At 42.2% G+C, this 72,089-nt stretch overlaps 2 protein-coding genes across 2 annotated transcripts; both read right to left on the minus strand.

Moving 5' to 3' along the window:
- Positions 1–19,277: 19,277 nt before the first annotated feature.
- CH25H (cholesterol 25-hydroxylase) lies at positions 19,278–20,657 on the minus strand. The gene has a single exon (XM_081158157.1). The coding sequence runs from the start codon at positions 20,636–20,638 to the stop codon at positions 19,826–19,828; it is 813 nt and encodes a 270-aa protein (XP_081014283.1). The 5' UTR covers positions 20,639–20,657; the 3' UTR covers positions 19,278–19,825.
- A 6,826-nt stretch (positions 20,658–27,483) lies between these two features.
- On the minus strand, positions 27,484–55,483 carry LIPA (lipase A, lysosomal acid type). Its single transcript, XM_081158735.1, has 10 exons — positions 55,271–55,483; positions 52,357–52,469; positions 51,295–51,412; positions 42,438–42,636; positions 41,243–41,352; positions 40,835–40,971; positions 36,925–37,071; positions 36,027–36,098; positions 29,793–29,864; positions 27,484–28,968 (listed from the first exon to the last, which is right to left on the minus strand). Exons 2-10 carry the CDS (start codon positions 52,459–52,461, stop codon positions 28,735–28,737), a joined length of 1,194 nt encoding a protein of 397 aa, XP_081014861.1. The 5' UTR covers positions 52,462–52,469; positions 55,271–55,483; the 3' UTR covers positions 27,484–28,734.
- Between the last annotated feature and the right edge of the window lie 16,606 nt (positions 55,484–72,089).

A 72,089-nucleotide genomic window follows, 5' to 3' on the forward strand; every position in this document is an offset into this window, starting at 1 on the left:
ACAGCTGCCACTTTGAAAGTTGAAGATGAGATTTCTTTTTTTCTGTATGACCTGATATAAAATAATATTTTCTCTGGTTTATAGCTGTCTTGCCTCCCAAATCCATTCATCTTGAGCTATATTAAAGGGTAAAAATGGCAAACCACACAATAGAGGACATCAGCAAGGAGCTGGCACGCACTGGGGATTTCACTCACAGCTCTGGCTCCTTATTGACCATGTGGCCTTCAGTGGGCTGAGTAACATCCTCAAGTTTCAGTTTCCTCGACTTGCAAAGCAAGGGTGATATTAACAGTAACTTCCCCAAACAGCTGTCAGGATTAAGTATTACAATGTGCTATACTAAAGTGTTTGGCACCCTCCCTAGTCTACACTGAGTGCCCAATAAATGTTAACTACTTTCATTCATCCCCAAAAGATATGGGGAGCTTCGGAGGCCAGCCAATACAACCCTGACCTTCATTTGAAAACGAGCTGAAATAACTTCTGGAAGAAGAAAAGTCACAGGAACTTCAACAAAGAATGGACAGTTTGAATGAGCCTGAGGCGTGCGAAGCGCGATGGAATCGTACATTTATGGTTTGCGCCCCATTAAGGAGAAACGCACCCCAGGGCTGCGCACCCCAGAGCAGTAGTACAACCGAGGCACACAGATTAGTAAAAGGGGCACAGGAATATCCTCAGGCTTGAGTCAGGGGAGGACACTCGGTCAGATGTTTTCAACAATATTCGGAGAAGACGTTGAGACAAAAATCCTCTCTGACATTTCTATGTATTTGTAACTGTTCTCCGCACATGTCTTACCTTTAAAAATAGGGCTGAAAAAAGGCAAAAATTAACTTGCTGATTCTGCTCAATTCATTCTCGTTCCTTCTATATTTTGTAGGAGAAGTGTGCCTTGTGATTTCATTCATTGAGGAGCATTCCTCCCCCTTAACCCCCCCCCACACCCAAGTAAGGAGAATAAGTCCCAAAGAACTTCTAGTTTTCCTTATGCACAAAGCCAAGCAGAGTCCAGCAGCTGAAGGAAGCCCAGCAAGGCTCAGAGCTGGCTGCTGGGATTGAGAAGCACTTCAGCAGCTGGTGCACGATTGTGGTAAAGGCAACCAGAGCGATACGGCAGAGCACTGGCTGATTCTGCCACTGCTTTTTTAAAAAAATATTTTTCAATCACAGTTTACATTCAATATTATTTTGTATTAATTTCAGGCGTACAGCATAGTGGTTAGACAATCATATAATTTACAAAGTGATACCCCCGATACTGCAAGTACTCACCTGGCACCGTACATAGTTATTGAAATATTATTGACTATATTCCCTATACTGTACTTTACATTCCCATGACTATTTTGTGACTACTAATTTGTACTTCTTAATGCTTTCACCTTTTTTCCCAAGCCCCCCAAACCCCTTCCCATCTGGCTTTCATCAAAATGTTCTCTGTATCTATGAGGTTATTTCTGTTTTGTTTGTTCATTTATTTTGTTTTTTTCAGGTTCCATGCATAAGTGAAATCATATGGTATTTGTCTTTCTCTGCCTGATTTATTTCACTTGGCATAATATCCTTTAGGTCCACCCGTTCTGTTGCAAATGGTAAAATTTCATTTCTTTTTATGGCCAAGTAGTACTCCATTGTATATGCATACCACATCTTCTTTGTCCAGTCGTCTACTGATGGGCACTTGGGTTGCTTCTGTATCTTGGCTACGTAAACAATGCCGCGATGACGATAGGGGTGCATATATCCTTTCAAATTAGTCTTTTGGGTTTCTTAAGATATATACTCAAAAGTAGAATCACTGGGTCATAAGGCAGTTCCCTTGTTAATTTTTAAAAAATATGTCTTTATTGATTTCCGAAAGAGGAAAGGAGAGGGAGGGAGAGAGAGAGAGAAACATCAATGATGAGAGAGCCACTGATTGAGCCCACAACTCGGGTATGTGCCTTGATCGGGAATTGAACCTCGATCTCCTGGATCCTAAGTTGAGGTTCAACTGCTGAGCCACACCCGACAGGCTCCTTTTTAATTTTTTGAGGGTCCTTCATACTGTTTTCCATAGAGACTGCATTTCCACAAACAGTGCATGAGGGTTCCCTTTTCTCCACATTCCTGCCAACACTTGTTTGTTGATTTACTGATGATAATCATTCTGACAGGTGTTAGGTGATATCTCATTGTGGTTTTAATTTACATTTATTTCTCTGATGATTAGTGACTGAGCATCTTTTCATATGTCTATTGGCCATCCATATGTCCCCTTTGAGGAAGTGTCCATTCATGTCCTCTGCACATTTATAAATTGGATTGTTTGTTTGTTTGTTTGTTTGTTTGTTTTGGTGTAAAGTTGTATGAGTTCTTTATAAATTTTGGATATTAACCCCTTATCAGACGTATCATTGGTGAATATCTTCTGCCATTCAGTGGGTTGTCTTTTCATTTTGCTGATGGTTTCCTTTGTTGTGCAAAACTTTTAGTTTGAGGCAGTCCCATTTATTTATTTTTTATTTTTTGTTTCCCTTGCCCAAGGAGATATAGCAGAAAAAATATTGCTAAGAGAATGTCAGGGATTTTACTGCCTATGTTTTTTTCCTAGGAGTTTTATGGTTTCAAGTCTTACATTTAAGCAGAACAAGAAGAATCTTGCTCTCCACCTCAGGGTGGTCTATCTTTAGTAAACCTCACCATGACCTTCAGTATTTCTTTCATTAACAGCTGGAATTGGAAGATAAATTCCCTGCCTGAAGAGTAGTCACCTCCCAGAAGCTACACAAAATGAGTGAATTACCAACACCATATGCTGCTCCAAGTACATTTTTTCTTACCCCTAAGAAGTCTTAATCCTTTGTGGTGAGGCATGTGGGGAAGACGTGTCTCAGACCACAGCCTCAGATCTACTCCAAGGACAAACAGAATGTCTTTCCAAGAAATGTTAGGTCAAAGGCTATGTCCTAAATATCTGTATCCTCTCCCCAGTTCAGAGGTTGAAAACATATATCTCACAGATGATGTTATTGAGAGGTGTGTTTTTTAGAGGTTTGTAGGTCAAAAGGGTGGAGCCCTCATTAGTGGGGTTAGTGTTCTTGTAAAAGAGGCCCAGACAGATCCGTAACCTCTACCACTGTGTGAAAAGATAGCAAGAAGGCACCATCTATGAACCAGGAGGAGGGCTCTCACCAACCATGCTGGTGCCTTGATCTTGAACTTCCAGCCTCCAGAACCCTGGGAAAGATATTTCTGTTGTTTATAAGCCACCCTGTCTGTGGTATTGGTTATAGCAGCTCGAACAGGCTAAGAGACTGCCAGTTCAAAGGTACAGGAGGATCCTGGTTTGCATTTTGGCTACATATTTGTTCCATTTATTTTCCCAGAGGGGAAGAACATCAAGAGGCCATAGGGAAAGCTTCTGGCACTTTGCCTTCAACCCTTGGATCAGATAGAGCACACACACACAACCACACACACACACATCCCAAGATCAGTTGTGAGAAAGTTCAAACAGTGGCCAAGGAAGCAAGAGTGTCACCCTGTACAAAGAGTCAGGAGAGGTAACTTCACATCTCAGATCGTTAACCTCAGATCAGAGCACAGGAATGTTTGCTAGGGGCAGTTAGAACTGTGACCTCTTGCTACTTGATTCCTGTCTCCAGTGGCCCCTGTGAGGACATACCTAAATTCCTTAATAGAGGGTGCTGGTGATGCAGACAGACAACCTGGCTCAGGTAACCCAGGTCCGACTAAGTTGTTCTGGAAACCAATGCCCACTGAAGGACCCTAGGGAGAGACTGTACATGGGAAGCTGAAAGGAGAGGGCACACACAGGGATATGGAGAGTCCCAATCGCTATCATTGCCCCAGGCCCCTCACCACACAGGGAGAAATTAGGGAGTCAGTGCAAGACTGGCAACTGGCAACACTGGCTTAACCTCTTCAGACCGTGCTATTCAGTAGTCCCAGGACAATCCGTAATCTGTTTTCACAATCTAGCCTATGCTCTTGGGAAAATGTTTTAATAGCATTTGTCACATTTCACAACAAATAGTGGAAGATTTGGAAGCAGGCCAATCTTCAATCCTATCTGATGTTTCTATCACTCATACACAAGTTCGTCAGAAAACCATTTTTCTTTAGCTTGTTTTGCAATCTATGATTCTTTCTTTCTTTCTTTTTCTGGAGAAGAAACATTTTCCAGAAATATCAATGTCTTGCCGGTATTTTGTGCATAATTTTTACAGAGAGAATTGTGGTAAATGAGGTTTGCACTTGGGACATGTGTGCAATCTCTATAAATTCCTTTCTCCTCTCACTCATCGTAGAGCTTCTGGATGCCGAGTCTCTCATGCTCTTTCTGGTGGCTACATTACTCATGTGGAGTTTGACGCTCTAGCTTTGTGTATTAAAAATGTGCAGGAGACTTGGAATAAAAGAGGACCAGATGGTTTGTTACAGAAGGAGAATACTCATGTCTTCACGGTGCTGTGCTTGAATCCTCACTGCCTGTTCGACCCCGTCTCCTACCCCTCTCATCCCACCTAAGCCAATACCCAAGCCGGCCTGAACTCACCATCCAGCAGCAGCAAAATCTCCTTTCCACAGCCTGCGGTGGGGAAGATTCCACTGACCTCCGTGTCCTAAGTGAAGCGTGGCTGTCTCCTGAGGACACTGCTTCTCCTGCAGTCGTCCTAAATGCTGCCCCTCCAACCCGCATACTGGATGTAATGATGGGAGTATAGGTGCCTTTCTTGCGCTTCAATGCTACTTTCAACCAATTCTCCTCCTTCCTCCCTAAAATCACCTAGCTTTATTCCCATGTCATCAGATTGCATCAGCCTTTATCCAACCTTGTTACAGTCATCTAAAGATCTCTGGGATAGTCCTTCTCATTCCTTGAAGATTTTAACTCCTGACTCACTGTTTTCTCTCCAAATCTCTCCAAATAATCTTTCCAATCCCCTGATCTCCGAATTTCATGACCTCTTGTCCTACAGTGATCTTAGTCACTACCTTAGTCACTCACTTCTACAGTCATAACCTAGAAAATTGCCATTATGAATAACTTTTCTCACCAAAATTTAATTTCAACCATCCCATTTTGACCACCCCACTGCCTATATTTATACCTAACTCCATCAGTCCTTTGACCGGACCAAGATCTTTAATACATATGTTCCTCCCACTTTTCAGGAGCCTCACCCAGTCATAGTCTCACATTCCTCTTTCCCCAGGTGAAATGCAATGGTCAATTATTACAACCCTTCCCTTGCTCCATAATTGTTAGCAATTATCATGACATTGTATTTGAATGACATTTATATTTCTCTTAACATAGAAATCATACAGTCTTATGTTTTTCAGAAATTGAATATAAAAGAACATAGAAAAAAATTCTAATTTTATTCACCTAATTACTTCCATAAAAAATTTGGTGTATATATTTTAGACTTGATATATGACAAACTGTATCCTTTTTTAAAGTATCTATAAATGTAGGCATTTGTATGTAATTTTAGTGGTAAAAAGCATATAGTAAAATTATTTGATGAGGAAAATAATTGGTTTCCTAGTAACTTCTTATTGTAGAGACTTTATTTTTTTAAAGTGTCTATCTGTGGAGTATTGATGAGAAGAGTTGGAAGGCAAATGCTGTCAAAGCCAAATTTCATACAAATGTCAACAATTATCTAGAAGGAACTTCTAGCGCTAAGGGTCTTCCTGCCATTTTCCTGTCTCCACAGAGCCCAGAGGCTATACTCTCATTGCTTAATTCCAATTTATCACATCAGACAGCTGCAGGGTGAGAGTCTAGCTGGAATTCCCACAAGAGCAAGAACCACGCCATCCTTCCCAGAACACACACGCACATGCATTTTCTTCCACGAGTATTGTTGCAAACTGCCACAACTGAGGTGCCAGGGAGAGAACACACTTCTGGACCCTTCCCATGACCGTGGACCTTCCACAATGGGTGAATTCATTAGCAGCAATTATTTAATCAGAGCTCCAAGTTGGCTCTATAGTCATCTAGATATGCTTGCATCTGTGTTCTCTGTACCAGATCTTATCATAAGTGGTATTGGGAAAATGGACAGATACATGCAAAAAATAAAATTAGACCACTTTCTTACACTATGTACAAAATAAACTCAAAATGGATTGACTATAAGATCTGAAGCCATAAAATTCTTAAAAGAAAACATAGGCAGTAAAATCTCAGACATGTCTCTTCAAGCAAGAGAAACATAAGTAAAAATAAATAAATGAGACTGCATCAAACTAAAAAGCTTTTGCAGAGCAAAGAAACAATCAACAGAACGAAAAGACAATCTACTGAATGGACAGAATATTAGCAAATTATACATCTGGTAAGGGGTTAATATCCAAAATATATAAGGAACTCATACAGCTTAACACCAAAAAACAAACAATTCAATTTAAAAATGGGCAGAAGACCTGAATAGACCTTTCTCCAAAGAGGGCATACAAATGGTCAACGGACACGAAAAGATGCTCAACATCATTAATCATCCTGAAAATTCAAACTAAAACCACAATGAGGTATCACCTCACACCTGTCAAGATGGTTACCATCAATAAATCAACAAATAACAAGTGCTGGAGAGGGTGTGGAAAAAAGAGAACCCTCCTACAATGTTGGTGAGATTGTAAGTTAGTGCAGCCACTATGAAAACAATATGGAGATTCCTCAAAAAAATAAAAATAGAGCTGCCATACAATCCAGCAATACCACTTCTGAGTATTTATCTGAACAAGAAGAAAAACACTAATTCAAAAAGACGTATGTACCCTTATGTTTGTTGCAGCATTACTTGCAGTAGCCAAGATATGGAAAACATGATGTCCGTTAATATATAGACAATTAAAGAAGATGTGGTGTATATATAAGGGAATATTGCTCAGCAATAAAAACGAATGAAATCTTGTCACTTACAACAACATGGATGAACACAGAGGGTATTGTACTAAGTGAAAGGAGTCAGGCAGAGAAAGACAAATAACATATGACTTCAGTTACATGTGGAATCTAAAAAACAAAGCAAATAAACAAACAAAACAGAAACAGACCCACAGATAAAGAGAACAAGCAGATGGTTGCCAAAGGGGTGGGGATGGGAGGAATGGGAAATTTTAAAATGTGTCAAAAGAGCAAATTCAAGCTACAACTGCAGTTGGGGTCATCTTCCCAGGCCTTAACCCCTGCAAGCCCCACAGCTGGGGGTGAGCCGGAAAGCCTGCCATGTGGAAGTGACCATTCTGAGGACCTCTGGAGAATAGGGATGGTTCTAAGATTGTCATTAAGATTGGCGCTGAGATTCTCAGTTTGCCTAGAATCCACAGAATCTAGAAGTGTAGTTGTCACCTCCAAGAACAAGCAGTTACTTTTCCTCTCCTGCATCTTTCGTCGAGGGCACCAGGATTCCTCAAAAGGTGGCCCAGGCGTCATTTGTATGAGGACTCCTAGTCTCTTTCCCAGATGTGCTAAATCAGAATATCTAGGGTACAGTTCAGGAATCTGTTTTTTTACAGTTTCTTGGGGTGATTTTTATGTATTCAAAAATCTGAGAACCATAGTTTTACAGGGTCTTAAAGACTACTTCAGGGTGTTTATAAACTAGACCTGACAATATATCAAGGCAAAACTTCATTACGCTGAAAGATTCATTAGGGTTACGTATTTCATTCTTTATTAGGACCAAATACCAAGAAGGACCTCTCCAGATCGGCAATTATGAGGACATCAAGTCACATAGGCCAACACTGATTCTCCTTAACATACTTACTTTCCTGTGCTCTCTTGGTTTTAGGTACTTTCGTCACTCAAACACAGATTTTTTAAAATATAGTCATTTATTTTAAAAATTGCTAAATTAATCAGCACCTGCCATGAGACAGGTCTTGTGCTTTTCATCAACAATATAGAAATAAATATGTTAGGATCCTGCCAATCAAAGGGTTCACAGTCTAATCCTTTCTTTTTGTTCTCCTCTAGCAATTGCTGCAGAACAACCACCTAATTCCCCACAAAGAAATTCAGAAATGTCCTAGTCCACTGGTCTTTCACTATGTTCCTTAATGCTCTGAAGTGTCTCAGATGTTCCCCGGGGGTGTGCGTGGGTGACCCATCAAGTAGGCTCCGCACAACTACCTGCCTTTCAACCATAAAAGCTCCAGTTTTCCCTACTTATTTCTTATTATATGTCAACTTGAAATTTCAAGACAAGAAAGGAATTTTGTCAAATACCCTAGAATAGATATGTTTTCAAGCATTTATCTCTAACAAAGTTTAACGCTGTATTCCACTCTCCCCTTCTTGTCTTCTTTGGATGTTTCTGGTTAATTGGAGAGGACACCCAAAATTAGTGCTGACATGTCATAAACTTCCCACCAGATATGATTTGATAAAGGTGTTTGCCCTCAAGGGAGCTGGAGGCAGTTAGAAATACTAACCTTCCATGAAACTACTGCCTTGGTATTTCACTTTGAAAAAGAAGTTTTTGAAACCATGTCAAGCCATGCAAGGAAATTCCAAACCACAAACCTTAACTCTCCCATTTCCTGCACTCTCATTCCAACTTGCTCTGATGTTGATCTAAGCTGATCTCTTTGCTAAACTCCTCACTGAGCTGTGGATTAGTGCCTGCTTTCACTGAATTAGAAGGTATTTCTATTTTCTACATAATATTTGCCTTTCACATCAAGAGCCTAGCTTCAGGTTACTTCAATTGTTCACAAGAACCTAGATGTTAAAAGACAAAAAGGAGGGCCTTTTATTTGTCATCAACTAATGATGTACATTAATGCATATGCTTCTATCAGCATGCACGTTTAGATACAAAAATGTCACGCCCCCCCCCAGACCACACTTTAAGCCAGGAAATAGAAGGGGCCATTTAGTGGGTGTAAGCATGGGTTTCTGAGGGGATAAAGGTATTGCTGAGTCCCTGAGAATGAATCTGGCTGAGTGACAATCCAGTAGGCCGGGTTGTTTGTGCGTCTACCTCCCTATACCTCTGTACAGCAATAGGGGCCACATATTTACATGAGGTACGAATATCTGCTTGGTCTTGGGGTAGTTCTTAATAGACAGCAATTGGAGTTCTGCCCTTTACTGTTTATGTTGGCACTTGTAGCTGACTAAGGTTATAGAAAGGGCTATTTCTGGAGAAGGCAGTTTACAAAGACATGGATTTAATCTACTGGAATGCTAACTCAACTCTAATCAGTCTAAAATCACTAAAATAATTTGGAGAGATTTTAAATGTTCTCCACATTGTTGTAGTGAATCTTTGGGTTTAGGACTTTAGAAAAGCGAAGGATGTAAGTCTGCATGACCTCCAAACAGATACAGTGATTGCTATGGGCCTTCTAGGATGAAAAGCTCCAATATGGTTCCAGATTCTGATTTGATTTGTGAACTTGGACATCTTGTTTGACATCTCTAGTTTCATATTCCAGGATTCTCTTTCCCAAGACATAAAATTACCTATCCATCTGACCTCACAAGATTATGATATGGGTCAAAGTTCTTGACTGTAAGAGCATTCTATAAAACTCTGTATAAATGTAAGGGAAGTATAATATTCTATTTGTAACTATTAGTGAGGTCATTAAATAAAGTCATTAACTGGACCCCTCCCCGACCATAGACCCTTCTCAGAGCCACTGAAAGTTAGTGTTTCTGTTGCCTCCAGCTCCCTGAGTGCAAACACCATTATTAAAGCTTAGCTGGCAGGGAAAGAACTCTGTGGACCACAGCATGTAGAGAGTTGGCCTAGAGAAGAAAACATGCCCAGATAAAAACTACTCATGTCCTCTAACTTATTCCTGTACATGTATGTCCTCTTGTATATGCATAAAGGCCCAGCCAAAGACACAGGGCAATGCTAAGCTGCATTTTCTGAAATACGAGACATGAAAGGGTTTACTTCATGGAAGACTGCCTCCAAGACATTTAGCGGCTTAAGCACAGATAAGTACATGAAGAAAACCTTCCAAGATGAACTGAAAGAAAATAGCTCACTTTTGCCTACCTTTTGGCATCATACTACCAAATCAAGCTACACACAATTTATTTCACAGCATTTTTTTGGAAGGTGGCAGGCATGGAGGGGCACATGGAAGGTAAATACCCAAAGAATGGTACCAATGCAGGCATATCCACATGGAGAGAGGTGGTGTGGTCCTGTTGCTTCAGGTCATGTACTCAGACTTATAAAAGCATGGCAAGCACCTCCAAGAATGATTGAAAAGAGGACATCATGGGTGACCATGTGGCTGTCAACAAAATCTTCTCTCCTCTCTGAATAAAACACATTAGCTGCACCAGGGCCTCCTCCTACATGTCTGCAAGTTGTGCTCTACATACCTCCAAGGGGCACCATTCACATTGATACGTATGAAAATGACACTCCTGGAGTTGTTCCATGTACAACCTGCATAGCTGTACACCCTAGAGCCTCTCTAGCATTTCAGGGAGGGAGGAGAACGAAGAGGGGAGGTGTGTGGAAGAAACAGACTTTCCTCACAGATTGAATTCATATCCTGGTGTCCGGATACACTCTGGACACCATCACGGGCAAGTCATGTACCCTTTCGGAGTCTCAATTTCCTCCTCTATAAAAAAGTGATCATGGAAAGTGTCCACAGGGTTGCTGGGGTAAGTGGGGGCTAAGTGAGATCATGTAGATAAAAGTGCCTGATACCCAGAAGGGACTCAGTAACTGACAACTACAATCACGCTCCACATGCTTAAAAATGGAAATACGTTCTGAAAAATACGTCGCTCTGCGATTTTGTCACTGTGTGAACATCTTAAGAGTGTACTTACACAAAGCTAGATGGTATAGCACATAGCTTTATTAGCACTGACTCAGCCTGCCAAGCAGATACGACAGGAAGGAGGCCTCCTTTATTTATAAAGAGCAATAATAATTCTGATACGACTGCCCCTTTAAGTAGTGTTTTATGTATTAGATCAAAATAACCTTTTTGTAGGTACTATTAATAGATCTGGTTTACAGATTAGTTGTTACTTTCCCCAAATCACAGTAAGTGGGAAAGCCACACACAAATTTTCTCCTTTTGATTGGAAGTCCAATGTCTCATCTCTGAGTCACTGAGCAAGAAACAAACAGCATCTTTGTCAATGGATTTTATGGACTCATGAAATTTTATTTAAGATACTTCCTTTTTTCTCATCAGCTACCTTGGAACTGCTTTTGTACAACTTAAGGACAGAAGAGAGCAATCAGCTCTTAGGCCACACACCAATCAGCTCTTAGGCCACACACCAAGCACCAAGAGAAAGGAATAGAAACATGTGGAATTTAAACGTTGGCTCCAACATAAATTACTTCTATTTTGGTAGGAAAGATGTCTCATTTTCTCATCTGATAATAGATGTGTGTGATATGCCAAGATATGAACCAGTTCAACAACTACAACAAAATGCAGAATTTTCAAGGAGCTTATAATCTAATTACATTCCTTACCCTGACCTTGTCCAAAGTTTGACCTCCCCTTTCCACAACTGAAATAGCATTTTAGTCAAAACTGAGGACTCTGAGATCTAACTGCTTGGGGTTTTATCCTGCTATGGAAAACTTTGTGCAAGGTTCTTCACCACTTTGTGTGCCAGTTTTCTCCTCTCTAAAACTGATAGTAAGTACCAAATAAGCCCTTAACAATGAAGTGTATGTATGGAAAAGAATGCTTGTCACATAGTAGGTGCTCAATAAATTAGGAGTGCTTAATAATCCTAAATGTTCCTATAGCTCATATAACAGAGTTTACAATACATGAAACAAAAACTGATAAAACTAAAGAAGAAACAGACACATCCACAATTATAATCAGAGATTTAAAACACCCACTTCCAATAATTTGAATACCAAGTAAAAAGATAATAAAAATATAGACTTGGCTAACACTTTAATCAACTTGATGTAATTGACAATTACAGAACACTTCACCCAACGGAACACATATTCTTTACAAGTGCTGTTATGGACTGAATGTTTCTGTTTCACCCACCCTCCCAATTCATATGTTGAACCCCTAACCCCCAATGGTGGAGGCAGGACCTTTGTAAGGTAATTAAGATTAAATGAGGTCATGATAGTGGGGCTCCCATAGGAAGATTAGTGTTTTTATAAGAAGAGAAAGAGAACAGAGCTTTCTCTCTCCCTATCATGTGAGGACGTAATGAGAAGGCTCTCTGTAAGTCAAAAAGGGGGCCCTCACTAGGCCCTGAATCTATCAGCCCCTTAATCTTGGGTCTCTCAGACTCCAGAACGGTGGGAAATAAACATCTGTTATTTAAGCCACCCAGTCTATGGTACTTTGTTATAGCAGCTCAAAGCTAAAATTTAGAACATGAGGTCCTGGATTAACTTATCATCGGCATCATTATTTAGTATGCCATTGATAGACAATACAGTACACATATTTAAAGTGCACAATTTGATAAATTTTCACATATGTGTACACCTATTAAACCAACACTACAGTCAAGATATGAACATATCCATTTTCCATAAAAGTCTTCATGTGCCCTTTGGTAATGCATCTTTCTGCCCTCCCCCTCCCTCAAAAAACTACCCATCTACATTTCTGTCTCAATGAATTCATTTGCGTTTTCTGGAATCTTATATAAATGGAATCATAGAGTACACAGACCATATAGTACATGATTTTTTGGTCTGGCTTCCTTTACTCAGCATAATTATTTTAAGATTCATTTTTGTTGTTGCTCGTATTGATAGTTCATTCCTGCTTGTTGCTGAATGGTTGTATTCCTTCGTATGGATGCTTTTTAAAACATTTTCTAAACAGAGAGTTTCAGAGTTCACAGGAATAAAATAAAAGTCCACACCAATTACCAGCGAAGTTATGTGGCAGCATAGATCTTAGCAAAATTTGAAATAAACACTTCTCTCAAGTTGTTACCAATGAGCAGAGCTGTTTATGTTGTGTTCATGCAAATGATTTTTAAAATATTGATTATTTCTAATAGTGTCCCATAACCACATTTCTGCTACTTAGCAAGAGACAGCACCCAGTGGCTCTGAGGACCCGCAGCCTGGGAGGGGAGCGGCAGGGAGAAGCAGGGAGAGCACAGGCTTTTGAGTTCCAGCTCAGCTGTGTGATTAAGGAATAGTCACCTCTCATCTGAGCCGCTTTCCTTGCTCATAAAATAAGGAAACTGGACAGTGGTGTCTCAGCCTTAGCATTCATAGAATCTCTGACCTTGACAGGTGTCAACTACCTTCCCTCGGCAATGCTCTGTCTCAGGCTAATCAAACCCACTGCCAAGCATGAGCCAGTCTTCCTTTTCTCCACCAAACTGGGGACTCAAACTGCCTAGTAAGGGGTGACATTTTTCTAGTTAGTGTCCAACTGCAAGAGGCTCCTTCTTTCAAAAGCCCTTCACTGCCAAATTCTATTTATGCAGCAGGCTGCTGCTCCTGGCTTGGAGCCTGTCCTTGGTGTGTCTTAGATTGACACTACTTCTGACTCTGGCACAAACACTACTGCTCTTGCTACTTCTGCAAACTGTGCTGCCCTGTGGCCACTTTCCATTAACTGGGGTCCCTCTGAGGCTCCCCTCCCCTCTCGTATTCTCCTGAGAGTCAGCAGGGAAGCAGGAACCAGCCAGTGCAGAGGAGAGAAATACAAGGCAAGGAAGCTGGTACGGAGCCTGAGAGGCAGTAGCCGGATTGAGGGAGCCATGAAGGAGCAGCAGCTTGGCAGAGGTGGAGGGAGCCGGGAGGGAGCCGCTACAGCTTCACAGATGCCTGAGTTCCACACTGTCACGCTCATCCTGCTGCTCTATCTAACTTGATCTTTTTCTTTTTTTTAATATACCTTTATTGATTTTGGAGAGAGGAAGAGAGAGGGAGAGGGAGAGAGAGAGAGAAACATCAATGATGAGAGAGTCATCAATTGGCTGCCTCCTGCAAGCCCTCTACTGGGGATCGAGCCCGCAACCCGGGCATGTGCCCTGACCAGGAATCAAACCGTGATCTCCTGGATCCTAGGTCGATGCTCAACCGCTGAGCCACGCCCGGCTGGGCTATCTCACTTGATCTTCATGGCAGCCTGAGGAAGTAGGCAAGGCCAGTTATTATGACCCCAACCTCCACCCATTTCACAGAGAGGAAAACTGATGTTCAGAGTGATTCGATGATTTCCCCCAAACAAAAATCAGGCAGCTCAACCCCAGCTTCTTCAGGCTCCAAATCTTAGAGCCTACACTCCAGACACAGTAACTGAGCACTTCCCAAGTGTAAGATCCCTGAAGGAATCAAAGATCTATAAGACATGGCCTCTTCTTTGAGAGGCCTCCCTTCCAGTAGAGAAGGCAGAGAGTGAAGCTGCTGTAAGAGCTGCCAATGAAGCAGGTGTGGGAAGAGGAGAGCCAGGGATCCTCCCGCTGCAGGGAAAGGAAAGCTTTAGTTTGCCACGGGCCTGCTGTTTTCAGGCACAGGACAGTCACAGTACCAAGCAGTCCTTTCGCAGACACTGTGGAAGAGAGACAACTTAAGCTTCTCTTCTTGTTTTGAACAGTGGTCAAAAGATATTAGAAAAGGGAAATAAGTAAAAACTATTTAGAGACGAAAGGCCCTTGGGCCTGTGTCTAAAGAATTTCTGTTCACACTAACTTGCTTTTATTTTTTTAACTTGTAAAAACAAATTATTGCGTCCCAGCTGAAGGGGAGGAAGAAAGACACACTGAACGACTGACTTCTGCTTTGGTAGCAAAAAAAGTAACTTTGATTATATCTGCAAAGGGAATAAATCCATTAATGGGGATGGAAGTTACTTTTTACTTTACACTGTTCTCTAGCATTTGAAATTTTTCCATGAGCATGTGTTACTTTTATGATCCAACAGAAACCCATTCCTCCCTCTATGCCTCATCTCCACTTGTTTCGGGACCCCTTTGTCGCTCACCTGTAACCGTAACCCTTTGGTAACAACCGATAACAAACAAGGTTCTGTCTACAGAGTGTTTGCTGTGTGCGGGGCAGAGTGCTAAACTCTCTCACTCTCTTGCTTATTTCTTACCACAGTTCTAAGGGCAGGTGCTACCCCCCTCTTTTTACAGATGAGGAAGCTGAACCTCAGAGAGATTAAGTGATTTGCTCAAGGTCACAAGTTCACAGGCAGTGGAGCCAGGACTGGAAGCCAGGTTTGGAATGCAGGCAGAACTCCCCACGGCCTCCTCACGGGAATCCCTACCTCCCTTCTCGGCTGCCCGTCATCTTCTCAAATCAGATGGAGTCACATCACTTCTTTGCTTAAAATCTGCGGCACGCCCACCTCACCCCCTCCATTGCCCAGAGAACACAGCCTAAGCTCCTTAACATATCGTTTCCAAGTCCAGTTCTTAATGCATTTATCCATGTACTCGTTAGAAGTCAACAAATAATAGCCAGCCCTAACATTTGTTTCCGAGCAGTTTTATATACCACCTCCCCAAAACCCTGTGACACAGGCAGGTGACACAGGCAGTCCTAAGCGGTCTCAATGGTCTCTCAGGAGGCAAGACGACATGCCCTGACTTTCCTTCCTTGTTTTCACAGTGCTCTGCGTTTCCACCAGGTTTCAAGTGTGTCAAGCTCCTTCATCCCTCTCTGACTCTGCAGCTCTGTCTCTTCTAGCGGGTAGGCCCCTCACCTGCCTGGGGAGCACATATAAATCCTTCATGTTTTCTGTGGCTCAACGGACGCATCTTTCTTTGAGCTCCCTTAACCACCCATTAATACCCTGCATGATCACACCGACTACATTAGATTAGGTGCATTTGTTTGCTGACTCTCTTTTGCAGTAGACTGTGGACTTCTCTAGAACAGAGATATGGGTTGGGAGCATGGCCTTATTTAGGAAGCTAGGATAAACTAGTGATGGAGGATGGGACGGATGAAGAAAGACATGATTAACAGCAAAGGTGTGTTTCTGTTGCTTCCAGGATTCATGCAACATGAAACCAATCATTATCAAGAACAAGGCATGGTAGTAGGGGCAGAGATAAACGGTGGTGTGTTATGTGTGTGTGTGGGTGGGTGGGTGTGGGTGTGGGTGTGGGTGTGGGTGTGGAAAGAGAGGGGGACGTGGTATGCATATGGTGGATATAGATATATAGTTTTTCTCTGTGTATATAAAATGTTGATATACCTACATAAAGTGCATATATATAATGCTTATATACATATATAGTGTGTATAAAGTATGCAAGCACATGTAATGTATGTACATGTATAATTTATGTGCATATGTACATATATAATATATACACGCTTGCCTGTGTAGTTATAGTGTGTGGGTATATAGTTTGTGTGTGGTATGCACATAAATAGTGTATACATCGTGTGCATACATATATCGTGTCTATTCACACATATGCAATGGTATATGTGTGCATATACCTCATCTATGTGTGTGTTTTAGAACAGAATGCAAGCAGAGACGGAGAAGGTGCACTTGAAGGTGAAAGGAAAGATGACTATTACACGCTTTATAAATATTTCTTAATAAAAAGAGAAGCATGTTGAAGCTTGCCTCCCTGCTGAGGAGAACAGCTCCTGAAGGAAGAAGAAACTGAATTAGGAAGGAAATTTTAGAGAAATCTCACTAAAGCCAAGCAAGAACCGTATTCCAAGAAGAGACTGGTTAGCAAAAACAAATACCTTTAAAAAAAAAAAAGCCAAGGAAATGGTAAAGGCGGGGGTGGGAGAATCAGTGGATTTGAAAGGAAGATGGCAGTGAAAGGGTGAGAGTTTCAGGAAGAGGTGGGATGGATGACTCAAGGTGAGGAAGTAGAGTCAGGCACTTTGCAGTCTGTCTCTTTCCAACACTTTGGCTTTGAGAGGATTACAAGAAAAGCAGCTTGTCAAACAAAACAAACATGCCTTGTTTCCTGTAAGATGGGAGAGCTCAAACATGTTTGTGGACAGAAGGCTGCATTCTTGATCTGCAGTCCTGGTATTCAGGTCATAAAGCACCAATCATAGCAAACACCTCCAACCCATCGAGTAGTAGCTCAAAAACTCTCAAAACAACTCTATGAGGTGGATTCTGTGATTATCTACATTTTATAGGCAAGGAAGCAAGGCACAGAGAGATTAAGTAACTTTTCCAGTCACTCAGCTTTTAAATCCTGGAGTCAGAGTTAAGTGTTTGTGCTCTAGCTGATGTGCAGGGAGGGACACAGAAAACAGAGCCCTGACCTGCCTCATGCTTTCCCAGGTCCCACTTAGACTGGCCTAGGCCTACTTCTCCTGGCTTTCTCTCCTGCCAAGCAGAGACTTGGAACCCAGGGAAGTCCACATCGAGGTAGTGGGCCAGGGAGACACTGTGTTGGAGGGGAGGAATAGTGGGGAAGGACCATTTGTTGGTGTTGCAGAGTTTGCATTTTCTAGCATTTGGAAAGATGGAGATTATCTTAAGCATCATCAGAGGAGAGGCAAGGTGTACACTACAAGACCTAAGAACTGGCTCCAGTTTCCAGTATTTTACAATCTGGAGCAAGCCACTTAACCTAGGAAGGTACCAATTCTCTATCCATAACATTTGCTAATAATAATAAATTTTTAAATAATGACAACTATTCTACATCCCCTAGAGCATTGTAAGGAGCAATGTGTATGACGGTGAATGCAAACATGAACCATTTCATTATCATCATCATTACTGTTATTATTATTAGGCTCTCAGACTAGCTGAAAAATTGCTTGTCCTCTCCGCTCCCCCACTTCCATCTCCCAAGGTATTAAAAACTGGTAAGACATCCCATTTGTTTGAGTTTAGAAAGTCTAAACTCAATTTCTATGTGTACAATTTGCTCCAAGTGCAAAAGTCCCTGATATGGTAAAGCAACATGACACGTTGTTAAAATTCTCAGAGAGTGAGCTGTGATCAATTGTCATTATCCAAGATTTGCAGGCAGCTTTGGGTGCCTGGAGCTGCTCAAAACAGCAAATAGTTGTATCCGATGTTCCACACCTGCCCGTTCATCCTTGTTTGCCTTCTCCACTCAGCATGCTAATCATATTAACCTACGACCTCCAATCAGCACTTTCCCCTTACGGCTCACTATCTATTTTCATGGATTTCATTTTTATACATCAATCTGGTCTTTAAGTCCCAGCATGGTCTTGCTAAGGACAGAGGAGGAGAGGCCTTTAGCAAAGAAGCCAAGAGAGCACAAACATTGGGAGGGAATGTGGGAATATGCCTATGAGTTGCCAGGCACTCTGACTGCATTTCGCTAAAGATTTGGAGGAGTCTCATTTGGCAGGCTGTGGAGACCAGGTATTTCGATGGATTTTTCACCTTTAAATGAGATAGTTATATATATATATATATATATATAATTATCTCATTTAAAACTATATATATACATATACATATATATATATATATAGTGAGCCTAAAATTACATGCAAAGTTGCCATTCTTTATACTTTTCTGTCTAAATTGTCCTGATTTTTAACTCTACCCTACCCAACTACACTCAAAGATTAAATTAAAACTGTTAGGCAGCAGCTGGATGGGGTACATGATGAGTGACAGGTGTAGGGGCAGTAATAGGGACATTTACTGTCACAAGTCATCTTCAGGAACATCTGAGATGCAATCTCCTTTCATAGATGAAGAATCAAGGATCTAGGGTCAAATTTCACTTTTTTTTTTCCCTTTGAGAAAGGGATATGCAGTTTCCTATGTTTGTCTTACTTAAGGTCAGTGAATATACAGAAATCCCAGATGGCAGAGATGGTCATTTGCACTGGATGGCTTCACGAAGACGGGGCGTACTCCAAACCCCTTCCTGCATCTATCAGCCCTCTAATGCACACACTCGACTCACCAGTTTTGCAAAGCAGGGCACTCCACTCGCTCTCTTCATCGCCTCAACACCACCCTCCTTCCAGACAGTCACATGGTTGCTCAGTGTTAATCTCTCTGAAACTTTACAGGGTAATTCCTTTCAGTTGCCTGTTAGGCAGAAATCAGTCAAGACAGATTCAAAACAATAGTGTTTTTGCTTCTTTAAAATCTCTAGACCAAAACAGACCCCTTCTCCTGCCTCTTTCTCTCCCCCACGGACACCCCACCACCAGATTTCCCCCTTTCCAAGGCGAGGCAGATGAAGGCTTTGACAGATATCTGCCATCCCAGCTCTCTCTTACTGTTTTGGTGTTTTGTTTTACTCAAAATGCCAGTGAAACAGGAGTCAGTACTTATTTGGTGTATACTCTGCTTTTTTATTTTAAGCATAAATAACATTTCTTTCAATATAAATATAAAATTCTGTGAAAACATAGATAAAAATACGATAGTCTCAGTCACTGTCCAGCAGGGACATTTTTAGTTGTTTATGGCATCAGCCATCAGGTTCTCCATTTTAAAAAATATGGTTTTTAGCCTCATTCTAGAACACTTTCAAACATAGGAAATTCTTCGTCCTACAAACAAATCCTTTTGGAGATCATTTAAATATGCCAGTGATGAATGTCTACATTTATCCAGATACCAAGGCTCTCGAAGTGAGCTAGAATCCAACACCAAGTATACAATTGTTGATATACAAAAATTATATAAATTACTTCATCAGATTGCAAAAAATACATCAGATTTTTATCTATAAATTTCCAGCAGGTAATAAATTACTTACTAAAATATAAAAATAAAAAAGCTCAGATGTGTTTCTTCTGATTCAAGTATGAAGCGCGCAATAGTCCTGGTCCCCGAGCGGCACCCGCTGCGCGCCGCGGCCACCCCCGCGCGGGAGGGGCGCGCGCTACTTGGCGGGGGCGGCCCGCAGCGTTCCCAGTATCCTGTCCCAGTGCGTGAAGTAAGGGGCGAAGTTGCAGTTAAACTGGGAGTGATGCAGGTCGTGGTGCACCACGCCCCCGTACCACCCAAAAGGTACCAGTCTGTGGGTGGACCAGGGGAAGTCATAGCCGGAGTGGTCCTCCACCGACAGCCAGATGTTGACCACGTGGAAGACCAGGACGGTGAGCGGATGGCACTGCAGCAGCTTGACGTTCACCATGTCGAAGAAGCCCAAGGAGAACAGCTCCCAGACGCTCATGTACTGCGTGGCCAGCGCGAAGGAGGGCGAGTTCTGGTGGTGCACCTTGTGGAAGGTCCGGTACAGCCAGGGCACCTTGTGGTGCAGCAGGTGCCACACGAAGAACTCGGCGTCGAAGAGCAGCAGGCAGAACACGACGTGGCACAGCAGCTGCAAGAGCTCGGGGGCTTCGGCGGGCGGGAGCGCCGGGCCGTGGGCCCAGTGCAGCAGCGTCAGGGGGAACACGAACGCCAAGTGCTGGCAGAGCGTGCGCCCCAGGCAGGGCACCAGCTGCCGCGCGGTCGGCGCGAAGTCCGGCTGGATCTTGTAGCGCCGCAGCGCGGGCGCCCAGGGGCACAGCACGTCCAGCACCACGAAGGGCAGGCAGAAGCCCACGTAAGTGGTGATGGAGAAGATGACCGGGAAGAAGGCCGACTGGGTGAGGGCGTCCCGGGTCCTCAGGAGGTCCCAGACGGGCTGCAGGAACAGCTGGCCCGGGCTGCACGGGACGTGGAGCTCCGAGGCGTTGCTGCCGCTCATGGCGAGGCTGTGCTCCGCAGCCGCTGCCGCAGCCCGGGCCCGCCGGCTTTATGTAGGGTTGAGCCCCGCCCGGATGACGTCACTGCGCGGAGCTGGCTTAAATAAATGAGCCCGCAGAGCCGCGCTTAGCTGCTAAAGTACAGCTCGGCAGCTGCGCTCCATGGGCTTTTCCATATGCAACATAAATGGCACTTAGTAACTTCACACGCATGTAGAACTGACGCTCGATTTACGAACGATGCAGTGCACAGATCTTTAGAGTTTCTGTGCGTTTGGCAGCTCAGTCCATCTGTGTCAGCGCCACCCCCAAACAAGACAGGGAATAGTTCCATCACCACCAGGAAGGGCTGCTCTGCAGTCAGTCCGGAATGACTTGTCTTTTTAAATCCATACATACAACTGCGTCTGTGCGCATTCGTGAAAACACAAGCATAGCCTCACGTTAGAAAACTTCTTCAAGTGCGGTGCCTTCCGTATTTCCGATCTTTCCTGCCTGCGCGCCCTGTGCCGCTTCAGCCAGCGCGAGCGCACGCTAACCTTCCTCAGGGTCCCCGGCCGCGCGCGGCGGCCACCGGCGCGGGGAATCGGACGGACGCGGTGGCCGGGCGGAACCTCTCCGGCTCCAGCCCCCAGCGCACACCTGCCCTCGCCGCGAGCTCCCGGTGCCACCGCACGCAGACCCGCCCGGAGCAAACCGCAACCCCGGGCGCCGGGCCTGTCTCGGCGGCGCTGCCGCGGCGCGCGGACCAGCGACGGGAACGGCGGGACTCTGCGCAGAAGGGGGGACCGTTTAGGAAAAAAAAAAGTTCTGGGTTTACCATCTAGCGCCCGCCCACATCTGGCCCAAAAGTCGCTGCCTTTCAGGCAGCAATAAAATCGGTAAAGCGCCCGCTTTGTTCTGTTTGGAAACACGCGCGCGTTTCTGAAGCCTCGCCGAGCTGCGGGGTGAACAGATGTTGCGCCTACCCTGCCTTCCCCGGGCTGGCTTCGCGGCGCCAGCTAGCCCTTCGCCTTCTCCCCCATCCCCATCCCCCCCACCCCCCCCACTCCCCCCACCCCCCGCCGGTCCCCCAAACCACCCCAGGCGCAGAGCCGGCCCGCGCGGCCCGCTCCATCCCTACTTTCTCCGCGGCAGACTGCGGTGACTGGACGGGGGCTGCGGGCGAAGAGGTCGGTACGAAGAGAGCTCGGGGGGACCCTCAGACCCGGCGGGCGGGGGGGAGCCCGCGTTTGCCCCGGGCAGCGGGAACACAGGGACCGCCTAGAGGATCGGTTTGGACAAAAACTTGGGAGCCGGGGACCCTCCGTTTGCCTCTTGTGCCTGTGAGGTCGGAGCCAGCCTCTCGAGCCTCCCAGCTTTGCACTTTCGCGTCTACCCCGCGCCAAGGGAAACAGTAGCTATCTCGCGGGTCCACTGGAGCAAGAAGTAGGAAAGTCGTGAGAGTAAGCCTCCATGTAAGTCCTGCGCCGCACCAGCTCAGTGTCTTACTGGAAGCGATTTCACGCAGTCCGTGGAAGTGGGCACTGTTGTGCTTGCTGAGGCCTTACAGAAGTAAAAGCGTAGTGCCTGGCGGACAAAACAAGACACATTGCTTTAAATTTACACCTCACATTTTACCTAAAGCACAATGAAGTTTGCAATGAAAATCTAATAAAACTATGTAAAAAGAAATTAAAGATATAAAGCCATATATTGTGAGGAAGTAATTGCAACAAAAATATAGACCAATATATGGGCCTAGAAATATAACATCTAGGATATGTACATATCCTAATATATGTATATTATATACATGGTATATAATATGCCAATTCATAATATATAATTATATGTTGATATATAATACTGTAAGATATATATGGGGTACACAGGATGTTATACACACACACCCATAATAGGTCAATTCAGAATTCAGAACCTCCCAGCTAGGGTGTGTCTCTGAACTGCCACTGATGGATTACAGATATTCCTTAGCTGCCCATTCGCTGAAGCCCCAAGCCTCTGGCCATACTGCAGCCTTTCAAAGAAATAATAATAAAATAAACCTCAGTGTGCCATAAGATTATTACGATATTCTGCTTGTGTCTTGATGAGATAAAGGTTCAGAAGCAGCTTTGAGCTTCTTTATAGCCAATGCCAAAAAGGAAAGAAAGTGGCGTTTTCTAATGCCTTGGCTATCTGAATGGTAGCAGAGATAGGTGCAATGCAGGCCCTTGGTTTTGCTGCTGATGGGTTTCTTCCCGTTAGAAAATCTGTCCTTTCTAGTCTCCTCTCGAACCTTCCCCCTCTTCCAGTGCTCCTTCCAATTCACTTTTAGTGCAGCCCAGAAACTTTCTTCCTTTCCATTCCTGGTAGATCTCACCCTGCTCTTGACTTTTGTGTGGCTCAAGCAGCACCTCAGAGAGAAGAGGAAGGGCTTCTTTCCCTTGCTCTTTTTTTTATGATTTAAAAAAATAAAATAAAAAGGTTTATTTGAGAATTACACCACACTATTTAATGTAGCATATGCCACTAACTAAGCCTTCATTCTTGGGCTCCTCACTGCTCCAAAAGGTCCGTCAAAGCTCAGTTTCTCAGACTCACAATTCGACTCTGCTCAGAAGTAAAATACCGCTCAGACTTGCCCTCAGCAGAAATTAAGCCAACCTTCAAATTTCTGACAGGCACATGCTGTTCTTTTCTGTGGTTTCAGCTACCATGCTTTGATGCTTTGGATGGATGCTCTCACAGATTTTTTAAGTGGGTGGCATTGGCAGGTTTTGCTTAATTTTGACCTAGCTATTAGGTTGTTGTCAGGACTGCCTCTTTGGAGCCTCTAGCTCCAGTCAACCCATTCTTCTCCTGCTTTGGTTCCTCCATTCACCCAAGGATATTTTTTCCATTGTTTTCTCAGAGAGAGTGGAAGGGAGAGAGAGAGAGAAACATTGATGTGAGGCACATGGATTAGTTGCCTCCCACACCGGGATCAAGCCTGCAACCGAGATGCGTGCCCTTGGCTGGGATTGAACCCTTCAGTCTGTGGGCCGACGCTCTAACCACTGAGCCAAACTGGCCAGGGCTATCGCTAAGCCTGTTAGGATATTCCCCATAAAGTCCTGTGCAGCAAACCTGGAAGCCGCGGCTTCAGCCTGGTTCGCCCAGGCTCTCCCCTCTTCCTCGCAGCACTTTGAAGAGAAGCCACCAGCGTTTCTGCCTTTCCAACCCATGCAGCCGCCAGGACAAAAGTTTGTGCCCAATACACAAATGCAACCATCTCAGGACAAATGGTCAGTTAAATCTCATCAGTTGTCCACTCCATGTCACAGAGGATGCTGAAAACATAGGCACAAGCTGTTGGGCCACCAAAAACAGAACAACCACTTAATGAAGCCAAATAAAATTAAACCCTATTTAGTCTTGACTGAAGTGGTATCATTTATTGAATTGGCAAACATGCACCTTTAAACACTTTTAATTTAAACAAAATTGATTTAACAGCTTGCTTGATGAATAGGTCTTTTAGGGTACAGATCCAATCTTCTAGAGTTTTCCCCCCACAGTGCCAAGCATTATAACTTGCACATAATGGGTGTGCAAAAGTTACTTGTGGGTTCAATGTACATCTTAAAAATATTGGCTCTAAATTGAAGCTAAAAAATTTGAATTTTTTTTTTGAGCATTGGTTATGTAATCTAGGTCCACTTATCCCCTGGAATGGTTTTGCATAAAAGGGGGGATTTCTTTCTTATGGTTTGAGGAATTTGGCCACACTATTTCTTGTGCTTCTGCATTTGATTTTGACTTCCTGTGCCTTATTTTTATCTCGGCAAGATCTTTCTGACAGGGTTAGGGTACAGGAATCCTTTCTTCTCTACCTATCCCAGAGATGAAATCACTTTTCTGAGAGTACAACAACCAATTCTATGGATGTTTGATATGATCTAAAAGTTATTTGGTACCAATTCACCAAAAGGCTCTGGATACTGCCCCAACCCAAAAAAACAAAACATGTAGCTGGCAAAGCAGAAAACTCTCTGCCCACATGTTTTAATAGTACTGCCCACCTGTTTCTGCATTAACCTATGACATAATCTATTTTTATGTGTGACTTTCATGTTCATGGTTGTTCCTTTCCAAAATTAAGTGAGAGTGTCTTAGCATCTATCTAACCAAAACAATTATTCCTGGATATCAAAGATGAGAAGTGTTGCAATGTCATGCAACTGTAACACATTAACACTCAGAGAGAATAGATAACCTAATCCCTGGTTGTAAAAATGAAGACTCATCCTCAGAAAAGTCAAGACTAGCTAGGGTTAAATAGCAAGTTACAGCCAATCTGAGAGCAAAACCTGGTCAGAGTCATTTCAAGATAGGTGCCTCTCCATCAGAAGAGGGATGGAGCATTGAAGTTGCATTTATAGTACAGTTTACAGAAGACTCAGAAGACATTATTTATCCATGCCAAAAGGGAAGGCTGATGAAGAATATGACACAGATGCTGGCACATATTTGGTTTTAAATGCTTTCTCTATATTTTTTATCCATCTGGGTCACATATGTGTGTGCTTCTACTGATATTGGAACTCTGGTCAACCTCTTTAAAATATTTAAAGCATATAAAATCATTTCCATTAAAAGGCATAGCCTTGCCTCTAAGGCAGAGAAAATGCTCACCTCACTTGTCAAAGGGCTTGTTGCAAAGATCAAAGCCTTATGAGAAGGTTTAAAAAACCCAGAAGGCACAATGTAAAATGCAAAGTGTTTGTATTAGTACTACTAAAACATGTGGGCAGGGAGTTTTCTGCTTAGTTTGGAACTGAACTTGAAATTTACACCTAGAACAATACAATAAATACTCAATAAATGCTCTTGAATGAATTACTGACAATTTTTTTAAAATCAGAATTATTATAACCTAGTGTTGCCTTACAGGGGTCACATTTTGAAAATCTCTCCATACATTAAAAAATAAATGACAAGAGTTAAATGTACAGTGTATTTTAAATGTTTACATTGAACAAATTAAGACCTTTAATACCCACAAACATAAAATAATCTTTATTATTTGCAGATAATATCAACAGTCTAAAGGTTGGTCCTTTGTAAGTATGAGGCCTAAGGTTAAAGATATTTCCATTTTCTCCCCCACGTCTGAGGTTCTGACTACTCTATTAGGCAAATGTTTATTTTATTTTCATGTCACATTCAGGGCATAGCTATTCCTTGAGAACACTTTTCAGATGTTACGCACTAGACAGGATTAATCATAATCCTAGAAATGACCACAGACATGATTGAGCTTACCAGCCCTCCAATTCCAAACTGGCTCATAAATAAATCAGCAGTTCTCTGCCTCTCCCCAGACGAAAGAACTGGAGAAAGCCTCCTTCTGAGAATGTTTGGAAGCAAAGCCAAGAGTGCCCTCTTATGGCGAATAAAAAAAATGACTTGGTTCTCAGTTGTGACTCCATCTGGTGGCTTTCCCGTGTAAATACAGTATCTTGGAGTTCCAAGTTGGCAAATATTAACTAGCCTTTTCCTTGCCGCGGAGGTCTGCGGACATCGTTGTGATCTGCTCAATAGAACATACATTAAACGCAGTTGATAAGCACAGTCAGAGCTCCTACAAACTTGTTACTGAACTTCTTGAGGCACAAGCGCCAACCTTGTTCTATACTCTCAGCCAAGGATGAAACAAAACTACATTAACACAGCCCAAGTCATAAAGATATGTATTTTTTAACTCTATAAAGAGCCTATGCAGCTTTGTCAAGAGCAAGAGGCCACCAACAAAGGCAAGTGTACAATGTAGCCCAACTGCGACAAGAATGGCTGTGCAGCATTCCCACCTCTAGACCCACACACTGAAGAAAAATCCTGAGATTTGGAAAGGAGGTGAAAGAAAAACACTCCAATAAAAGGTAGGCGCTATAGAATGAAGCCCCTGCTCGTTTCTGTGGTCCGGGGGGTTGGCACTTCCCATCACTGGTTTTCAAGGTCATCTATGGGAAGCTCCATGGGCACAACCAAAGCAAGAGAAACCAAGCCACCTGTGGCAGTGAAGCCATTCTCCAGTGAGCTCTCTCCCACTACTGGTGTAAACCAACAAACAAAAACTCCTACTCACTGGCCCTTTCTTTCTAGCCCTAGCAAAGAATCTTGTACCTGGTTGACCAAACCAGTTTGCCTTGGTCTAAGGGGATGTATATCCTTTGCATCTAGTACAGTTTTACTCCTTTCTGTGGTTGACGTGAAAAAAGATTCCACCAAATGTGCAGTCCCAGGTGTTACCTGTGCATCTAATTTTACTCAGCTAAATGACAAAGTCCACGTTTTTCACACATTTTGTCAGTCCACACACATTTACTGATTCATTATATTTGAAGCTGTATGTTATGTTTGGGGTAAGATATGTATCTTCTGCCGTCAAGTTCACAGAGTTGTAGGAGAGATCACAGTAGACCCCCAGATCTAGGTTTGGGGGGCCCTGTAGCATGACTCATCTCTGCCAGCTTCGGCCGTGTCATTTATTCATGGAGGGAGTTGGATGGACAGTCCTTGAATCCATGGTCCTGCCTATAACAGGCCACTACCTGCAGATGGGGTTAATCACTGCTTAACCCCACTCAGCCTCACTCTGGGACCCTAAGGGTGACAGTGAAGGCCAGTGTTTCCAAACTGTCCCAAATGATCTTTAGGCTTGAGACTACTCTCTGCTCCCCACTGGAGAGGCTGATCCATGAGGTATAAAAGGAGTAAGGAAGAGGGTGGGAAGATGGGAAAGAAAAGCCTAAGTCTTACCAAAAGAGAAAGGGAAGTAGAGAATGGCTATTAAATAAACACAGGCACACACACACACACAATCTGTCAAGTCTATGAGGCTCACCGAGTTTTATTGAAAAGTTTAAATGAGATTTTTTATATATTACAAAGTAGTATGCTGTCTCCACATATTAGCCAATGCCAAGTACTGTTTATTATTGCAGCTGGAGTAACTGTATCAGAACCACGTATCAATGTTATTCTGTCTACCTGACAGTACTGAAAGGAAACAAGGCTATAAGAAAAGCAAGTGAACACGGGCTTCCTGACACAGGAACGCAAATCAGGAGTAAAACATGTACACATACAAAACGAAAAAACAAAGCGATTCCCTGAGCTGCAATCTGAAAGCGTTCATAGTCACATTTCTCTCGTGTGGAAATGAATTAGGACACTCCTCATGGGCGGCCTCAAGGCTTCTGCCTCACGTCTCATTGCTGAGCTAGAGCAGCTGGTTAAGAGAGTACATTAATTTCAGGAAAAACAGTGGTATCACCTCTCCACAGGACCTTTCTTTTCAAACAAGTGGGTTTATGACCTGCCTCACAGTGAAGAGTTCATGAATATGAATGGCTGCATTATCAGTCTTCAAGTATTTAAAATACAGTTGTTTTTTAATGAGCGGAATTTATTTCTGAGGACTCCAGAAAATTATTTTGCTTCATGTGAGCAATTTAAACACTTGCTGATAGATTTGATAAAATTCATTATAGAATCTTTATAACTAAAACAACCGGTGTGTCACTGGATTGGACTTGGCACTTAGTGCGTGAGAACATGAATAAGTGCCAGTGTTGTTTACATCCCTAAATGCAGGGCCATTCCCCTGGAGAGCCTTTTAAGGCCAAGAGATGAGAACAGGGTACTTATATACTGAGCTGTCCTCAAGTCAGTGTCAGATTATTTACCAATGAACAACACAGTTTAAAAATTCCAACACAGATGTCAATGTGTCCTGCATGGGCGTAAAAAAAGCAATACAGTATATTTTAAATTTTATGGATAATCAGAATGGTTATGACCTTTCACAAGTCAATGATATTTTTAGAAGACTTAAACTTCCCTACGGTTGAGACACGAGCTGCACATTTGGCCATGATTAAACAAACAAAAAAGTGAGTGCATTTCTAACCCTAACTGGAGAAATGGGCATCTTCAACATCATAATTTTCTTGAATATAAAAATACAAAAGGCCTAGGAAAGAAAAATAAGTATTTTAGAGAAATGAAGTCAACATATTTTGAACATGATTCCATCATTGATTTGATGGTAGATTTCTCCATCCGGCTTTCACAGGTACTTCTTCATTAGATTCACCATTTGATCATAGAGCCGCCAAGGGGCATCCAAGCCCCAGATGAAGTCGAGATGCTCCCAATCCGGAATGCACTCGTCATACACCAGGTTGGTGATCTGGGTCAGTAGGATGCTGACGTCGTTGACATCCGCGAGCCAGTCCTGACCGCCGCTCCACAGAGCAGTAGGCACGTGCATGTCCTTCACATTGTAAGCGGGAGGGTTAGTCTGTAAGAAAAACCCAGAGAGAGCTTTGTCGTGGTTGTTTTAATTCACAAAAACAGTCTACAATCTCCATTAAACACCGATTAATTCATTGAGAATAAAAGGCTAAATCTTGGAAATCACTCTGTTTACTTTTCAAGTCGCTATTACCAGAACAAAAAGAAACCTAACCCACAGAGAAAGAACAGTTACTATAGTAACAGGCTGGGCATGGTAACAAGTGTTTTAATCCCCTGGGAGGAAGGTGTACTCCCAGGTAGTCGATTCAAAGCAACAGAACCAAGTAGTTGGGAAGGGGCTTTGGAGTCCATACCCTCCTACTTTCCCTCCCTCTGGGGTACAACACAAGTCACTGAAGTTCTCTAAGCCTCAGTTTCCTTGTCTTTAATCATCACAGGGAAGTTGTGAGAATCAAATAAGTAAAATATGGTGAAGTGCCTTACACTTTAAAGTATTTACACTCAAAAATGATAAATTTATGGTATATGAGAGGAAAGGCTTAGAGAGTGTAATTTGGCCAAGAATTCCAGCTACCAGGTAACAGTCCTAGGCTTGTCTGACCTTGAAGTCTGTGTTCTTGATCACGATGAGTCATATATAACAGTAATAGTGACAGCTGTTATACAGGGTCATGGAAGTAACAAAGAGGGAAGGCCCAGTCGACAAAGCCAACCACATAGCTTGGGTTGTTCTGGAACTGAAACACTATCTAGTCAACTCTCCCAAATATTTCCACAGCCCCTGAGCCCAGCCAGAATCCTAATAATGGCTGGCTTCCTTGATGCATTTTGAGAGCCCATTAATTCTAAAGACTTTGAAGACATTACCTGGTTGTAATGAAAATAATTCTTGGCACTGCTTCCCCAGTCAAAGGCTTGAAACTTTTTCAACTTGTAAGTCTAAAAAGAAGATAATTTGGGGGGGGAAAGTTATCTGGCACAGATGTTTGAGATAACATCACAGGTTCCATGAGTTAGCCAAGTCCCCAGAAATCAATTTTACACCAATACCCAGATTTACTCTTCATTTCCAAACTGTAATTTAAGATAAATGACATTATTTTACTCTCCTTTACTACGTGACTCAATTTCTCCTTATATGACTGGAAAGTAGCTACTGCATGAGACAATAAAGCAGCTATACACACAATGTGAATTATACAGGGTGGAGCAAAAGCAGGTTTACAGTTGTTCATATGCAAAATAATATAATAATAAATAATACAAGAATAAACTCTGCTTATTCACAACTACAAATCTACTTTTGCCCCACACTGTACTAGATCAATGGTTATACTCATTGGATAAACTTTATACTGACATTTTTTACTGAAATATGAACCTTAAACTTTTCAAAGAGGTAACTATCTTATTTGGGGAAGATATATATATTACATACAACAAATAGATTAATATATATGTGTATTAATAGGTATTTATATGGATTAATAACGTATTATAATATAAAAATTATATATCACATATTTATATGGATTAATAGAATCATTGTCTATTTATATATGGAGTAAGATATTTACATATGCATATATAATCTCCATAGTTTCTATATATCCACTCTACTTGACTAGTTATATTATTTAATATTTTAATAATTTTTTTTGTTTTTTTAAATATATCTTTATTGATTTCAGAGAAAGGAAGGGAGAGGGAGAGACAGAAACATCAGTGATGAAAGAGTCATTGATCAGCTGCCTCCTGCAAGCCCTCTACTGGGGATCGAGCCCACAACCCGGGCATGTGCCCTCACTGGGAATCGAACTGAGATCTCCTGGATCCTAGGTCAATGCTCAACTGCTGAGCCATGCCTGGCTGGGCTTAATGATTTTATTAATTTAACACTTCTTGAGTACCAGTATCAGTATAATCAAATTGTACTGCACACCAGCACAATTCTGACTAGCTGAGGATACTAGAGTCATGAAATAATACTGTATATAAAGTTTAAATTATGCATAGATAGTATGATGTAAAAGTATTAACAAAAAGTCATTTGTTTTTAAAATTTTTAATGATACAAATTCATACCTCCTCTATATCCCCAAGTTAGAAATATGTCAAGAATTAAATCCAAAATCGGCAAGTCAAATGAACTGTTCAAGTTTTGGCCAGAGGGTGGCATCTGGTAAAGAGGAAAAACCTAAACATTCTTTGTCAGAGCTGCTTTTGATTTATGTGAGGTTTCAGTTCTTATCAACTGAATAAAACTCTAGTGTCTGATGTAATAAAAGACAGTGTGAGATTAGAAACTACGGGGAATTTCTAGAGGAGAAATGTTAGCGTCTGCTTCTGCCCATTGCAAAGGGCAGATTTTAAATACCTGCAGCATATTTAACAAGAACAAAATATGGATTTACAGCACCTGCTAGTGTATCTGTGCTGTAGCTCTAGCTGAAAGTGAAAAGTATTGATTGATGCAAGCTGTTCTGCCACGGTAGACAGTATATCACTTTCTCACACATGTCATTCAGCATTTATATAAAGACCCAGAGTGAGTATGGGATCCACAGGAAAAACTTGCCTAGGGCTCAGAATAAATTTCTAAACTTGACTTTTGTGCTCAGTGTCATAGCCACTTGCAAGGGGATCTCAGAAAGAAGGGAATGTGAAGATGATTATAGTAACAAAAACACAGAAATAAGCTAAAGTCCAGTAATAGATATTTCGTTAAATGCATCATGGTACATCAATATACACAATAGTATGACACTTTTGTAAATATAAATATAATAAACTAGAAAGAGAAATATGAATAATGTTTATAAATAATATGAAATGGGAAAATGTCAGAAAATGAAAGTGAACAAGCTCTATCGTTACAGTTATAAAATAATCACATGTGACTAAAGATCAGGAGGAAATACAGTATTAGGATACTTTTTAAAGTGACATTTTAAAAGTTATTTTTATGTCTTGAATGGTAATAAAAGTGTCAATAGGTTCAATCTTTCTAAAGTACAAAAAGGCCTGGTTAAAATAACTTATTTCTTTTAGTCTCCTGTATTTATTTTAGTTACTTTCCCACAGTTGCTACTCTTTGTTCAACCTAGTATATAAGTGCTTAGGCCTAGTTACTTCTTTGGGTCTTCATTTTTCTTGTGAGGGCTCCCACGTACATGTAAATAAAATTCATATGCTGTTGTCTTATGTCAGTCTCAGTCAGAAACCCTAAGAGGGTAAAGAAAAAAATTTTTTTTTTTAAATATATCTTTTATTGATTTCAGAGAGAGGAAAGGAGAGATAGAGACAGAAACATCAATGATGAGAGAGTCATTGATCAAGCCTGCAACTGGGCATGTGGCCTGACCAGGAATCGAACCCCGATCGCCTGGATCCCAGGTCGACGCTCAACAGCTGAGCCACGCCCGGCCGGGCAAGAAAAATTCTAACCTCCCCTAATATACCAACATTCTAATAGTAGTTATCCCTGGTGGTGGACATATGGGTGATTTATTTTCTTCTTTGTCCTTCATATGTTTTTAAACTTCATAATGAACACATATTACATGTATAATGAAAATTATACTAACTGTCTTTTTACAATGTTTTAAAGAGCCTACCTAATGTACATTATTTTTTTAAGCTAATATTAGGTTTCAACCAATAGAGAACATCAGAATCATATGAGGAACTTCTTAAAATGTGGATCCCAGGGACATACGTCCAGGAATTTGAACTCTCAACAGGTCGAGGGTAGGCCCAAGAACCTGAATTTTTTATATCACCCAAAGTATTTCTGAACAACTCTGTAAAGATAGGTTAGGACCAGCCTTCTTCAAATAGGAGACAGTACTTGGGCTCTGGGCATGGTCAGCAAAGGGGCGAAAGGAGGCTTGGCTCTGGGGATACGGGTGTCTCCAAAACCTACCTGTCAAGGTTTATAGAGAGAGTAAGATTTATAAGCTAAATTTTAAAGCCCAGTAAAGAACTGGGTTTTGGATTGTCGAAACACTATGCTGTATACCTGAAACTAGTATAGAATAATATTGAATGTAAACCATAATTGAAAATATATATTTTTAAAAAGTAGGGAACATTAAAAAAATAAACTTGTACAGTTACATGCCAAAAAAAAAACAAAAAACAACTACGTTTTGGAACTGTTTTTTAGAAATGGAATGCTAATTATTGGAACAAAAAGTAAACTTCTGAATGTACTATGAATAAAATGAGCTTGTAGAGCACCTCCAAACTCCTACCGCATGAACCCCTAAACTTCACACCAAATGGTAGCCCCCAGCCGGCCAGCCCAGGCCCCCGGCAGCCTGCTCCAGGGCGCACCTGACAGGCGGAGCATGGCCCGGCCAACACCGAGGAAAGCGGGCCAAGGACAAGGTCCTAGGGGACAGCTGCACGAAGCGCTACTCCTGACAAAGAAAAGATTCAGCGAGCACAAGAGCCAAGGGCAGAGCTGCCTTCTGCAGTGGATTTGGACTTTGGAAATGTTCACGAGGCACATTCCAGTGTGGTTAGAACCTAAAACCACGATTGGCCCCAGAGCAGGGCTCTGAGCCTCAGTCTGTGGCCTTTGACCCCAGCCAGCTGCTAGATAAAAGGGGCTGGGACGAGAACAGAAGCTGGGACTGCTGCAGATCCAAGAGCTCCTTTGCACACCCACTGTGACACACAGAGGGGGGAGTAACGCTGTCCTGTAATACACAACAGGGTGGTCTGACAGCCTAGGCAGCCACATTCCCAGAGGCCCCCGAAAGGTGAAGTCTGGGGGTCATTTGTACTTGGCTGAGGCACGTGGCACAGCACACGTGGGCTGCACGTGAACTACCCAGTCACTGAGGTGGGCAGTTTAGCATCTGCCCTCAACTCGGCAGGTCACCTTCTCCACGAAAGTGCACTAACTCCTGCGGTGAAAGAAACTGGGTCTTTTTAAAAATTGTCCATTGGGTAAGAGGGCATAACGTGTTCCAAAAGGTAGGGTTATGTTGGTGACAGGGTGTACAAAGAAAACAAGTGACCATAAACAGCAATGTGTCTGAGTAGAAAAGCAGGAGGCCTGAATGAACATTTGTGAACTTGAGAACTTCTGAAGGTTTCAGGACACTCCTTGAGAGGTAAAGGCGTGCTCTTCAGCGTATCAACTACCTGTGTTCCAGATGGCCCTCCTCTAAGCCCCAGGGAACTCTAGCACTCAGTCACTGGCATGTAACATGGGGTCTTACAGTCACTACAAGGGGCTAAAAGCCTCAGGCACAGTCCTGCCTGGTTCCCTAGGGTCCAGCCCAGAGAGGGGTGAACTCCAGCACTCCCAACAACTGGGGAAGGATACTAAAGTATGAGTGACATCCCAGATCAATGGTTCCCAAATCCAGTTCGGCAAAGAATCTACTGGACATAGTTGGTTTTTTTTAAATACAAATCCTTACCACTCCGGAGCAAAAGGAATGAACCATATATACACATGATAACAGGGATGAATCTCAAAATAATTATGCTGAGAGAAGCCACACAAAAACAAGTATATGCTGTATGATCACAGTTATACAAAATTCTAGAAAATGCAAACCTATAATGAAAGAAAGCAGATCGGTGGTTGTTTGGTGGGTGTTTGACAGGTGGAGAGGGTGAAGAGGAGGGTATTAAAAGGGGGCACGAGAAAACTTTTGGGGGGTGATAGGCTCACTGTCTTGATTGCTGTGAAGGCTTCGTGGGCATATACCTATGCCAAAACATACTAAATTGTACACTTTAAAAACTGTGTCACTTACACTTCCATAAAGGTGTTTATAAAAAAATAAAAGTAGAGGTTCTCCAGTCCAGTTAAATTAGGATCTCTACGGATGGGGCCCAGGAGTCTGTTTTTAAAAGCTTGGATTGTAGCCAATCCAACAGCTCTGCCTCGAACTCTACTCCCCGTGAGACAGGCCGAGCCGGGAGCCATTCTCTGTCCGTGTGCGCCTCCTTCACCCATGGAGCTCCTGCCCTCTCCCTTTTTCCTCTCAGCCAGTTTTTAGTAAACCTCTTTTCTTCTGAATCGGTTTCACCTCCTCTCTTGATTTCTATCCTTGGGACGGTGGGGGCAACAACCCCTCTGCTGGTGACACCCTTACTTTTCTTAAACAATATTTTATTAAAAGGTATACTTTTAAAGCAACTAACATGATTCTGATGCAGGCAATGACTGCCCAGTGTTTGAAAACTGCTATCCAGCCACCTGCCACATCTTGGCTTGGAGCTTAAATGGTAAGTTATTTCATATTTAAAAAGTTAGGGAGAAAAATTGTACAAAAATAGGTCCTAAGGTAGAAATAAGTCCCTGACATTTTGTTAGATGAAAAAAAAGCCGTTACAAAAGAGTAAGTGAAAGAAAATAAATCTACTTCTACAACTATCATTTCTACATATATTTTTAACCACTGCTTTCTGAAATGATATGCAGCAAGACGTAGAGAGTAGAATGCAGAGACATTTCAAATCCCTGGGTACACATTTTCTACCTCTGTGTAGGATTATAGAACAATTTTATTTTTAATCTTGAGAATTTTTATTATTTTTTGCCTGTGTAATTTCTAAATTTTCCAGAATGAACATGCATTACTTTTGTGATATGTGATAAAACAAACTGTTTTAAAAGTTGGCGGCTCCCATTTACCTCCATGATTGGCTTAGCTCTGGTTTTTCCACTATTGTTTCAGCATATTATGCTCATGGGTTAATGCTGAAATAGCAGCTTCTGTCTCCAAAGCAGCTCTAAAAATCTTGTTTTATGAAGCAACACAGAAATAAAATAAATCTGGGACTTAATGAAAAACTGATAAGAGAGGAGGGAAAAGGAAAGGAAAAAAGTCAACCCCAATAGCCATCTGGTGAACTCACACATAGTACCATTTGTCCCAGGGAGGGTAACAAAAGCAAAACACACACAAAGACAGGAGCCGGAGAATCTGGGGACGCACACCAGCTCAGACTGGTAAGAAGACTGTCCTTCCATTTGGGAAGGGCTCATAGAGAGGTGCTCCATGGGACACACAGATCTTTCTAACGCTGATTTCACACAAATTGCCCCAACTGCATTCCTGGAATGCCTACCTGGCTCCAGTGTATCATGTTTTGTGACGAAGTCCCAGCAGGAGAGTGTGACATATACACAGCCACTCTAGACTAGGGGAGAAAAAAGTTGAAATAAAGAATTTTTTAAAACAGTGTTAAGGAGGCATTAATAATAAATTTTGCACTTCAAAGTGTTAAAAGCCACAGAGCCACAATCTCAAATATATGAGATTAAGAGCAGGAAAAAATTCTTTGACTACAAATATGTCATAGAAAAATATGTACAACCACACACACAGTACATAAAAACAGGGTAACTGTGGGATTATATGGATTGCAATAACTGCTCATTTTTATTCTTCATGCTTTTCTGAATTTCCAAATTTTATATAACAATTATACCTTACTTTTATCATCAGAAACAAGAAAAATTATTATGACTTCAAAAAATCCCTAGAACCTTCATTCCAGAATATTAAAACCTGTTTTCAAAAGGCAACATTACAAACTACAAATATATTTAGAAACACCAGCATATTGCTGGGCAAGGGGTTATATTTTCTAAAATAAATAAAGGTACACACACATATGTGTGAATGATCACTCCAAAATTAAACAATTATAATAATTTTTAAAAGAAACAAATCACTAGAATAAATATAAATATCAAGATGTTAGTGATGACAGATCTCCTCATTCAATACTTTCCGTGTAAGGACAATGCAGGAAGTTGGCCACAGCGGGCCAGGGGAGAGCAGCACATGGTATTCCAGGCACCTGCTGAAGCTGATTCTTGTGCCTCTTCAATGAAAGACCCATCAGAGTTCTAATGATGTCATTCCTACCTCTCCAGCATCCTCCAACACATATAAGCATATTCACAGATAAAATAAAATCACTGAAAGTTTAAAGCAAGTCTTGTTATAAACATACATACCATATTTAAATTTCTCTCATTAAATCCACACAGAAGAAAAAAGACATTTCCACAAAGCTCCTTCAGGACGACATGATTGCACATATGCAGACTCAGCCACTTCAAAAATGCATTCTCGGGAAGAAACTGTTGCGTCCCAAATAAGTCCTGCAAAGAAAAAGAAACCCAAGAACACCTCAGCATTTCATCCTGATACACGGGCACCCATGATCACTTCAGAAGCAGAGACATGTGTCAAATGTCTCCACGGATGGCCTCAGGGGAGAAATGGTAGCCAGTGGAATCTAATCAGTAAAATAAACTGACGAATAAAATAGAACCAGAGACATGGAAGCATGGAACAGACTGAGGAATCTTAAACAGAAGGGGGTTGGGGGAGAGAAGAGATTAATCAAAGAACTTATATGCATATATGCATACTCCATGGACACAGACAATAGCGGAGTGAAGGCCCGAAGGAGGGGGTTGCCGGCGGGAGCCAGGTGGAGGGGGTCAATGGGGGAAAAAAAGGGAGATATCTGTAATACTTAAGCCCTCTGTTTACTAAAGCAATAGCAGATGTTATAGATGTGTATTTAAAGTTTCAAATGAAGAAAAGGGGACAGAAAATCAAGTAAATTTGCAGCAGACTTTTACAGTGGGAAAGGGCCTTAATGATCACTTATCCCAGGGCCAATCCCAAAGAGTTTCACTTGGCTTTCGTGGATTAGTAGTGACTTCTGAGAAAGAGTCAAAACTGTGATTGGTCAGCAGTGTGTTCAGTTCAGTGGCATTAAGTACATTCACATTGTACAACCAGCACCACTCTCCATCTCCAGAACTCCCTCAACATCTCATACCGAAGCTCTGTCCCCATGAAACATGAAGCTCTGTCCCCATGAAGCTCTGTCCCCGTTCCTCCTTTACCAGCACTGCCTGCTTTTGTAAATAAAGTTTATTGGAACAATCACACATCGTCTCTGGCTGTTTTTGTACTACAGGGGCGGAGTTAAGTAGTTGCCAACAGAGACCATTATGACCCACAAAGCCAAAAATATTTACTATCAGGATCTTTACAGAAAAAGTCTGCTGACTCCTGGTCTACATCAGTGCTAACCGACAGCCACTGAACCTGTGCCCAGGTATTTCGGGGCAATCACTGACCTCAGGGCAGATCTTCACGTACTTCTGCACCAGGAAATAACAGAAAGATCTTCCCTACATCAAACCCAAATGTGTCCCTTTACAGCTTACACTTTTGCTGATGCCCACCCTCTCAGAGGACAAGCAGGAGTGAAAAATTCACAGGCCAACAAAGGCAATTTTATGGGTTGAATTGTGCCCCCATCAAAAAAGATCCATTGAAGTCCTAGTCCCCAGTATGCCATCATGGGACCTTATCTGGAGGAAATAGGGTATTTTCAGAGAAAATCAAGTTAAAGTGAAGTTGTTAGGGTGGGTTCTAAGCAATGTGACTAGTGATCTTCTAGAAAGGGGAAACTCTGGACACAGAGACAGAGGGAGATCTGAGCACATACAGGGAAAACTCCATGTGAATATAAAGGCAGGACTTGGGGTGATGTTTCCACAAGCCAGACAAACCACCAGAAGCCAGGGAAAGTCATGGAACAGATTCTTCTTCACAGCCTAACAAACTAACACAGGCAGGCATGTAAACATAAATGATAAAACAGCATGTGGAACATGCCACCCTGCCCAGAGTGATGATTAGGGAACACTGAGAACTGGTGATCCAGGAAGCTTATGTGCAGCGTAATGTGAGCAATTGCTTTGTGGTACATGGCTTCGTCTTTCCCCAAAAAAATAACTATCAAGGTTTCCATGTTGAATATTCCAATTTTTTAAAAGGTGCAACTAATTTAACTTAAAACAGGGCATAGGCCATATTCAACACTCTTTGGGCAAATTTGGTCTGCTACAGCTTGAGATCTGCCTTCTACAAGGCAAGCAATGAATACCTAAAGGCAGATACCAGGCCTCATTGAATGTTCATTTCCCCCAGATTAGCCACACTAAAATTAGCTGGGGAGAATCAGGAAGTAAATACCACATACAGAGAAGGTCACGGGTCATGAAAAGGCATCAGTTTCTAAATTTCCTGGCTTTCAGTCTACATAATAGTCACATGTGATAAACATATCTTTTTGAGGCTCTCTACTAAAAACAAGTTAATACGATCAGCAACTTAAATCACAACAAGCCAAGCTCTCCTTTTGACTGACAAAGGGGGCGAAGTTGTCTTATACTTCAGAATGATAATTCTGAAAATTATGAAAACTCCACTGAAAATTACATCAAAGAAGTACAGTATTACAAAAAAGGAAAATTCACCTGACATTTACAGGCCTGCCCATGTCAATTCTGATGTATTATAATATATATATACACCTTTGTATTCTGAGAAAGAGTTATGACACTCAACATTCATGGAAGCAATACATACTTCCCAGAACAGCAAATTCAAAGGTTTTATGAACATACACTCTTTCACTTTGTCACTCTCCCAGGATATTATAAGACACCCATGTCTGGAACAGTAATTCCTAAGTACCAGTTTGTTTGACCTACATTAGACTTATGTAGGGTGCTTGGCAAAACCTCAGATCCTGGACCCCACTCCAGATTTAACAAAACACCTCCAAGGTGGGGAGGGGGAGTGTGTATGTTTACAAAGCTCCTAAATCACAAATTCCAAGGATTAAATTGAAAACATTCCTCTGACAAAGCAGTTTCAGTTCTCAGTAAAAAAGGGCACAGGATGCAGCAACAGCAAATTAGCAATAACCTCAATATCCACCACAGAGGTCTGGTTTAACCAGAGGTGTCTGGTTTAATAAGGAGCAGTTCTTTATAATGGAGACGTTCTATGCAGCAGTTAAAAACAGTGTGGTAGAGTTTTATGTATTAACATCACAGCTCTTCAAGAGTGAAAACTGTAATCTGCAGAACAACATACACAGTTGAATACTGTCTACATTAAAACAAAGCAATATGTTTCTCTCCAGAAATTCACACACAAGGTCTATTGGAAAAGACACTAAACTGAGCACTGTGCTTAGTTTTGTGAAGGCACTAAGGGAAGCTAAGGTAGTTAAAGGGCACTTTATCTGTAATCTCTGAATTGTTTATAATGAAAATTGATGCTTCTATTACCCAAGGCATTACAAGTTAATTAGGTTTGAGAAAGTCACATCTTATCTGCATGTCTGGTAACCTATGCAGAGAAACCCATTTTATGTGAATCCGATTCTAAGCTCAGAGTTCAGTCTGTATTTCCTGTGAACATCTCTTAAATGGCCAGTAGATGGGCCATAGCTGATTTGTAGTATATATTCCTGAATAGGATTTCCTATCAGTGTGTGTAGAAACGTGTCCTACATAAAACTATATAGCGCATGCATAATGGACCATCTGGCCTCAGCTGGCTCTCAACTCCAGCTCATAAAAGCTGCTTCTTCCTTGAACAGAGCTTGGGGGCGTCACACAGCTCTAGGGCTAGGCCCCCACGAGGTTACTGGCTTGTGTTTAGATCACCCTCGGTGTGGTGAGGGCTGGGCATGTGGGAAGAGTGCATTTTTCTCCGCTCTCCTGCCTACTCCAATGCACCACTCACTGCGTAGAATAAAAGGCAACTCCACCAAGCTTTAAGCTACCTTCTCCCAGACTTCCTGTGCTCCCTGTGTGTGCTCAGTGGAGATCTGCACTGATATGTTAACCATGAGAACATGGGGCTCAGGTGCAGAATTAATGATAAACCTTCCCTGACTCCCCAGGATCTGGAAGTAAGGGTGAAGAGGAGAGGAGAAAAGCCATGGGGAGAAGAAATACCATTTTCCACTGATAGCAAAACATAAAGGAGAAAAAGCACAGATTCTGAAAGGGCAATTGGGGGCGGGGGTGGGTTAAGTACCTTAAGGAGAAAATCTGGAAATCGTGCCAATTTAGTTATCGGGCCAATAGAGAACTGGGCTGAAGCCACAGGACCCAGGGCTAAAAACATTTTAATCTTTTTGGCCAGCTCTGGGATCCGTGAAAATGCTATAAAACCTGTGGGAACAAAAGAAAAGTAACAGAAATTTGATCGTCTGGAACTTTCTCTGAAAAAGCAAGGGCAGTTGGGCGTGATCCCCTCTAGAGAAGACAAAATATTACCAAAATTCTTTGCCTTTGCCCTAATCATTATTTCAGCTTGGTATTAAAAATAATAATAAATAAAAGTTTATTTGAGCTAACATTTTTTTTTTTTTCACTTTTCAGAACAAATGCAAACTCTGTAATAACACATTATATCAATTTCCAACCTTTATTACATACATACCTATTGTAGTGCCTTGGGAATGACCCACATAATACAATTGTTCTTGGCCAGTTTTATTCAGAATGAAGTTAATTGAAGCTGGTAAGTCATAATTTGCCATCTCGTCATAACTGTAATCCAAAAATGGAACTCTTTCATTGAGACATCACATACAAATGCAATAGCACACAAACAGTAAGTGTGCAGCTTGATGACTTAACACAAACTGAACACAGCTGGGTAAACCATGAGAAGGCACAGGAAACAGAATTGCCAGGACTGCAGAAGTTCCCTAGGCCCCCTTTGAAGCGTGCTTCCAAGGGTAACTATTATCCTCATTTTTTATACCATAAATTAGTTTTACCCATTTTTGAACTTTTTTATAAATGAGAACACAATATGTATTCTTCTGTATTGGGCTACATCCAAACCGTCACACACAGTTGTAGGTTGTTCATTGTGTAAATATACCACACTTGATTTCTCCATTCATTGTGGATGGGCATTTGGTAGTTTCCAGTTTTTCACTATTACAAATAAAGTGACATGTCATTGTACATGTCATTGGTAAAAGCTCTCATTCTTGCAGTTCAGGTCCTTAGGTAAGCTCTGGTTTTACCAATGGGAAGCAATTCTGGAGGATCCATAGCCTGATGTACCAACACAGAGCCCTGGGTCCATGCACATGTGAGCGTTGCCATCAAGAGATGGATGAGCCAATTGTTGCCACCACTTACGATGTACCAGGTTCCTTCCGTGTCCTCTCCTTTAATCACCAATAACTTTAGAAGACAGGTATTATCCCCACTTTACATAAAGAAAACTCAGACACAGAGGGCTTATGTGACATGCCCAATGTCACACAGTGATTAACTGGTAGCCCCAAGAGTAAAAAAGAGAAGAGGAAAACCTCTGCCCATAGAATAGTGAGTATTTAGAATGTGTGTTTCTGAAGGAAGGGAGAAGGTTCTGGGACACAATTTACCCAGCAGCTCCCACACCACCAGGAATGCCAAAGTAACTAAAAATTCCTAATTGAATTTAATTCCTAAATGTAATTATTTACTTAAAGTTTACCTTACTGCTATTTATTAAATTTCTAAAAAGGTTTAATATCTTTCATGATCCACCAGTTTCCTCTCTCACATGACCTTGAGTTACCCATCTGTCTGCCACCCTGTGTGTCTGCATTAAGGCTACTATCAATCAGATATACCTGAAGGCCCAGTAGGCATCCTGGAAAACTGAAAGGGTCTTGTGTCTCCGAGACCAGGTGTTTCCCCTGCTGTTGCCCATCCACACGTCAAAACCAGCATCTGCCAGAATGAAGCCCAGGCTGCTATTGGGTAGGTTTGTGATCCAGTTACTAGAATCTGCCAGCAAGCCGTGCTGCAGGAATACCACTGGTTTGGGACCTGAAAAATATTTATGTTTAGGTGTTAGCTTCAAAACAAACATGGCATCTTGCTATACAGATAATGCACAAAAGATCTCAAAGCAAATAATGAACTAGAAACAAATTAAAATCTTGAGGGAGCAATGTACTCCTATATAACATGAGTAAAGAATATTTTTTTAAACAGTATTGGCGCCTGGCTGGGCATGGCTCAGAGGTTGAGCGTCGGCCTAGGATCCAGGCGATCAGGGTTCAATTCCCGGTCAGGGCACATGCCTGGGTTGTGGGCTCGATCAATGACTCTCTCATCATTGATGTTTCTGTCTCTCTCTCTCCCTCTCCCTTCCTCTCTCTGAAATCAATAAAGATATAAAAAAAATATTTTTTAAAAATAAAAATTAAAAAAAATAAACAGTATTGGCAAAGTAACAGTGAAACTGGTCTATCTTTGCATATCTAGTAATAAGACACATTGACTTAATCATCAGAAATATTTTTAATATATTTTTAAGAACATATGAAATGTTTCTATACTTTGCTCCAGTAGATTTCTCAGAATGTATCCTAACAAAAGAAACCAAAAGAAAAAAAATTATTATGCACAAATTCATAAATATATACACAAATATATGCATATGTGTATACACACATATATATTTATATAGAACTATCTTCTACTCACCTGTACCTGAAACAGTGACATAGTAGAAAAAACAAAGACATGGGAGTCAAAGAAACCTAACCTCCAGCTGCTTACATAGTGTCAAAAACATTCAGTCATTCTTTAAACAAGCATTTATTGAGCACCAACTATGTGCCAAGCATCCCAGCTATGTGCTGGGGACACAGCAGAGAACAGAAAAAAGTGAAAAAAAACACCTCATGGAGCTGACATTATAACGACCATGAGTTTTAGAGTCAGACACACCTGGGTTCAAATCCATCATCTCCTAGTTCTGATGTGCCATCTTGGGTACAGTTTTCAACATCCCCTGAGATTTATATCATCCCTTGCAGCACAGAAATGTAATATGTACCTTACAGGGAGTAATGAGTTATGAAATATTATATGAAAAGTTCTTAGCAAAGTGCCTGACACACAGTAAGAGTTCAATAAACATTAGATCACATTGTTAAGTTGCTTAACCTGTCTGAGTCTCAGTTCCATAAAGAGCTGTTCAGAGGAATAAATTAGATAGTTAAGTGTCTGGTATAGTGACCAACAAATAGGTCAAAATGAACAAATAAGAACTCCCTTTGCCTTCTGCCCATTCTTTTTTTTTTTTCTTTTTTTTTTAATTTTTTTAATTTATTGATTTAGAGAGAGAAAGAGAGATAGAAACATCAATTTGTTTTTCCACTTAATCATTCATTGGTTGATTGTGTGTGCCCTGACCAGGGATCTAACCCACAACCTCGGTGTATCAGGATGATGCTCTAACCAACTGAGCAACCCAGCCAGGACCTTCCCATTCTTTATAATAGTGAAACACTGGAAATAAGCTAATGGTTGAGTGGTCAAATAATTCATTGCAATCTAACTGGTGCAATAATTAAGCTATCAATAATGACAAGGACTGTGGCGGCATAGAAAAACTTATAACATAGCCTTGAAGGGGGAAAAAAGAGTAAAGTACAAAATTATAGACTACTCTGCAACACAGCCATGCAGCAATGATGTATGCAAATGAGGAGTGTAAAATATCAAAGAAAACTGAGAAGACTGATTCACTGGATAGTCAGATGGGTAGTAAATTGACAAACTTTTCTTTCTGTTAATCAGATTTCTTCTCACCTTGCTGAGAAAAGCTAATTGAAATAATAGTTAGCTATTATCGCATGCTTATAAGCACTAAGGCACTGTGGTGAAAATCCTGTGAAGTTTGTACTATTCCCATTTAGAAACAAGGAGTTGTGGTTAAGAGAAGTCAAGTAATTTGATCACTGTTGACCGAGAGCTAGTAAGCGGGGGAGTGGGGATATGAATCCCGGTATGTCTGATACCAGGGTCCATCACTGTAACTGCTTTGCTATAGGAAAGAAGCTTAGCCAGAGAGAAATCATTCTAGACCACACAGAAAGCCCTCAGAAAATAACAGCCCAAAGAGGGGAAGCTATTTTGGAGGGAGTTGGACCAAGCGCTTAGAAGACTGGTCTGGCAGGTGAAGGGATAAAGAATGGGAGTCAGGGACATGATAGTCAACCTTACCCGCTCAGGCAATTCTCCCAAGGACCAGCCTGGTCCATGCACTCCAGCACCTAAGCTCTGGTGTGTCTGAGTAACAAACTAATATGACAAGAAAAAGGCTCTTCCCCAGCTGTGCCCTACAATTAGTTTATTTGTCCCAGAATGGCTGTAGGAGGGCTGGAGACTGAGAGAAGGCAAGTGGTGTTATCATGGTCACCTAAATAGTTAGCACAGAGCCAGCAAAGGGAAGCAGCCCAGTGGTGACCCATAAAAGTACTGCCTGCCTGATTAGGCCCAAACGTGGGTGGAAGTGAGAAGGGGATTACTCAGGCTCCAAAAACTAATCTGCTGGGTCCACAGTCTCATGAGAGGAAGATGACCACGTGGATGGGGAAGTTCCTCCTGCCTCCCATGTGACTGGCCTTCTCTACCAGGCAGTGCCTGGTTAGGCTCTAAAACAGTGTGAGAAATCAGCTGAGGTACAAGGAAGGACCAAAAGAAGAACCAGAAGGAAGCCAAGGAATGTGGACAGCTTCTAGATGCCGATAAAGGCAAGAAAACAAATTCTCCCCTAGAGCCTCCAGAAGGAACACAGTCCTGCCAACACCCTGCTCTTAGGCCTTCTGACCTCTAGGACTACAGGATCATAAATGTGTGATGTTTTAAGGCACTATGCTTGTGGTAATTGGTTACAGCAGCAACAGGGAACTAATACAGTTGGGGACTAGTTTTTATCCCCATTTCTCAAATAAAGACTCTGAGGCACAGCATGACTAAGCAATCTGTGCACAGCTGCACAGTCCGCGATCTTGAACCAGGACTCAGAGGCAGCAGTATGCCCCCTGGGCCTAAAGAAAAGAGAGAGGCCTGGCTCCACCTTAGTCTGGAAGGAGCTATCATAACCAAAAATCTTTCAGGATCTCTTAGAAGCTAGGCTGTAAGTTGCATAAGGGCCCCCTTTCCTCTGCAAAGGCAGGTTCTAGATGAAATGGCATCAAGGACTTAGCTTAAGGTACAAAAGCATTCCCACCACTTTACAGTGAATAACGCAAAGGCCGAATCACCCCTCACTTTAGACCTTTCTATAGTCATCCATGAGACTGGACAATTCAAGGAAGCTGGACACCCAGCTTGTTCAGGCCCCCGGCTTGAACAAACCCAAAGTCCAAGGGCTGGTTCAATCATCCCTGTTGGCTCTAGATCACCAAAAACTTCAGGGCCTGGGAGGCTTCCTGAACCTGCCCCAACTACTTAAGATAAACCCTAGCGCCTGGCCGGGTGTGACTCAGTGATTGAGCATCGGCCTAGGATCCAGTAGATCAGGGCACGTGCCTGAATTGCGGGCTCGATCCCCAGTTGGCAGCATGCAGGAGGCAGCCGATCAATGATGACTCTCTCATCATTGATGTTCCAACTCTCTCTCTACCTCTCCCTTCCTCTCTCTGAAATCAATAAAGATGTATTTAAAATAAAAGGAAAAAAAGATAAACCCTATTCTGGCACCTGGGTGACTAACAGCCACTCATCATGCAAATACTTCATTTCACACAAATTATACTGTTACAAAGGAGCTGTTAAGATCCACCCCATGTTAAAGGAAAGGGAACTGATTCCTGGAACCAGAAATTAACCTGCCCTAGAAGATTCACCTAGCAGAGAGCCAGAATGGAAACCCAAGTCAGCCTCATTCTAAAGCCCTTGCTTTTAACTACGACTTCAAAGAAAAATTCATTAGAAAACAAAGCGGTGGGGGGAGGTGTGCTTATAAGTATTCCAGGTATTTCAAAGTAAGCCAAGCACTATTTCCCCAAACTAGCTGCATATTAAAACCACCTGGGGCACTGAGAAAACATACACATTTCTGGCCCTGGTTCTGATTTAGGGAAGCCTGGAAATATTTATTTTTGACACTTCCCTCCACTCTTCTGATGCAGCCGTTTTTGACACTCTCCCTCCACTCTTCTGAACACACCATCCATAGGTGTGTTCAAAGGGGAATATGTCCAGCCCTCAAAGGGCAGCCCCTGGGGAGTTGTCTCCAAGGCAAAGTTCACAAAACTTGTCTGTGCATGCTGAAGGCAGCTATTCATATCCCAGAACGCGATCAGATACTATTGGTGCTTTATTTGATGATTGCCTTATTGGACAATTTGTTTTCCACTTAGGCAAAGAGTAAGTCTGCCTTGTTGTGTTCCTATACTTTAGTCAAGGCCTATAAGTATTTCCTTGTTTTAGCCAAGTCATATAAATATTCTGCCATGGGATTAACTTGCTCGATACTTATTACATAGGCCAGGTTCTCTAGTTTAAAGAGCACTGACTCAGACTGCCTGACCCGCTACCCTTTGACCTAAAGAAAATCCCTTTTCCTCTTTGAACTTGGCTGTCTCACCCAGTAAATTGAGGGTGTTGATCTAGAACACAGGTTCTCAAACCCAAGGATTCTACCTTGGAATCTGCAGGAGAGTATGTTCAGAATGAAAGCTCTCCAAATCCTCAGCCCGGGCAGGACTCTGAGATCCTTCTAGTGCTAACATCCCATGACTTTCTGAAATAAGGCTGAGCAGATAAAAACAGACCACTTCCCCATAAATGATGAATTTCTGAATTTCAATTTCCTCCTGGAGTTAATGCAAAGCAGCAGTAACTCAACACGTGATAGAAAAGTATTCCAGACATTGAGAGAGAGCATGCACATCCTTCACAGTCACCAAGAGGATTCTAAACAAGCTCGCTAAGCTGCCTAGTTAGTAGAGGTTTGACCAGACAGCAAACTGATTGTCTAAATCAGGGCATTCTTTACTGGGTCCATAAACTTGCTACAAATACATATGAAACTTGTGTGCACACAGGTGTCTTATTTTACTAGAGAGAAGACTCATTGCCTTCATCCAGTTATGTACCCCAATTCTGAAGACTGCCCTGGATAACTGCCACTCAGGCTGACCATGCAGTGGACATGGTACTACTAGTTGCTCTGAGGGAAACAAAGATGACAAAGACACAGTTTCTGCCTTCAAAGAGTGGCTGAGGGAGGGACAATGGGGAGAGAGAAGTACAAAAATAAGTCAACCCAAAGCAAAATAAGAAAAGCACCACCAGAGGGGGACTGGCAAGGCATTTGGGAGTCCAGGCAAAGTGTGTGTCTGCCTCCTGCTTAAGTAATCAGGGAGAGCTGGCAGGTAAGCTGGGCTTGGAAGGGTGAAAAGAATTCTTTTTAAAATATATACAGAAATGAAAACAGTGGGCAGGGTGAGCAGCATTCCAGAGGCTGTGTTTACCAGGTGAACTCCAGGGGGACTTTAACAAAAAGGAAAGAATTCACTTGGATTTGTGTGTCTGAAAGTAGTTCTTTGATACTTATTAACATAAACACAAGTTCAATTATATCATTCCTATTATGGCTATGGTGCCAATTTAAACCTATGCAGTTGATAAATGATAACCGTTTCTTAGATGATGGGTAAACACAGCTGGTAACCCACTTCTTAGGCACTCCTCGAAAGCCTTATGAAAGAAGTACTCTACCCCACTCTATGGAGGCACCGACACACCAGAGCCTATGACTGTTCTCACTAATTTGGGGAATCGTACCCATGGTGAACATCAAAGGCCTACTGCTGTACAGAATGCGGGTGAACAGTATGAGCAGCACCCAGGACAGAATATTAAGGAAAGGTATGTATCTTCATTTAGCAGGTCCCTGTAAACTGCAGAATGGCAATATCACATAATCATGACTGGGCTCTAAGTAGTTTAATCCTGCAAAACTACATAAGATGGGTGAAAACAGGGAGGCTGGCAGAAAAGAGAGCAGCTAGCATGTGTATAGGAGCCATGTGGCTAAGCCCTGTGATCATAAAGACTCCAATAATCTCCAAGTGAGTCTCTACATACAACCGGAGAGGACACTGTGACAAACTGAAGGACACTCACCATACAGCTGTAAATTCAGGGCATGGCAGCACCACAGTACAGCCGAAAAAGAAAAAGAAAAAAAAACACGAGAAAAAACACTTTGAAAAGGGGAAGAGGAACAGTTTCACTTATCCCCCATAAATGAGTAATGTTTCAATGTATCTTACAAAGACTTATAAATGGTACAAGTCCTTATACTATGGTGTTATGGTGTTATTTCTGTGTGTATTAAAAGCACTAATGTCTTACCCTGGCCGGTTTGGCTCAGTGGTTAGAGCATTGGCCCTCTGACTGAAGGGTCCCAGGTTCAATTCTGGCCACAGGCACATACCTGGGTCGCAGGCTCAATCCCCGGCCCTGGTCAGGGCGTGTGCAGGAGGCAACCAATCGATGTGTCTCTCTCACATCGATGTTTTTTTTTCTCTCTCTCCCTTCTACTCTCTCTGAAAAAGCAATGGAAAAAATATCCTTGGGTGAGGTTAAAAAATAAAATAAATAATAAATAAAAGCACTAATTTCTTAAAAGATAAGCAGACTGAATTTTCATATTCCAGTTTTGAAATTCTTCTTTCTTTTAATATATGGGAAGCCTTAAAAATAGAAGTGGTTCAAGCCTCTCTCTGAACTTACTTAGGTTCTGAACTTACTTAGGCATCCAGTGAAATGGTAACAAGAACATCAGGTAGGGCCAGGTGGCTCAGTTGGTTGGAGCATCATCCCCTGCACCAAAAGGTGGCGGGTACAACTCCCGGTCAGAGTGTGCGGGAGGCAGTCGATCAATGTTTCTCTCTCTTTCTCTCTCTCTTCACCTTCTCTCTAAATATCAATAAAAAAAATTTTTAAAAAAAAGAAGAAGAAGGTAGGGTGGTCTCCTGGCAAAGTGAAGGAAGAGATGAGCCAAAGCCGCATCACATGAGCAGCTTGGAGGGGACTTGGCAGCCACTGGAAGATGGAAGTCAGGGATGCTTCTGCAGTTTCTCGTCTAGGTCATTAGGGGGACAATGGTGTTAGTCACAGAGGAAGAAGGAGGAGAGGAAGTGGCATGAACGAGAAGAAGATAACTTCTGTGTGAAAGACCTTATGAATTCTCTTTGTCTATTTGTCCTAAATGAGCCAAAGGAACACTTGCAACACTGTTCCTGAATATGAGTGAGACAATGAAGAGCCTCTGCCTTGGAGCATGGGCAGTGCTCAGGAAAACCACAGATTCCTTTAGATAACTGAGCCAATTGCCACAGATTTCCTTAAAACTCCCCTCTGAGCTTAGCTCGCAGCAGGTATTACATATACACCACTGATCCCCTGTGGGGAGGCCTCTGCGGGACAGAGGAAGAAGATAGGGACCTGAGGTTATGACCAGATTTAGGGTACTTTCAGCCTCTGTTCCCCATTTTGAAGACCAAGGGTATCCACTGCCCCATACCCCTGCCAAAACAAAACAAAAAGGATATAGATTATAGCCCATAAAACCATGATGAATGACTGAAGGGGAGCTTTGAGATCACCCCAGCCAAATGACTGTGTTTACAGATGAAGAACCCAAGGTCCACAGGTGTGAAACCACACAAGCCCTTAGGGGCTGACACAGACCTGGCATGAGGCCTCCTAACTCTTCTTCCTACTACCTGGGAGCAAATCAAGACTTATGCTCACTTTCCTCATATTCAGCACATAGCACCTTCCCCTGCAATAGCTGTAATACATACATGTAGGGCATGTGGCACTATCTGCTTAAATGCATGGACAAAAAAGCCTGGAGGTAGTGAAAAGACAGAAGAGGAAGCACATTCTCTAAGCTTGTTTTTACTGAGGATCCCTGCATCTTTTCACAGTGACTCACATTAGTAATTAGTCAACTACCACTTTTAAGAGAAATAATAGCAATACATATTTTTCTTTATATATGGGATCTGAAATCAGTATACAGGATTTACTTTAAAAAAAAGGGAAACCAAGACCATATTATCACTCTGGAATAAAATATATGTTTTGTGTAGTTTGAGCAGAAGAAAAAAAACAGCCCTCACTCCAGCTCACTACTCATTTTTATAACATGCTTATTAAAAAGAAGCTTAATAGCATGTATCTGTAAATCATAAATATCTCGAGAATTAGAAATTAAATTTCAAAAAGAGCATGAACCATTTTAAGCATTATTAAAAGCCTTATTATAGTTAGAGTTTATGAGAGAAGAAATCAATAAATCATATTATATTATGAAAAAAAACAGATCATGAAATAAAGCTCACATTAACACAAGGTTTTTAAGTTTGCTTTGAATGATAATTTAGGAAGGGATTGAGGCAAAGAAGGCCCTTCTGCTCATATAAAAATTTAATTGAGGAAGAGATAGTTATCCTGTTACCTTAACCCCAACCAAGGAAAGTTTCTAGAAACAGAAAATGTTAAAGATTAAGCTACATCTGGAGAGATGATTGACTAAAAATCAGATCCTTATTCTGATATTTAACAATTTCAAGTCATCTCTCTAGAAAATCCTTAACCTGGTTACTGATACAAAGACTGGCCAAATTCCAAGCTGTCCTATCTGGACACAGAAAACACCCATACCTTTATCAGAATAGTTCTTCCTCCCGTGAGGAATTCGGTGGAGGCAAAGAATATATCCATCTTCGGTCTCGACTAGGTATTCCTCACTAGGAAATCCCCAGTAAGAGATAATTTCACTCTATGGAGAAAAAAAATAATTATAATGAAAATTCTATGGACAGAATCTGACAAGATCTCCCGTATTTACAGGCAAAGAAGACGCAATGTCAATGGCATTCTCCAGGCTTTGCTTAAGAAATCAGTTGTGACTGAAATTTTAGCCTGCTGCATCGAGTAGCACACCTGTCACAAGACAAATCCTCCACTTGTTTTATCCATGTGTTCTACACACAGGTGTCTGGTTAAACCTTGGTTTCATTCTGGCATGTTCTACAATTGTGACTAATTTTACCATACCTTTGGGCCTCTTTGTTTCCATCCTGGCTCCCAGGTACAAATAAACACTCTCTCTTTCTTTTCTAAATGTGCCAGCTAATATTGTGATCTACCACTATCTTTATTTTAAGAGGTCCTATCCTGTTTTTTTATTTTTTTAGGAATCTCTATTTTCCCAATACTTTATGCATAAGTCAGGTATTTCCAGACTTTATTGCTTACTTAAGATTAAAAACTTTGAGATGTTTTAATTACTTAAGGGATTATTTTTGCTTGTTTGTTCTTACAAAATTTTTTGAGATATTTTCATTTTTGTATTAAACTGTGCCTCCTGGACATGGCTGATCGCAATCCTTGCTTGATGTATTGTAAAAACAGTACTTGGTAACATTCTTGCAAAGTTTTGGCACTTTTTTATTGTTCTTTAAACAAATTTAGTGATGCTTAAATATCATGTATCTCAGTAGGAAGTATACAGTTTTAACAATAGGATGCAATCTATAAAATAAACATCACTTGGTAGGAAAGTCTAGCAAACTGAATCTAAGACTCAGAGAAGATAAAAAACACTATGAGACAGAAAGAGATTAGAGTTTGAGGCTCCATGGAGCCCACATAACTGAACTTAAGGAAATACTTAACATTCGTCATATGCATTTTAAAAGCAGGTGACTTTGAGAAACTTACCACATTCATATTTGTTTCAGGATCCACAACTGCCTGCTTCCCTCTGGATGTCTGGGTACGCAGGATCCCAAGTGCCAAACAGAACACCAAACTCAAGAGCCGCATTTTTCTTTCTGTATAAAACACTCTATTGTTATTTGTCCAAATTTCACAACACATAATTATGTTGATAGATTAATGTTCCCATAAAAAGTTTGGGACCAGGTTTAGGGCAAGTAAAAGTTAAGTGAAGGGCAAATATGAAACAAATAATACCAGTCATATCTGGAAGAAAAAAAAAAAAGAGGAATTCATTTTTATTAGGAAACCTCACCAACAGCCACCCCCAGTTAATATGTGACCTAGCACACTCACTCACCACTTCATCATAAGGTTTAAGAAATTGTTCCTGGAGAAATAACAGAAGAGAGGACTTGGAAGAAAGTAGGTTGAGAAAAAGGAACATCCTCAAAAGTCCCGAGCCTGTTAGCCTCCCACCTTTTCCTCTCTAAAATTGTGATTTAAACATTTTTCAGTTAGCGAGTATTAGCTCTTGTCCCCTACTATTTACTCACTTCCATTCTTGCTCAAAATTACATGTCAGGATTCAAATTTGTCACCCAAGAGAAAAAAGTAAAATGAATGAAAAGAGAAACAGAGGGAAAGAAGATCATCTCTCTCTCCTTCTGAGCCCCTCCAACCATCAACAAAGACCATCTAGTTTTGGGCAGTGATGGGCACAAAATCCCAGCATGGCAAAGACTTGGGGATGGATGTTAAAGGCAAAGTGAAGTGACTCTCCCAAACACACCCAGATGGTTAGAGGCAAGGCTGGGTCTACAGCCCAGGTTCCTAGATTTTTTTAAATTAAATATAATCACTTATAAAGAACTCTGCGTGTATGCCCATACGAAGACTTGTACAAAAATGTTTATAACAGATTGCGTGTAATAGCCCCAAACAGGAAAAACCCAAATGCCCCAAATGAGTGAATGGATAATCATATTATGGTATCTACATACTATTCAGCAATATAGAACAATGAACACAATAACATGGAGGTATCTCAAACTAATTACAGTGAGTGAAAGAAGCCAGACACCCCCCCAAAAAAATAACTACATATGATTCCATTTATATAAAACTAATCTATATTGACAGAAAGTTGATCAATGGCTGTCTGGGGGGGAAAGGAAGTGGAAAGAAGGGGATACAAAGGGCTACACACAAGGAAGCTTTGGGGGGTAATGGATAGGTTTATTAAATTGAATTTACTAATGGCTTCACAAGTGTGTACATAGTCAAAGCTTATAAAGTTGTACATTTAAAGTGTCTTTTTATTGTATGTCAATAATACAATACAGCTGTTTTTAAGACTTGGCTTAAACTGGGTACAGGCATACCTCAGTGGTAGTGCGGGTTTGGTACCAGACCACAGCAATTCAGCAAGTAGGGCAAGAGAGCTTTACTTATTCGGTCTGGAACCAAAGCCAAAATACCTCCAATGTTGGCCTGTATTCCACAAATCTTAAGAAATTGGTTCTCGGAAGATTGCAAAAGTAGACTGACACCTGTTAATGCAATTCTTGCTGGTGCTGGACTTATTTCTCCAAGCAGTGGTGAACCCCGAGCCTGTAGATAGAGGGAATGTTATTTTGGGGTCTGCACTGGCAAAGCAAGCCCACTTGTATCTACTCAAAAGTTTGTATTTCTTTATAGTGGTGAGAAGGGCTGTAAAGTCCTTGGCCACCTTTTATCATAAATACAAGCTCCCAAAACTCCATTATTACTAGGGAATACGAAGTAGATTGAAAAGAAAAAATGAAAGGTTAAAACCACAATTTAAAACAATGAGGCATCCAGCAGGAGCTGCTTCCATTCAGCACCTGTCCTGCAGAGCCTGGACCAGCTGTCCACAGAGGCGTCTCCGAGGGGTAACAGCTGAAGCTACTCAAGGAAATACCCCCCAGCTAAGCTTTCCTTCCAACACAACACTAAGCAAGTTTCTCAACCTGCTAGTCAAGTGATTCTTACAGGGATGAAGGCTGACAAGTGTAAAGGAAGAAAAAGCCCCTTTCGGGCAACATTCCAGGGCTGGATTCCCAGTGCTTTTCCGGGCTCCCTTAGCCACTTTATCTCACTTACCTTCTATGTTGCAACAATCCAGTTAAGTGCTTACTTGCCCTCAGTACACCCCCAGACTGAAGGCAGAGTGAGTGTCTTATTCAACTTTGAACCCCAAGACCCAACCAAGTGCCACTGGCATATTAAGATGCACAATACAAATTTTGCAACATGGAATGGGGCAGTCCAACAGTTCAATGGCTGAAGAAAAGCTCCAAAGCAGCTCGTCATTTAGCTTTATAATAATAATAACAATCTCTTGCTATGAGGTCTAAGGACCTACGATGTTAACTACTCCTCTACCAACTCTATGCAGTCCCCTTAAATCCCTTTTTCAGGATACTGAGGTTCACCCAAGTCCTGAAAGCAAAGTGACAACTGGTTAAATAGCGTCGCCTTAATTTTCACCAGGACCAATGCTAAAGTCCACTCGGACCAAGCCACGAGCTAACACGGGCGCTAGGGGAGGCGGGTTGCCCGAGGAGCTAACGGGAGCAGAGGACGAGGGGGGAAGGAGTGCCGGGAATCACGAATCCTCCTGTCACCGCCGGCGGGAGGCTGCGGGCAGCTGGCTGGGCAGCCACCGCGCCTGTCCGGGAAATCGGGGGGCACCGGGCGAGGCGGGCACCTTCACGGGGCTCCCTACTCCCGGGTCACCGGGAGGCGCCGCGGGCCACCCGCAGGTGCTGAGGCGAGACGAGCCGGGCCAAGCGCAGAAGATGCCGCGGGCCTGCGGCGCCGAGGCCCCGGGCGCGGCGCGCGACCCTCCCTCGGAGCCCGCACCTGGCGGCGCAGCGGGGCCGGCACTCACCTGGAGACGCGCACCCGGGCCTGGGTTCGAAGCTGCAGTGCCCGCTGGCGGAGGCCGGGGCTAGGAGATGGGACTCGGAGGGGCGGAGACCGGCCGACCCGGGGGCGGGCGTCCGCCACCCGCTCGGGCCTCCAGCGCCGCGAATCGGAGCCGCCGGGCGCGCGGCGGTGACTCCGCCCCGGCTGGAGGCGGCGCTTCCCGACACCGCCCACGCCCCGCGGAGCATGCGCCGTGGGCGGGCCCTAGCGGCGCGGCGGCCGGGTCTCCGCCTCCTCGGCCGCGGCCGAGCCCCGCCCCACCCGCGCGGCCGCCGCGGGGTCTCTCAGCAAAGCGCCAGGAGCTCCTGCCCGGCCGCAGCGTCTGCTGCAAATTATACGCGCCCCGTGCAGCACTCAGCATTGCACCTGCTGCAAAGCAATCTTGCTGTACATTTTATTTTTACTAGTAAATATGCCAAGCGTTATTGAGACACTAGGGGTATAGCGGCCAACCAATGTCCTGCCCTCCTGCTTTCATTCTAACGAGAAGAGACACACCATGAATAAATAACTATATAATATAAAGTAGTAGAAAGTAAAAAGAGTAAAGGCATAATGAAAAGGGTGCAATGTCATATGTAAGATAATCAGAAAAGAACTCTCTGAAGTGACATCTAAATACAAACAGGAAGGTGATTGAGAGCCATGTCCATACTGGATGAAAAGCATTCTGGGGTGCCAGAATAGCGTGTGCAAAGGCCCTGAGGCAGTAATATCCCTGATTGGTTCTAGCCAGAGCAATGAGGTCAGTGTCACTGGAACAGAATGTGCTCGTGAGAGTGGTAGAAGTCCTGGAGGTAGTTGGCAGCCTTTGGGGGCCAATGGTAAAGACCATGCTTTTTCTTCTGAACAAGGTGAGAAGCCAGTGGAAAGTTTTCAACAGAAAAGCAACATAATCTGGTTTCGAGTTTAGAAAGATCACTCTAACTGCCAGAGTAAACTATGGGAGCAGTGAGACTAGTTGGAAGTCTACTGCAATAAACCAAGTGAGAGTTAATGATGGCTTGGATTAGGATGGTGAGAGTAATAGAGGTGGAGAAAAATATTCCATTCTAGGTATGTTCATAAAGTTGAGCCAACAGGATTTGCTGGTGGTTGGATACAGGTACAAGAGGGAAAGTGGTGTCAAGGATGCTGCTAATGGGTTTAGTAAAACGGGGTTGCCTGTTAGAGAACTCTATCAGCTAAGGCCCCATCAGGAAACAGAACCACTCTAGGTGTTCCAAACAGAGGAAATGGTTACACAGGTAATGCAACAGGATTTAGGCAGGCCCCATAGAGATTAGCAACAGCAGGAAGGGCTCAGGCATTGGGGGAAGGTAATGTCTACAGAGATCACAGGTGGTAATGTTGAGCAGCAGCCTCTGCCAGACACACTGCCCAAGAATGAAAGGGGAGAGCTAAAAAACACCGTGCCTTTTCCTTGCTCCTTTCCTTCAGTCTCCCACCAGTCCACCCTGTGGGTCAAATGTAACCTGAAGCTGGCTGACCCAGGAGCCTAAGAAATGCAGCCTGCAGGGATCGGACCCCTCCATAATACAAAATAGAGCAGAGGAAGGAGGGGGAATGAATCTGGAGACAGAATGGCAAAAATCAGCACTAGGATATTTAGGTCTAGTGTTCTAAGGCAGATTCCAGGCTAGAGATATAATTTGGGAATAATCAGTTTAGAGACAGTATTTAAGGCCATGAGACTGGATGAGATCTCCTATGGAGTAGGCACCTGGAGATTCAGAAGATGAAAGAGCTGAGAAGACAGAGAAGTTGGAGGAGAACTGAGAGTGTTGTACTTGGCACCAAGTAAAGAAAAAAAATTCAAGAGAGAAAATTATTAGCCTGAGCCGGTACTAGTGATAGCTTGAGTGAGGTAAGCACTGAGAAATTAGCATCAGATTAGCAACATTTCTGAATGCTAGGCATTGGGCTTGTTAAGCTCTTTACAACTGTGTCTCATTCAATCTTCAAAGCTACTTCCACATCCTCATTTAACAGGTAAGGCTTAGAAAGTTTAAATTGATTGCTCCAAATCAAAGGTAGAAAGTGTTTTGGCCCAAAATGCAAGCCGGGCAAATTAAATCCAGGCTGTCATCTATGAAGGAATGAAGAAATAAATGAAAATGCAACCAAGAAGTTCCTTCACCCAGGTACGGGGGAGTTTCCCAGTGTCCTGCTTTGGGCCATTGTAATTAACAGTGAACAGTGCATGAGCCATACTTTTATTATAAAGCTTTACAGAAGGCGGGGGTACAAGGTGTTTTGTGTGGGTATGTATGAGAGAGAGAGAGAGAGTTTGTGGTGGGCACTTTATAAGCCAGACTAGTGGACTGGAGACTGAAACAACAGTACAAATAGCAGTTCTGCTTCCAGCCAAGATGAAGTCACAAAGACCAGATTTACTCCCCTGCCTTAAACAACTAGGGAAAAGAAGTATGCAACACTGGGTACCAGAAAGTATAGGAGAGCCATTCCTGAGTAAAGGAAAACAAAAGAAGTGAGCCCTGCAATTGCCCCAAATAGCAGACTCGAGAGAATTTCCAGGCTGCAGTTCATTGAGAGGGGAACCTAGGCAAAATCCATTGGTTTTTCTGAATGAAGAGAGCAGATGAGAATTCAGGAAGCCTAAGGAAGTACTGAAGTGGAGACTGAGGTGAGGGGAGGGGGGCGGGACATAAGGGGAAGGGGAGCCTGATGCAGTGGGGGGTGAGGATATAAAGGGGGAGGGGGGAGAGAGAGATTTCTTAAATAGAATATGAAAAACACAACCCATGAAAGAAAAAACAATCAACAAATTTGACTTTTTCAAATTAAAAAGTTTTGTTATTCAAAAGATACTTTGTAATCACACTGAGATACCACTTCATATCCATTGGGATGACTATAATAAAAAAGACAGATAATAACAAGTGTTGGTGAGGATGTGGAGAAATTGGGACCCTCATATACTGCTAGTGGGAATATAAAATGGTGCAGCTGCTTCAGAAAACCGTCTGTACTTCCTCAAAAGGCTAAATATACAGTTGCCATATGACACAGCAATTCTACTCCTACGTATCTACCCAAGAGTAAAAACTTAGGTCCACGTAAAAAAAAATTGTCCATCAATGTACATAGGAGCATTGTTCATAATAGCAAAAAAGTAGAGACAAGCCAATATCCATCAACTGATGAATGGATAAATAATGTGAGATAGCCACAACGGAATATGATTGCATAATAAAAAAAATGAAGTACTGATACATGCTACAACATAGATGAACCTTAAAAACATGCTAAGTGAAAGAAGCCAGTCAAAAACAAAAAGCAAAACACTCCATTTACATGAAAAGTCAAAAATAAGCAAATCTATAGAAATAGAAAGTAGATTAGTGGTTGCCTAGGAACAGCGGTGGGGGATGGAGAGAATGTGGGTTGACGGTTATAGGGTGTAGGGGGTTTTTTTTGGTGATGAAAGTGTTCTGAAAATAATTGTGGTGATAATTATATAACACTGAATATACTGAAAGTCATTTAATTATGCCCTTTAAGTGGGTGAACTGTATAGTATGTGAATTACAGCTCAATAAAGCTCTTTTTAAAAGCTTTATAAAAATAATGTGTTCTTACAATTTAATAAAAAGACTAAAAACCCCATCAAAAAATGGGCAAAAGATTTGAACACATCACCGAAGTAGTTATACAGATGGCAAATAAACACATGAAAGTATGTTCACCATCATTAGTCATCAGGGAAATGCACAATAAAGCCACAATAAGATGTCACTATTCTACACACGAGAGTGACTAAAATTAAAGGGTTGACAAGGATGCAAAGTAACTAGAAATCTCACACATTACTTATGGGAATGTAAAATGGGACAAACACTTCAGAAAAGAATTTGAAAGGTTCTTAAAAGGTTATAAATATGCCTACCATATAACCAGCTGCTCTACTCCTAACTACAAATAAAAATTCCCAAAAGAAATAAAAATTCTTTGTACACACAAATGATCTTTGTAGTTTTATTTGTAAGAGGCAAAAACTAGAGGCAACACACATGCTCATCAACAGGTAAATGGGTAAACAGGTTGTGGTATAACCATACAACAGACTATTACTCGGCAATAAAAAATAATGAACTATTGATGCACACAGCAACATGTAAGACTCTTAAAATAATTATGTTGAGAAAAATAAAATGGACAAAAATAATCTATACTCTATTATTTCACTTAGAGAAAATTCTAGAAAATATAAATTAACTCACATTGACAGAAGAAAGATTAGTGGTTGCTTGGGAAGGAAATTTGGGGGTGATGGGTGGGGAGAGGAGGATGGATTACAAAGAAACACGAAGAAAGCTTCGAAGGGAGTGATGATATTTATTATCATGATTGTGGTGTGGGTACTGAAACTGAGTAAAACTGTAGCAGTTCTTGCTTCAACCCACGCACATGATCATCTTGCATTTGACAAACTTGTTTAGAAGCACCAGTTTAGGAATGACTCTTCTGAGACTTCAATTTCCTAATCCAGTTCCTCCATTCCTCCAACCCACCCTCCTACATTGATTCACTCATCATGAGTCTGCCTGTTTTAAACTCTCAAACTATGACAAAAACTTATTAAGCATTTTATATCCAGGAATCATTGTTTCGATTTGAGATGTACAAAAATAGTCTCACAATTTTATTGTTATTAGTATTGGTATTGGACTTTACCTATAAATGTTTCATTTATACCCAAGATCTTTGGTGGATTGCTACCAAATAACCAGAGATAACAAGTTCAATATGCTTGGATCTTTGGTTAGTTTTATGTTCAGGGAAACAGCTTGATCCCTGAGATTCCTCCTGTTTACCATGGTAGATACTATTCCTGTCCTCCAACCCTGCCAAACATACCTTGCAAAGGCAATAAACAAGCATACACAGAAAGTCATATTAACCAGAAGTTACTTGAGAAGCATAGGTGGTTTAAAGGAGTGCTAACAGTAAACATATCCTTAAGCAGAAAGCCAGTTTTGAACAAGGTGTAAAGAGCCTTAAACTGCACGAACCGAAAGCTACAGAAAGAGTGCCTTCGTTCTCAAGGACTTGCATTATTTTATTTTTCTTTTACATTTAAAAAAAAATGTTCACTGAGTCAATGGAATATCCGTAGAGCACTCATTATGTGCAAGTGCTAGTGTTAAACATTCTGAGAGACTGGAGACTCATAGATGTTGCCTGTGAGTCTAGGTACATCTAGCAAGCTGCTCCCACAGCTCCTTGAAGGTCTGTGAATCCGTACACCAGTGTGTACAGAATAACTCCCAGACTCCATATACCCACTGGGTCCTACTTTGTTTGACCCCAGGAGAGCTCCGGGGCAGCATCGGGGGCTGCCACAGAAGGGATCTGGCTTGTCCGAAAAGGTGAATTTGTTGCTGATGCCAGTGTGGTGTTCACGCCAGCATCCAAGAGCAGGTTTTCTGCCTTTAAGTCTCTACGTATGATATTCTTGTGACAGTTTGCACAGCAGACACTAACTGGCGGAGTTTGTCCTGAGCCTTCCCGCTGCCCTGAGTCACCAGGTAGGCAAACGCCTCTCCCCCAGCAGAGTCCTTCCTCCGTCACTTAGAGGATTCACTGCGGGGCTGATCCCAGGCTTCACGGTTCCCGTTTTGCGGGGTAGTCTGGAGGCTGCAGGAGTCCTGCGGGGTCCCCCCAGTGATCTTCACGGCTGCGCTTTTCCCAGCCAGGACGTGCCACCGGTACCGATGGTCTCGAGCGGACTGTTGCCAACATGAGCCCCCCCGCAGCAGAGGTGGCCCGGAGGCCCCGCAGCACAGGCTCCCTGCCGTGCTCGGAGTCAGGGTGGGCGGAGGTCAGTTTACATCTGGGAAAAGCTGGTGAGGAGCTTGGTCCGAATCACCTCCAAAGAAAACCGGGTCAGAGTTCACCTGATGGGCTGCTCTTTATAATGGAATCAAAACATGATGGCAGACAAAAATAAAGATAAACTAAACAAATACAACCTAAAAATGAAATGAGTAAAAAAAGTGAAGAAAAAGAATAAAGAAAAATGAAAAAAGAAAATAGCAAGCAAGCACAGACTTAAGCTGTGCTAAGCTGCGTCTCCCTGACTGCACCATGCCATTGGGGCATTCAGGGACCAACTGTTACTGCCGTGTCACCCAATGCGTGCACCCTCCTGGGGGCCATTGCAGAAATTACTAGGAGCCTTTTGGGAAAGAACTGGAAGTAAGAGGAGAGAGAATGGGAGAATACAAATTTAGTCCAAGGTTAGGGGAGGCTTTGGGAGTATTTTGTGTTCTAGATCTGCCTTCTGTCCCTCCTTGTCCTAGGCACTTGAGCCAGAGCCTTGAAGAATGGGGACTCACAAGTGTGCTAAAGCTCCACTGTCAATAGTTTCCACATAGGGTAACTTGGCTGCATGCACAGAGTTAACGCAAACCTTTGCTTCCCTGGGGAGCTGGTGGTCTGGCCAAGGACCAGGCTTGACTTAGGGTTTGGAGGGAGCAGTGGCAGGAGCATGGCCATGGCACAAGGAGCAGGGAGGAGATACTCTGCGCACACTCCTTAGAGCTCCCTGACGTATTTGGGGGCCAGGGCTGGGCTAGGGCAGAGCTGAATTCTGCTTTTGTGTGTAGAAATGGAGTTAGAGGAACAGAGTTTTGTTACTCCTGTTTCTAATATGACCCTGGTTTTGACTCCGGACTAACATGATCTGGGAAACACTGGTGACAAAAAGGATATAAAACCAGTTACATTTATTGAAAACCTGTCATTGCTGGAGCTCATTGAAAACAAGCTTGATTTCATATGTTAATAAATAAATAAATAAATAAATAAATAAACCCCACTTGGAGTCTTAGGTTTTCTCCTTCACTGATCGATACATTGCTATGTCTAGTCTTCCTTGTGTGACTTATTTATTTCACCCTCCTACCCCTGCCTATTTAAAATTCTTCCCAAGTGATATTTTTAAGCACATTAGTGAAATTCATCCCCATAGTTTTAAAGACTCTCAGCCATCAAAAATTCTGTTTTCAAAGTCTGGTCAAGATGGTGGAACAAGCAAACACTGAGCTTGCCTCCTCCCATGACCACATGCAAATTACAACTAAATTATAGAGCCACCACCCTTGAGAATCCCCTGAAGACCAGTGGAGCAGAAGTCCTACAACTAAAGACATGCAGAAGAAGCCACATTGAGAATGGTAGGAGGGGTAGAGAAGTAAAGTAGCAGTAAAGAATTGAGGGGGCGTATCTCAGCTGCAGAGGTCCTCCCTGGGGAGTGAGAAGTACCAGCCCCACACTGGGCTCCCCAGCCTGGAGCACTAGTGCTGGGGAGAGGAATCCCCTCAACATCTGCCTGTGGAAATCAGCAGAGACTCCATGCAGGTGAGACGCAGGGCTGCTATAGACCCAGACATCCTCTTAGAGAATCCCAGCACAGATCCATTCACTCACAAATACTCACCAGTGAAGGGACAGCAGCTCAAAAAGTGCCAGGGACATAGAGGGGGGAACCAAATTGTCTGGCTTCAGGGTGAGTGCTGGAGGGGCAGCTCTCTCTGAGAATGAAGTGCTAAGGAGGCCATTGTTTCTTATTGAGCACTCGCTCCCCCCACACAGCTTAGGAGGCCCAGCAGAAGTGTTGGCAGGCACCATTGTTCCCCCACACCTCCCTCCAAAACCAGCAGGCAAAGGCATGCATCAAACCTGAGTCTCCATTAACCTGGCTAACTCTGATCACCCAGCCCTGGTAATCCCTTTAGACCCCACTCCATCCAACTCACATGTCTGGCCAGAACCTCTTTCAGTGTCTGTTCCACACAAACAGCCAGCCTCAGCTCATGCTTCAGACTTTTCTAAAATCTCTCAAGTGTCCACAAACCCCAAACAAGCCTCAGCTGGCCTCAGCATCCCTGTATCTCTTGCTAAGTTGTCTCAAGCCTGGTACTAGTGGCAGCTGGCCTTGGTTTGCAGCATAGCCTTTCCCAGATGCTTCTAACCCATCAAAGATAGCTACCAACCACAGATCACTGTGTAACCCCTATCAGATGGCTCCTGGCCAGGCACAGGCAGCGACTGACCTTGGCCTTAACTGGAGCCCTTCCCAAGAGGCCCCAGAACCAACACACCTGATAGCCAGCTTCATATCGCACCAGACTATCACCCAATTAACTCCACAATAGATACACCCAAAATGTGGATTTGGCAGGTGCCAGGCCCTGCTAAAACAAATCACATTCCATGGGGTCAACCTCCACAAACAGCTTGTCAGCTTTAGTCATGGCCAGTTCTCAAAAACAGTCAGCCTGAAAGTCATTTTTACCTACTAATGGGCCAACAATAATCAATTACAACAGGAAGGCACCCAGGAGCAACCAGGTCAGGTGAATTGGAAGACTGCACCACTGGGCCCCACTGGGCCCCACAGGACACCTACTACATAGAGCCACTCTGCCAAGACTGGGACAAAGCAGATCTACCTGATACATGGAAACAAAAACAGGGAGGCTGCCAAAATGAGGAAACAAACAAATATGAAAGAACAGGACAAAACTCTATAAAAAGTACTAAACAAAATGGAGGCAAACAATTTATCAGGTGCAGACTTCAAAACACTGGTTATAAGGATGCTCAATAACTTAGGGGAAGAGTGGATGAACTCACTGAGAACCTCAACAAAGAGGTAGAAAATAAAAAAGAACCAGTCAGAAATGAACAATAAAATTACCAAAATGAAGAACACATTAGATGAAATCAACAGCAGATTAGATGAAACAGAGGATCAAATTAGCAATTTGGGAAACAAGATAGTGGAAAACACTGATTAGAACAGCAAAAGGAAAAAACAATTAAAAAAAGAGTATAGTTTAAGGGACCTCTGGGACAACATCAAGTGTAACAACATTTGCATCATAGAGGTACCAGAAGAGAGAGAGCAAGAAATTGAAAATCTGTTTGAAGAAATGACGACTGAAAGCTTCCCGAACCTGGTGAAATGGACATACATATCCAGGAAGCACAAAGAGTCCCAAACAAGAGGAACCCAAAGAGGCACACCCCAAGACACATCATAACTAAAATGATAAAGGTTAAGACAAAGAGAGAATCTTAAAAGCAGAAAGAAAAAAGCAGTTAGTTACCTAAAAGGGGGCTTCCATGAGACTGTCAGCTTATTTCTCGACAGACTTTGTAGACCAGAAGGGAGTGGCAAGAAATATCCAAAGTGATGAAAAACAAGGGCCTACAACCAAGATTGCTGTACCCAGCAAAGTTATCATTTAGAATAGAAGAACATATAAAGAGCTTCCCAGACAAGAAAAAGCTAAAGGAGTTTATCACCACCAAACCAACATTATATGAAATGTTAAAGGGTCTTCTTTAAGAAGGAGAAGAAAAATAATAAAAAATTATTTGATACACATATGTATTGGGAAATATTTACTAGTTTGGTTAGTTAACACATCTGTGGAGGAGAGCCTATTTCATGATGTGACTGCTGCCAGACCCACGAGCTAGACTAGGGCCAAGCAAAGATTGCTTTCTGCAAACCCCACTTAGAGACTGATCATAATTGATGCTCATTGTGTCTGTCACCTCCTGCTATGTGCTGATTCTTGAAACAGACCATTGTACTAATCTGGTCAAGGGTGTAAAATGCCCCATACCTGGTAGCATTCACATACTAGTATACATGACTACCCCCTTTTTGCCCTAGGTAATTATTTGGCACCTGCAAAAAACTTTGGGAATCTGTTTTGTCTTGTAGCCCGCCCCCCCCCCCCACCGCCCCCAAGACATGCCTTGTAGGTAAGTTTTCCTTGATAAACTCTATTAATTAACAGACTGGAAAAGTCAGCCTCTTTCTTTAGTCCTTCCCTGCCCTCCACTTACGGAGGTAGATTTTCCATCTCAGAGCTTTTCCCTGGGTCTGTGCATACTAAAATCCTTCACCTAACATAATTACCATTTTGTTGTTGTAGTTATGGTGAGAAATTAAAGCTCTACTCTCATAGCAACTTTCAGTATTGTTAACTATGATTACCATTCTGTACATTAAATCCCCAGAATTTATTCATCTGACAACTGAAAGTTTGTACCCTTTGACCAATATCTCACCATTTCCCCCACCCCTGAGCCCCAGGCAACTGCCATTCTACTCTGTTTCTATGAGTCCGATATTTTTAAATTTCACATGTAAGTGAGATCATTCAGTATTTGCCTTTCACTATGTCTCATTTCATGTAGCATAATGCCCTCAAGGACCATCCATGATGTCACAATTGACAGAATTTCTTTTTATGGCTAAATTATATATATATCACTTCCCTTATCCACCCACCCATAAATGGACACTTAGGTTGTTTCTGTGTTTTGGCTATTGTGAATAATGCTGCAGTGAACATTGGGTGCAGGTCCCTCTTCAAGATAGTGACTTCATCTCCTTTGGATATATACCCAGATGTGAGATTGCTGGGTTACATGGCAGTTCTATTTCTTGTATTTTGAGGAACCTCCATACTATTTTCCACAATGGCTGTACCAATTTATATTCCCATCAACAAAGTGTCAGGGTTCCCTTTTCTCCACATTCACAAAGGCATTTGTTATCTCTCATTATGTTTGTTTTGTTTTGTTTTCATAGCAGTCATTTTAACAGGTGTGAGATGATTTCTGTGATTTTCTTTTTTTTTTACAAAGAGAGTGGGAGAGAGAGAGAGAGAGAAACGTTGATATGAGAGACACATCAATTCGTTGCCTCCCCAACTGGGGCAAGCCTGCAACAGAGGTACGTGCCCTTGGCCAGAATCGAATCTGGGACCCTTCAGTCCACAGGCCAATGCTCTAACCATTGAGCCAAACTGGCTAGGGCTCACTGTGGTTTTTTATTTGCATTTCCCTGATGATTACTAATGTCGAGCACCTTTTTATGTACCTGTTAGCCATCTGCCTGTCTTCTTTGGAAAAATGTCTGTTCAGATTTTATGCCCATTTTTTAATCAGCTTGTTTGTGTTTTTTGCTATCAAGTTGTATGGCTTTTTTATATCTTTTGGGTACTAACCCCTTATCAGATATATGGTTTGCAAATATTTTGTCCCATTCCACAGGTTGCCTTTTTCATTTTGTTGTTTTTTGATGTGCAGAAGCTTTTTAGTTTGATGTAGTGTTACTCGTTGATTTTTACTTGTATTGCTTGTGCTTTTGGTGTCATATCCAAAAATTCATTGCCAAGATGGATTGATCATATCCAAAACGTCATTGCCAAGACTGATGTCAAGAAGCTTTCTCTGCAAGGGAGCCTTAGAGGAGCTGAGGGAGCTAACAGGCTGTCCCACTAGGGGGCAAGCTTGGCCTACTCACCTGCCCTTCCAGCTGGTCTGTGGAGGCCAGTCTACCTTCCTCCTCCACAGAAGCTGCCTTTTCTCCAGGCTCTGCAGAAGTCAGTGCTTTAAAAAAAACACCACCATTTTTCTTTTGTGTTTCTTATTTGAAAAAGAACACACAGAAATTTTAGAAAATACCAAAAACCACCCAAAAAAATTACCCACAGTCTCAGAACACCGGGGGTCCTTAACAATTAAGTGTGGAATGAGTTGAATTTTCTTTTTTTAATTAAACTAACAGCTGGAATCCAAATTCTTTTGTGGGGGGAAAGCTTTTTTTCTTTTCTTTTTTTTTTTCATATTCATTTTCTCATTTCTTTTTCTCTTTTTTTGAGAAACATAAACTGACACATTTTCAGGATTCAGTATGAGAGGACATCTTGTCCCCTGGCATAGGAAAGAGAGAGATGGAGTGTAGGGGGCTGGGTGTCCTCTGACAAAAGGGCTTCAGAACACCTCAGGTCTCATCTGTGCAGCAGTGTCGAGCACACTGTACAAGTTCTTAGTGAACACAAGATTTTGAAATGGGCGGACACACACAATGTAATTAAGTGTTGGAGCTCTTCCCTCACCCCATCAGGCCTCTCCCATCCTGGGGAAGCAGCATTCTAAGCTGACAGTTAAATCTGCTCCCACACTGCTTAGACGAGCCCCGAGGAAGGTGAGTGTTCATGATTCCTGCATCCAGGTAACTGGACTTACATAGATTCTTTTCGTGTACGACACCCAGTGGGTTTTGCCAAGAGCATTTTGTATTGGCCATTGTTCTGTTTTCTGAAGCACAAAGTGGGTGTGGGGAGGGGTGGAGGAAATAGAAGGAGGGGACAAGCTGAGGTTTTCCAGCGGCGTCCTTGATATACCTTATTATTTGACTTTAAGTGGACCCTTTGAAAGTCTCGTTTCAATTCTGAAAGAACTTAGTACCACTAGAGAAAAATGTGAAGACAAAAACTTATGTCTTGCTATTTGGAATTTGAATGACCCGAAGGATATTCGTGCACACAATTTCACCCAGTCCACAATTTTGTAGACTTTATTGTTCTAACATTTCTGATACCTGAAGAATTGAGCTGTTAAATGAAAAATAGGCTTCTTTCATTGGCAACTGAAACAAGAACTACCTTCCAGAACCTTTTTGGAGGAAATAAATGTTTCCTTTGCTTTTTTTTTTTTTTGCCAGAAGTTTCTGTTAAGATGTGAGTCCCAGTGCCTGTGTGAGCAGGTCTCTTTCAGTGGCAAGTAGAATAAATGGAGTGGCCATGGGCAACATGATTCCTTTTTCTCTTCCTAGACCACTTGCTGAAGGTAATGCAATACATACAGTAATCTCAGAGAAAAATACAGGTGCTTTCAAACAGTTCATTCAACTCAAATTGACCTTTTCCCAATAGATTCCATCTCTCTTGCACATTCATACTATAAGAGAATTTTAGTGAGTTAAGATACTCGAGACCAAATCAACTCCATGGCTATTATACTCTCAACAAAATAAAAATGGAAAGTAACCTAAAGAATAAAGAAATAACAAAAACACATGTTCTTCAGTTGCATCAATTATTAGAATCTTGTCACTAGAAGGGCCCATGAAGATCACTTATCTAAACACCTGGGGAATGTACAGCACTACTGCCTCCAGTGACCATGGCAGACATCACAAATTGATGGCAGAATTTTTTCCACTGTGCAGACATGACCTGAGAATCCTTCTTATTAAACCATTTCAATTCTTCACTGTCATATGTGGAAGTCAGTGCTTAGGATGAAACCTCTTTGCTCCTCCTGGTTTAGCCATACTACCCACCCTATGAAGGCAGTTTCTCTTATAATGCCCTTCATGGATAACCCACAGTTTCCCATATTTGCTTCCTACTTTTCTCTCTGGCTCTAAACAATCATATGTAACATGAAGCTCGGCCTAAGGAAATGCTCTCTGATCCCCAAATAAAGCCTGCATTGTTCTTGTATCACCATGCAAATCTTTGGAAGTCTCCAGCATTGCTACCACCCCAATAACATCCCAGCATCCTTCAATGAGCATCAAAGAGCTGCCTCTACAGCAAAGTTTTCTAAACATTCATGCCATGTAGAATGCTATGTGATCACCTCTTTATTTAAATCCTCACAGCACACCATACCTAATAAACAACCTTAGCAAGTAATTTGCCACCAAGTCTTCTTATATGGTTGGTGATTTTGTTTCCTGCTTAAGAAACCATGTCTAACCCAATTCACCCATGCTTCTTTAAAGTATCAATAAAGACTCTAAGAAAACATTGCTGATGACTACTAACACTTCTGACACCCAGGAAAGAGGTCTGCAAAGAAAAATATTGTACAGTGGGGAGCTGCAAGGAGCCTGCTAAAGTGAGGAGAAAGCCACAAATGGTAGGGCTTTATTAATAAATTGGTCAAAGTATTTGGCCAATGTATAGACAGAGATGGCATGTTTGGGGTATTCAATGAGATATCCCTGAGCTGTAGGTCATTTGTAGTAAGAACATGAACTTGAAGTAAAAACAGATAGAGTGGATACATTAGGGGCCATTTCCTCAAGATGCTCTCTGAACATGAAGGATTTATTGGGCCACAGAGCAAGGATACACAAACTACATCTCATGAATCAAAAAGGTCTGTCACCTGCTTTTGTAAAGAAGTTTTATGGGAACACGCAGTGTCTTTTGCACTCCAACAGCAGAGCTGAGTAGTTGAGACAGAGACCTTGTTGCCCACAACACTGAAAACAGTTCTTAATCTGGCCCTTAAAAAAAATTTACAATCCCTGCTAGAAGACAGTATTATAACCAAGACTCATATTCCCAGGATCTTTGAGACTCACCAGACGGTAGGAACTGCTGGCGACAGTGTGTCAGGGACCCTTGCATGTAAGTGCAGATGCCCAATGGGGATTTTTTTGGTTATTTGAAATGTTTCAAGGTTGCCTGTGAGATATAATTCAACAAAACAATAACTAGCATCTGGAATAGAGCAAAGGATTGTCTCTGGTGGTGCATTATGCTATAAGAATATTTGCACACTTGTTGCTTTCCTGGTCTCTGTTAGAGAAGAGAGAAAAACTCACCTTTTAGTACCCAGATAAGCATGGAAAACAGATATATAGATGTCATCATTTGGGGATAATTAGGGAAAGAGACGGGTGGCCTTGAGGGAGAGGATATGTTCATGATGCCTGAGTCCAGGCAGACTTTTGTGTTGGCCCCTCCTAATATGGGCATGCTCAAGTCTGCTCTGCTCAGGCCTGAAAGCAGTGCACAAGTTCAAAAGAGAGACACCTGCACTGGACAGCTGAGGAACTAGGGCAGATGATGTCTTTCTAGTATCTTGATTAGGAAATAAAGGGATTTTATTTAAAAACACTTTTGACTGCTATTTGTCCCTTAGCATTGTAGAGCTTGTAGTCTTTGACTCTTAAAACAATATTCTTAGTTGCTACTGAAATCTAGCAAGATGAAAGACATTTCCCCTGATCCTTGGACCATGACAAGAGACTAAAGGATGGCACCTAGGGCTCCCTGCAGGAACTGGCCTTTCTGTGCCTGATGGGGGGGAGGTGACTTCCCTGGGGATAGACTGGGTTAGAGTTTCTTCCTCTCAGAACACACATAGACGCAGAATGACTTAATTTCTTGGTGCTGCTGCTAATTTTAGAAGAGGCTTCTGGTGCTATGAATTCTTCTATCACCCCAGAAATCAAGAATGCATTTTATTTTTCATCAACTTCTTCAGCTGAAAAGGCGTTCAATCTGCGGGAGGCACCGCCCTAAGGCTCACGTAACAAATACTTTTAGGCAACAGTGACATCGAGGGGTAAACTGTGGGGCTTGTACTGCGTCAACTTGGCTAGACTGAACTGTGTCTCCCAGAATTTCCTTCTTTGTATGAGTCCAGTCAGGGTGAGTGAGTCAGGAGACGTGGTTTGGAGGGTGGAAAAAAGCAGCACTCCTTTTTCTTCTTGTGCTTAGAAAGGCAGGATGGGTATTTTTGCAGCTCGTGGCTCACTGTTGCTTATCTCCTAGCTCAGCCCCTTGGTGTGCCAGGCCTACGACTGCTCCACCTCCCCCTGGACCCTCCTTCAGTGTCTGAATCCTGGACCAGTGTGTGTTGAGCTCCAAGGTGAAGGGCACCAGCTTCTACTGGGGGACCCCCACATCATCGAAGTTGGAGGCAGTGAGGGCTGACTTGGATTCCAGTCCACTGCTGTGGGGGCGCCCGCAGCATGCGCTGTGGTCCTGCTATGTTAGCTCTCCCACATCACATCCATCTTCCCTTCTCTACTGCCCCCTGAGGACGTTAAGCTCCAGCATCAGACAGGGAGACAGGAGCCCCGCAGACACCGCCTAGCCAGCTCTCACAGTTGCATAAAATCAAATGCCTGTAAGAAATATGTATGTATTTCTGTAAGAAATATGTATGTATTTCTTACAGGCATTTCTAGTGGCTCTTCTCTCATTCAACCCTACTACACAATTAAAGATGCTTTGTGAAACTAAGATTTAGGAAATTCGTGATCAAGCTTTATTTCTGACAATTCTGGTTCTGTCACTTTGTGAAAACAGTTTTATCCCTTCAGGCCTCGGTTTCTTTCAAGTACAGGAGGTTGACCAAGTGATCAACTTATTCCCATTCCAGCTCTGGGGTTATCAAATGACTTGATGGCTCTATGCCAAAGTATACCAGGCCCTTCATAAATAGCCCTCTAATCGCCATATAAGGAGATTACATTATGACTTTACTTGTTTCTACATTATCTCCAACCCTTAACTGCACAGTTTGTGTGAGCAATGCCAGCTAAGGTCAAAGTGTGACTTTTCTGTTCCATTGTATAATTTTATAGAGGACGTTAACCTGTATAGGACAGTTTACAAACATAGGTACTTGGACAGGGCCCAAACAAGGTAGGGTAAGGGGAGTGAGGCACCTAGGGCACATCATTTAAAAAGATACTCAAGGTCATGTAAACTCAGGGTCAGAGTTTATACTACCCTGAGAGCAAGAGTCTCTTTGAATTTTACACCCTAGGTGCCTCACTCACCTCAGTCCAATCCTATGTCTGGTTTTGGAGCCAGACTAATGGGTTTGAAGCAAAGATCCAGTACTTGCTAGTGTACAATCTTATGCAAGTTATTCAATCTCTTTGAGTCTGTTTCCTGATCTCTGAAATGAAGATAATCACAAAACACATCATAAAGCTGTTTCAGAGATTAAAACACCATAGTATATATAAAACAGCTAAAACAGTTCCTGGCACATACTTATGGATCAATTAATGTTAGTTCTCTTTATTTTTACTTTTATTTTTATTTTTATTATATTCAAACATTAGGGGCATAGATATGTGTCTGACACATAGTTGAAATTCAATAAATATTAAGTGAATAAAT

Source organism: Miniopterus schreibersii (genome assembly GCF_964146895.1).
Source record: "Miniopterus schreibersii genome assembly, chromosome: 14".
Taxonomy (NCBI): Eukaryota; Metazoa; Chordata; class Mammalia; order Chiroptera; family Miniopteridae; genus Miniopterus; species Miniopterus schreibersii.

Coding starts and splice junctions, on each gene's coding strand:
- CH25H (XM_081158157.1), bottom strand. CDS start 20,638: ATGAGCGGCAGCAACGCCTCGGAGCTCCACGTCCCGTGCAGCCCGGGC.
- LIPA (XM_081158735.1), bottom strand. CDS start 52,461: ATGCGGCTCTTGAGTTTGGTGTTCTGTTTGGCACTTGGGATCCTGCGT. Junction 51,413..52,356: donor CTGAAACAAATATGAATGTG/GTAAGTTTCTCA, acceptor TTTTCTCCATAG/AGTGAAATTATCTCTTACTG. Junction 28,969..29,792: donor ATTATTTTCATTACAACCAG/GTAATGTCTTCA, acceptor TTTTTCTTACAG/ACTAACCCTCCCGCTTACAA.